This window comes from Pituophis catenifer, unplaced genomic scaffold (assembly GCF_029215685.1).
Source record: "Pituophis catenifer annectens isolate HBS135680 unplaced genomic scaffold, rPitCat1.0.hap2 SCAF_4, whole genome shotgun sequence".
NCBI lineage: Eukaryota > Metazoa > Chordata > Lepidosauria > Squamata > Colubridae > Pituophis > Pituophis catenifer.
Genome location: NW_027256884.1, coordinates 130,071,404 through 130,142,859, shown reverse-complemented (window position 1 = coordinate 130,142,859; position 71,456 = coordinate 130,071,404). Strand labels below are relative to the sequence as shown.

General features: G+C 44.7%; 3 protein-coding genes and 2 pseudogenes across 3 annotated transcripts; all 5 read left to right on the top strand.

The window, feature by feature from the left end:
* Positions 1-1,795: 1,795 nt before the first annotated feature.
* Positions 1,796-4,936, top strand: LOC139316843 (sialidase-3-like; annotated as a pseudogene).
* A 7,724-nt stretch (positions 4,937-12,660) lies between these two features.
* Positions 12,661-20,079, top strand: LOC139317156 (sialidase-3-like). The gene is made up of 2 exons (XM_070944114.1): positions 12,661-12,861; positions 19,023-20,079. Exons 1-2 carry the CDS (start codon positions 12,661-12,663, stop codon positions 20,013-20,015), a joined length of 1,194 nt encoding a protein of 397 aa, XP_070800215.1. The 3' UTR covers positions 20,016-20,079.
* Positions 20,080-34,226: 14,147 nt separating this feature from the next.
* LOC139317155 (sialidase-3-like) lies at positions 34,227-38,256 on the top strand. Its single transcript, XM_070944113.1, has 2 exons — positions 34,227-34,427; positions 37,261-38,256. Exons 1-2 carry the CDS (start codon positions 34,227-34,229, stop codon positions 38,254-38,256), a joined length of 1,197 nt encoding a protein of 398 aa, XP_070800214.1.
* Positions 38,257-42,801: 4,545 nt separating this feature from the next.
* On the top strand, positions 42,802-44,519 carry LOC139316842 (sialidase-3-like; annotated as a pseudogene).
* Positions 44,520-50,562: 6,043 nt separating this feature from the next.
* Positions 50,563-58,000, top strand: LOC139317154 (sialidase-3-like). The gene is made up of 2 exons (XM_070944112.1): positions 50,563-50,763; positions 56,944-58,000. Exons 1-2 carry the CDS (start codon positions 50,563-50,565, stop codon positions 57,934-57,936), a joined length of 1,194 nt encoding a protein of 397 aa, XP_070800213.1. The 3' UTR covers positions 57,937-58,000.
* Positions 58,001-71,456: the final 13,456 nt, after the last annotated feature.

The following is a 71,456-nucleotide window of genomic DNA, read 5'->3' as shown; positions in this document are numbered from 1 at the left end:
GTTCAATGGATTGGAAAGAAATAAATAGATCCTTTCCCCCCCCCCACCTTCTTTTTTAAAATTTAAGAAAAACAACGAGAATGGATAATAAGCTTTAAAAAAGAAATGATGTATAAATAAAAGGGAAAAAAGGGAAAAAGAAGTGAGAAGAGCTATTTAAATTTGGACTGGACTTTAAATATGATCTGATACTTTTAAAACAAAAAAGGAAAAGAGAAGCCAAGTAAGATAGTTATGTAATTGAAACAAAATGGATACTTATTAAACAATTGGAACTGTGGATTGCAGAGAGACAACTTCTGGAATAAAAAGGAATATTGCAACTTGGTTTTTGCTTTGGAAAATTGTGAACTTTACAGATAACAACCGTGAGAACTTGTGGGGGATGATCTTCTTGTCTGCAAGTGGTTTGAATTTTGGAGCAAAAAGAAAAAAGAAAATTAGAAAGAAGAGAGCACAACTGAACTCTTATAATTGGAATAATATTAACTTAAAAAGAAAAATGGCGCAGGAATTAGAGAAGGAACAAATTGACTTATTTGACTTGGAAAATGGAAATAAGAGAAACCATTAAAATGTTGTACAGAAGACAAAAATTTGAGGATACAGAAGTTGAAATGGAGTATACATAAACGGACAAGAAGAGGAAGATGGAGAAATAAGATACAGAGAAGGACAATAAAGAAGATAAAGACAATGTGATTAAATATGAATCAGTACTGAACATGTGAATAGTAATAATAAAAAGGAGGTTTTCAGAGATTTTATTGGGATTAACAATAATATAATGATGATTACACTGGGATTAACAGTGAATGATAAAAGAATATAAAGTTGGACAATATTAAGGAAAATAAAAAAGTCCAGGACTTGGATTTATAAAATGACTATATTGAGATTAACAATGATAATAGAAATGTGAGAAGAAATAAGTTACAGATATTTAGAAATGAAATATGGATTGAAGCTACCGTATTTTTTGGAGTATAAGACACACCGGAGTATAAGATGCACCTACCTTTTTTGTTTTGTATTTTTTATAAAAAGTTTTTTATTTTTTATTTTTTAGACAAACACACATACAAACATACAATGTATTTTCTTTGAACAGGGTATTTGGCCGGTTCACAAATTTAAACAGTGTTTAGTCATTTCAATTAAATTTACAATTTCTATATTTCCTTTTTGCCATATTTATTCCTCATCTATTTTTTAAAAAAAACCAATATTACCCTTCATCCTCATCTCTAATCTTAATCAAATTCAATTTTTCCCTTCTATTCTATATTATACCCCTTCCCATTGTCATCTATTGTTATATCCATCCTCACATTGGTTAATTATGTAATATTACAGTTGTTCAATTCAAATTCAACATTTTAATATAAATCAATTAGTTATATAACTACCTTTTTTGTATATTAATCAATATGAACATGAATATTCCAATTATTTCCATGCAATCCAATTACAAATCAATTAATTATATTTACCAATAATAATAAACCAAATAATTTCCCCCATATATTCCTCCAAACCACAATTTAACCATTTCTGCTTTCAACACAATATACAATTAATAGTATGTCAATTATTACAATTCCCTAGTTAAATAGAGCTTTCCCCTTATGTTACTCATTTTCACATCTTAAACTCTCCCAACTTGTAGTTTTGTAGTTTAGCTTGTAGTTTTATATACTGGTAAATAATTATATTGTATAACTATATATACAGCAAAATTAGATACTCAGGCTTACCTGAGCATCGTGAGGTAAATCAACACAGCAGGAAGATCATGAGGTAAATTACAGAGCCCACAGAAGAAAAAGGCGGGAGGGGGAGGGAACCTCCCTCTCCACGCCCACACAACCAATCACAGCACAGATTGCTTCATCCCTGAGCCAGCCCTCTCCAATCAATCAACCGCAGCTGTGTGTTATGGATCATTGTACAGCCCCACTCCAGCTCCAGCCACCAAATTTAAATATCTTAACATTTTCCCCTCTCTAAAGAATAGGAATGGAATGGAATGGAATGGAAAATAGAAAATAGAATAGATTACAACAGAGAAGAGAAGAATAGAATAGAATAGAATAGAATAGAATAGAATAGAATAGAATAGAATAGAATAGAATAGAATAGAATAGAATAGAATAGAATAGAATAGAAAACAGAAAATAGAAAATAGAAAATAATAGAAAATTGAATAGATTAGAATAGAAAATAGAATAGATTACAAGAGAGAAGAATAAAGAATAGAAAAGAGAATAGAGAATAGAGAAAAATAGAGTAGAATAGAATAGAATAGAAAATAGAAAATAATAGAAAATAGGAAATAATAGGAAATAGAAAATAATAGAAAATAGAATAGATTACAATAGAAAATAGAAAATAATAGAAAATAGGAAATAATAGGAAATAGAAAACAATAGAAAATAGAATAGATTACAATAGAAAATAGAATAGATTACAAGAGAGAAGAATAAAGAATAGAAAAGAGAATAGAGAATAGAGAAGAATAGAGAGTAGATAGGACAGGACAGAACAGGACAGGACAGGACAGGACAGGACAGGACAGAACAGAACAGAACAGAACAGAACAGAACAGAACAGAACAGAATGAACCTGAACCTGGGGGAGGGGCTCAGTGCCGCCGCCCCCCCAAATGTAAGTCACCCCTCTGCAAAAGTCCCGCAGGCCCCCAGCGTCTGAATATTCCAGTCAAAAGCTTTCCAGGAATGAAAATAGAGTTCAATTGGATTTGTCTAGTTGACCATTCAAAGATGCCACAGCCTTTTAAAAGAAGTGATTTATGACCAATTCTTGCCGTTACAGTTGTTGCAGGATCGGAATTCAGGTGTTTGGCAAGCGGCGTATAGTTACGATAGTTACAGTGTCCCAGGATAAACGAAGGAGTAGGGGGGACATAATAGCAGTCTTCCAGTGTTTGAGGGGCTGCCACAAAATCGAGATTGCAGCTAAAAGGACAAGGGTTAGATTTGGAATGGTGGTCATATTTGCAAATTCAGTCAAGTTATATGAAAGAGATGAAAACGTGGGGCATCAGCAGAAACTTAACGATATTAGAAAAACTTTTATTGGGGACAGAGGACTTAGACAGTATGTTGTTCACTAAGCACTTATTGTTTATAAAGAAAAAACATATAATATATATAAAAAAAGAAATCTGTATGAGCCGTGGTGGCACAGTGGCTAAAATGCAGAACTACTATTTCTGCTACTACTGGCTGGCTGCAGTTTGACGATTCGATTCTGAATGGCTCAAGTTTGACTCAGCCTTCCATCCTTCCATCCGAGGTTGGTAAAATGAGGACCCAGATTATTGGGGGCAAAATGCTAATTCTGTAAACTGCTCAGGCAGGGCTATTAAACACTGTGAAGCGATATATAAGTCTAACACTCTAAGTGCTATTGCTACTACCAGAGAAAAAGTGTTAGAGGGAATTGAAGTTGCCGGAACTTGGAACGAGAGTGACCACGTCATATTGGAATTCATTATAATGCAAACACAAGCAATAGAATATAATCCAACCAGTGTCTTAAACTTTAAAAGAACTGATTGTAACAAACTCAGAGAGAGCTTGGGAAGGATCCCATGAATGAAAATTTTAAAGGAGAAATCAACTAAAGAAGCTTGGGAAACTCTGAAAAATATTACAAAAGCCCAGTCCAGTTCAATACCACTAAAAAAGAAAAACAAGAAAAACAAGCAAAAACCAGCACTCTCAGACCAACTGAGAGGAAAAAAGGGATAGGTATACAAAAAATGGAAAGAGGGACACATAACTGAGGCAGTTAATATCACTTTACAAAGCCCTAGTAAGATCACACTTGGAATACCGGATTCAGTTCTGGTCACCAGAGTATAAAAAAGATGCTGAGACTCTGGAAAGTGTGCAGAGAAGAGCCACAAGAATGATTTGAGGGCTGGAGGCTAAAACATACGAAGAAAAATTACAGGAATTGGGTATGTCTAGTCTACGATGTGTAAGATGCAAAGGAAGGCACAATTTTCTTGTTCTTCATCTGTGTTCTCAACCACATCAGCAACAAACACCAGATTCGGACGAGCAAAAATGTCACCAGGCTGGGCTACATCTTCAGCAAAGATGGTGGACGCACCTGGAGCCCAATGATGGACTTGACCAAACAGGTGATTGGAAAAGATGTGAACAACTGGGCTGCGTTTGCCGTTGGACCGGGCCACGGAGTGCAGCTGAACTCTGGGCGGCTGCTTGTCCCAGCCTACGCTTATTACATCCACACACGTCTCTTTGGACACCCGCTCTGCTGTGGCACCAAACCTCACTCCTTCACTTTCTACAGCGATGACGGCGGGAAGACGTGGCAGAAGGGCCACCTTCTCCGAAAACCACTGCAGGCGTCGGAGTGCCAAATGGCAGAGTTGGTGGACCGGAATAATAGCCCGGTGTTATACTGTAACGCCCGCAGCAGTGACGGATACCGTCTTGAGGTCTTCAGCAAAGACGGTGGATGCCTCTTTGAAGCCCGCTTCCGATCACGGAATCTGCAGGAATCACCCCATGGTTGTCAAGGTAGCGTGGTGAGTTTTCCTTCACCACAACTGGGGTCTGAACCTTCCTTAGCCTCCTCAAAGACCCCCAAATCGTGGCTGATCTTCTCCCATCCCACCAACCGAAAGACACGTGCGGATCTGGGCATCTATTTGAACCCCTGTCCATTGGAGGAAAATTCCTGGAAGACACCTTGGATCTTGAACACGGGACCCAGTGGCTACTCAGACCTGGCTGTTTGCACAGGGGAAGATCCAGTCTTCTTCGGCTGCTTGTTCGAATGTGGAGTATCGACGTCAAACGAAGAGATCGCCTTCCAGTTGTTCAGTGGTGCAAAACTCCTGAAAACTCAGAAAGCATCCTCTGCAGGAAAGAATTAACTTTCTACAAGCCTGGGCCACTTTGGAAAAAGTGCCAAGAAGGGCAACTAAGATGATTAAAGCAGTGGTGAAATGTAAAATTTGTTACTACCGGTTCTGTGGGCGTGGCTTGGTGAGGGGGGGTGTAATGTAACTGGGTGGGCGTGGCCAACTTTTTTTTTTTACTTTTAAAAGCATTTTTTTCTACAACCTTAAGAGGTTGCAGAAAAAAATGCTTTTTAAATGCCTCTGACGATCAGGCAACTCAGCTGGGATCACCAGAGGCTTTTAAAGGCACTTTTTTTTCTACAACCTCTTCGCCTGAAGAGGTTGTAGAAAAAATGCTTTTAAAAGCCTCTGACGATCCCAGCTGAGCCGCGTGATCCTCAGAGGCTTTTTTTTTTTAACTTAAAAGCATTTTTTCGGCCAAAGAGGTTGTAGAAATAATGGTTTTTAAAAGTTAAAAAAAAAAGCCTCTGATGATTGCGCGGCTCAGCTGGGCATGGGATTTTTGCTACCGGTTCTCCAAACCGCCCGCCGCCATCACTACCAGATCGGGCAATCCGGTCCGAACCGGGAACATTTCACCCCTGGATTAAAGGCCTGGAGACAAAAATATGTGAGCAACGGTAGCAGGATTTGGGTTTGGCTAGTTTAGAAAAAAGAAGGACCAGGGGAGACATGATAGCAGTCTTCCAGTATTTGAGGGGCTGCCCCAAAGAAGAGGGGCTCAACCTGTTCTCCAAAGCCCCTGAAGGCAGGACAAGAAGCAACGAATGGAAACTCATCAAGGAGAGAAGCAACCTGGAATTAAGTGAGAAATCTCCTGACAGTGAGGACAATTAACCAGTGGAACAGCCTGCCACCAGAAGTTATGGGTGCTCCATCACTGGAGGTTTTTAAGAAGAGACTGGACGGTCACTTGTCTGAAATGGTCTAGGGTCCCTTGCTTGAGCAGGGGGTTGGACTAGAAGACCTCCAAGGTCCCTTCCACCTCTATTTTGATTCTCTGCACAAATGCACGGGCCCGAACCCCAAAAATGCGATGTGCGCGCAGGCCCCACGCATTCACCCGGCCCCATGCATGTGTGCACCCCTGCGCATGCACGCGCCCCCCACATATGCCATGCACCCACGCATGCGTCCATGGGGCCCCCACATGCGCCCCACCCCCCCAGCGCATGCGCGGCAGAGACCTGAAGACCAGTTGGCCGGAGGGAGGCGCATGTGCGGCAGAGCTGAGCTGCAGAGAGGGCGCTGCGTGCTACCTCTGGCACACGTGCCATAGGTTCTAGACAGTGGTTATAGATACCTTTGTATTTTGCCCTCTCTCCCTAAAGTTCCATCATAATTTCAGTCTGGGAATTATACCATAAAGCGGCCAATTTAGTATGGCTACGTGAGTGGGCCTTATTAAGAGATAAGAGAATTTTACAACTGGAAGGGCACGACCTATCGAGAGGCTGGCATGCCTACCTCTGGGACAAAGGAAAAGGGACAGGGATATACTTCCACCAACACAAAATTAGAGATACATTAATGAAGACATGGAAAGAAATCAGGCATAAACATTATTTGAAATACCCAAAATGGATTTCCACAGTGGAGGCACTAGTCCATCCAAATACGTTAGGCAGGGAGAAAATGGTCACCTACCAAGAGATTTTGGATAATAGTGGTAACCTTATACCCAATGAGATACTAAAAGAGCAAGGGATCCACATAGATTGGTGGCCCTATTTACAAATTAAATCCCGTTATAGTAAGGATAAACAAGAAAAGGGAATAGAGATGGGGACAAATAGTTTGGATAAGGTATGGCTAGGTACTGAGAACAAACTATTAGCTAAATTATACTCCTACCTTCTCGAATACGACAGAGAAGGAGAAATATTAAAAAACCAAATGATTGCTTGGGGGAAAAACATCGAATCAAAGATAAATCTTGATGAGTGGGAAGAAATATGGAATAGCAATCTTAAACTGACGAGAGCAACAAGTTATAAGGAGAATCAGTATAAGATGCTATATAGATGGTACCTAGCACCATCTAGAATTGCTAAGATCTACCCAAATGCAAGCCCCAAGTGTTGGAAATGTGGTCACCACCAAGGTACATTCTATCACATGTGGTGGACGTGTCCGGAAGCGAGGAAGTTTTGGAAAAAAATACAAAAATAGATCAAAGAAATATTAAAGGAGGACATTAACTTCCTCCCGGAAATCTATCTCCTGGGAGTGCTAAAACGAACATTTGGAAAGGACAAGAACTATCTGATTATTCATATTGTCACAGCTGCTAGACTCTCCTATGCCAGATACTGGAAAGAGAAAAAAGGACCAACCGAGGAACAGATAGTCAATAATATACTTGACTGCGCAGAAATGTGCAGATTAACGTATGTGTTAAACGGAAAGGAGGATTCAGAATTTTATACGGTCTGGGATCTGTGGTATAGGTGGTTAGAAATTAAATGCAAAAGTTAATACTCATGTGGAATAATGCACAACGATTAGATAACCCTATATATTATTGTACTCTAATTAAACATTTGCTGAGCACATTGTAAGCCGCCCTGAGTCTTCGGAGAAGGGCGGCATATAAATCAAATTAAAAAAAAAAAAAAACAGTAATCAATTTTACTCACAAGAATTTTTGTACAAACTGTATAAATGATTAGATAATTGACTAGATACCGCACTTGTAAATATACAATATGACGACACGTTGCTGAACCGTTTAGTTTGAATTGTAATATGTTCTTAATTCAATAAAATTGCATTTAAAAAATAAAAAATAAAAAATTAATGAATATGTCTTTGAACCCAGAAATTTCTCTCCCTTTTTTTTACAAATCCACCAAGCATAATAAAATGATTCTTAATATTTTCCATATTTCCAACATAATGTACCGACCGATGGTACATCGTTTTTAAAAAGTTCCCCTTATAAAATGGGAATTTTTTTTTAAGTTACATAAAATAGATCATTCACATTCTATTCCCTGGAACAGAGACTTAACCCCATCTATTTAAGCCCCACGCTAGAAAGCAGGAGACCGTGAGTTCTAGTCCTGCCTTAGGCTGGGTGAAAACTGGCTGGGTGACTTTGGGTTAATCACCAGGCGACTGAGTTCTAGTCGCACCTTAACCATGAAAGCCACCTGGGTGGTTTTGGTCCAAACACCAGGAGACAGAGAGTTCTAGTCCTGCCTTAGACATGAAAGCTGGCTGGGTGACTGGGCCAATCACCAGGAGACAGAGAGTTCTAGTCCCGCCTAAGGCATGAAAGCTGGCTGAGTGACTTTAGCCAATCACCCTCTCTCAGCCCTGCCCATTTCACAGGGTTGTGGTTATAAGGAAAATAGAAGGAGGAAGGTGTGTCAGACGTGTTCTCTGCCTTGGGTTATTTGTAAAAATTATAAAGGCAGGATGCAAATAAAATAAAAACCAGACTCCGGATGATACTTCAACCGCAAGGGAGTGAGAAACGGGCTAATAGCAAACTTGGAAGGAGAAAATAATCTTTTATAAGCGTGAAAATACCAACTTCCAACTTTAGCACCCCAGAAACCTGTTTTGCAAAGAGCCAAGGGAACTCAAAAGTGTAGGGAATGACTAGGGTGAACCTGAAGTACCAGTACACAAAGGCAGATATTAATTTTGAAACTTGGCGACATGAAACTTAATTACTGGAGTGTACTGGTGGAAAAGTATAAGCTGTTCAGAGGAAACAGACCTAACAAAGGAGATGGAGTTGCATTATATATAAAATATCTCTACATCTCTACAGAAATCTACAAAACGGGATGAAAACCTCCTAGAATCCCTATGGGTCAATATAAAAGGAAAAAAGAACGACATTGTTATAGGCATAAACTACAGGCCACCTAACCGAGCAGAAGAAATAGATGAACTTTTTGCTAATCAATTAACAAATGTAGGTAAGGGATGGGATGGGAAGGGAACGAAGAGAACGAAACAGAATGTAGAGTAGAGTAGAGTAGAGTAGAGTAGAGTAGAGTAGAGTAGAGTAGAATAGAATAGAATAGAATAGAATAGAATAGAATAGAATAGAATAGAATAGAATAGAATAGAATGAACCTGGAGGAGGGGCTCAGTGCTGCCCGCCCCCCAAATGTCAGTCACCCCTCTGCAAAAGTCCCGCAGGCCCCCAGTCAAAATTTATTTCCAGGAATGTAAGTAAGAGTTAAATTTGATTTGTCTAGTTGACCGTTCAAAGATGCCACAGCCTTTTAAAAGAAGTGATTTATGACCAATTCTTGCCGTTACAATTGTTGCAGGATTGGAATTCAGGTGTTTGGCAACCGGCATATAGTTACGATAGTTACAGTGTCCCAGGATAAACGAAGGAGTAGGGGGGACATAATAGCAGTCTTCCAGTGTTTGAGGGGCTGCCACAAAATCGAGATTGCAGCTAAAAGGACAAGGGTTAGATTTGGAATGGTGGTCATATTTGCAAATTCAGTCAAGTTATATGAAAGAGATGAAAACGTGGGGCATCAGCAGAAACTTAACGATATTAGAAAAACTTTTATTGCGGACAGAGGAGAAAATGATTAAAGCAATGTATAAATTTTTTATTAGAATGCAAAATGGAGGAAGAGCGTGTTAAAGAGACAATGGTGGTATGGGCAAAGAACTTTGGGTACAATATCGAATTGGAGAAGTGGGAAAAATTGTGGGAAAGAAAGAGGAAGCTAACTGGCCACATCATACAAAAAGAACCTATACAAAATGTTTTATAGGTGGCACCTACCACCAGTTAGGCTAGCCCAAATGTACAAAATGTGATCACCTAAATGCTGGAAATGTGATCAAATACCGGGCACCTATTACCACTTATGGTGGACATCTAGAAAAGCAAAAGAATCTTGGCAAAGGATTCAAATATGGTTAGAAGAAATGACAGGACAGAAAGGGGAACTCAAACAAGAACTATTTCTATTAGGAATTATAAAAGAAGGTTTAAGTAAAGGGTTAACGTATTTAACACTACGTAACAGCAGCAGCAAGAATAGTTTATGCCCGACAATGGAAGAGTGAAAACGTACCGAAAGAATGGGAAATAATAAGAAAGTATTTGAATGTGCAGAATGTGATAGACTGACATTAGAACTGAAAAATAAAAGAGAGGCAGAATACTATGAGATTTGGAATAAATTTTACCAATGGTTAGACTTAAGGAATGGAAGTCGAAACAGATAAGAACAAGGATGTATAGATCGAAACAAGAGGCAATATATGTAATATAATATGTATCTGTAAACATGTAAAAGACATTAAGCATGTGTATAGAATTAGTAAGTAGTAATGTATATTGAAGATATAAGAAACTTGTGCTATATTTTGTGTGGCAGAGAGATCGCCAAGACGGTTCCATCATGTCCAACTTTTGTTTTAACAATAAAAGGTTTATTTAAAAAAATCATTTTCCAAAGCCCCTGAAGGCAGGACAAGAAGCAACGGATGGAAACTAATCAAGGAGAGAAGCCACCTGGAATTAAGGAGAAACTTCCTAATAGTGAGGACAATTAACCAGTGGAACAGCTTGCCTCTGGAAGTTGTGGGTGTGCCAACACTGGAGGCTTTTAAGAAGAAACTGGACAGCCACCTGTCTGAAATGGAAGAGGGCCTTCCTGCTTGAGCTGAGGGTTGGACTAGAAGACTTCCAAGGTCCCTTCCAGCTCTATTCTGATTGATTGTCATTTGCGCCCTTCCCAGCCTGCTTCTGACAAGCAAAGTGCATGGGGGAAGTCAGATTCACTTAATGACTGTGTGATTCAGCTAATGACTGCAGTGATTTGCTTAACAATCAATGCAAAAAAAAAAAGTAAAATTGGACATGACACACTCAACCGTCTCACTTAGCAAGAGTACAAAATAACAGAGTTGGGAAGGACCTTGGAGGTCCTCTAGCCCAGCCCTCTCCTCAATAAGAAGTCCATATATCATTCTAAACAAATGGTTGTCCGATCTTTCCACAACTTCTGAAGACAGCTGATTAATTCTGCTCCCTGCCAGGAAATTTCTCCTTATTTCTAGCTTGCTTCTCACCTTAATTCATTTCCAGCCATTGCTTCTCCTCCTGCCTTCAGGTGCTTTGGAGAATAGGTGGGGAAAAAACCCCTCTCTTCTTTGGGGGAGCCCCTCAGCTATTGGAAGAGTGCTATCATGCCCCCCCTCCAATCCTTCTCTTCGTTAGGCTACGCATACCCAGCCTAGGAGACCTCCGTCTAAATGCCTGCCTTCAACGCAGATCAGTTGCATTGACTGGGATCCCCAAGACACGACAGCATCCTCCGTTTCCTTTCCAGAGCCCGCGTTCTCTTGAACCCGCGTCCGCAGCGCCCTTCCTCGGATGCACCTGTGTCTGTCCATGCGTCGACCCGGGGCATCCCGTGCGGGATGTGCTCCTCTTGAAGCGCGCCGCGGCTCGGCTGCAAAACCCGAGGCATTTCAATGAAAGGAAGTAGTTGCTGCCGTGGACTGTCCAGGAGCAGTGGCCGGCGCTGCGTCCGGATTTCTGCCCCTGCGCCCACCCACCCATCCCCCTGTCGATCCAGCCGCCCCCGCCACGGCTTTGCTTTCTTTTTTTCAACCTCAAACCATTTGGCGATGCGCTGCGAGATGAGGCTGGCGCCCGCGGGCGCCGAGAAACCTCCATCCCTCCATCCCTCCCGGTAACTCCGCGGTTGCTGGGCCCGCCAGGTGGAGCCCCGTGGGAGTCCCACGTCAAACCGGCCGAGCAGGGCCGGCGAGGGCGGAGCTGAGGAGCGGAGAAGGAGGACGAGAAGACCGAGATGCTTCGAGCTTGGCGATCCTCGCGGAGCGCTTGCAAGCAGGGGCGCGAATCCTCAGTGCTGTGAGTGGGGTTGGGGAGCGCGGAAGGAGCGGGGGAAATCCCCGGGACAGAGGAAGGGACAGTCCTGGAGGAGGGGGAGTCTTGGGGACGGGTAATGGGGAGTCGAGGGGGGAAAGGAGCCTTTTTTTTTTTTTAATTTGATTTATATGCCGCCCTTCTCCGGAGACTCAGGGCGGCTTACAGTGCGTTAAGCAATAGCCTTCATCCTTTTGTATATTTATACAAAGTCAGCTTACTGCCCCCCACAAACTGGGTCCTCAATTTACCTACCTTAGAAAGGATGGAAGGCTGAGTCAACCTTGAGCCTTGGCGAGATTCGAACCAGCAGTAATTGCAGGCAGCTGGTCTTAATAACAGGGTGCTTTACACTACTGTACTACCAAGGCTCTTAGCCTTGATAGCACAGTGGTCTAAGCACCCTGTCATTAACACAGCTGCCTGCAATTACTGCTGGTTCGAATCTCGCCAAGGCTCAAGGTTGACTCAGCCTTCCATCCTTTCTAAGGTAGGTAAAATTTGTGGGGGCAATAAGCTGACTTTGTATAAATATACAAAAGTATGAAGGCTATTGCTTAATGCATTGTAAGCCGCCCTGAGTCTCCGGAGAAGGGCGGCATATAAATCAAATTAAAAAAAAAAGGGAAAACTGGAGGGGGGAATTCAGGGAGAAGGAGAATCCTTGGGGAGGGGGGATTCAGGGGGAGGGGGAATACAGGGGAAGGGAAAGGGGGATTATGGGGAGGGGAAAGGAGAATCCTGGGGAGGGGTAAGAAACTCCATCTCCTCTGCATACTGCGGTTGGCTGAAATTGCTACTGCTGAAGATTGGCTTAATTTGGCCTCTCCCGTCTCCAGAGAAGATGGCGGAGTTTTCGGGGGTCTCTGAGAAGGTGACCCTCTTCCGCCAGGAGGGGGGCCTCACTTACCGCATCCCCGCTCTGCTCTACCTGTCTTCGGAGTCCACCTTCCTGGCCTTTGCGGAAGAACGCACCTCACCCTTGGACGAAGACGCCAAGTTCTTGGTCATGCGACGTGGCCAGAAAGAGGGCCTGTCCGTGAAGGTAACCCTGCAGCCCCAAAGTAGCCATGATTCCCAGTTCACTACCTCTGTTCATTATACCTCCCACCTGTTCTGACCCAGCTCCCCAAACACGACAAACCCTCTGAAGTGAACTCATATAAGGAAAATTTGTACAAAAATTTGTTTCAGCTAGATTAGCTGAAATGTTTAAAAACATGTTCTCACTATTGGAAATGTTGGAATGTAATGAAATTCTGGGTACATATCATATGTGGTGGTCATGTACAAAAGCAAAAAAAATAAAAAAGGACGAAAATACATACATGGTTAGAAAAAATACATACATGGTTAGAAACATATAGACTATGCCAGAATTATTTTTGTTAGTCATATTGCCAGAGAAATATGATAAAGGGAATGTTTAATTAATATTACATGCTTTGACAGCGGGAAGAATTGTAGTTGCGCAATGCTAGAAAAACGGGGAAACACCCACAGACAGACTAATTAAGAAAACATTAGACTGTGCAGACATGGACAGACTGATACTGAAGATAAAAGAAAAAGAAGGCACAGAATATTTTCAAACTTGGTGTTTGTTTTATCAATGGTTGGCTAATAGAGGTAGAAACTAGGAGTTTAATATTGTTATGTAAACAAATTGACTTGGACTGTATGCTGTTCACTAAGCACTTATTGTTTATAAAGAAAAAACATATAATATATATAAAAAAAGAAATCTGTATGAGCCGTGGTGGCACAGTGGCTAAAATGCAGAACTACTATTTCTGCTACTACTGGCTGGCTGCAGTTTGGCGATTCGATTCTGAATGGCTCGAGTTTGACTCAGCCTTCCATCCTTCCATCCGAGGTTGGTAAAATGAGGACCCAGATTATTGGGGGCAAAATGCTAATTCTGTAAACTGCTCAGACAGGGCTATAAAACACTGTGAAGCGATATATAAGTCTAACACTCTTAAGTGCTATTGCTACTAGCAGAGAAAAAGTGTTAGAGGGAATTGAAGTTGTCATCTCAGCACCTTGGCACAGAAGAGGCACTTCTGTCTTGACCAAAGATTTGGATTTCTAATATTTGAGTTTTATCCCAATATCGAATCTTAGCCTGGCTCAAAGCCACTGCAGTCATTCCCTTAAGAAGAAAGGCAGTGGGGGGATTCAGCCAGTTCGCAGCACTTCGGGAGAACCGGTTGTTAACTTTCTGATCAGTTTGGTGAACTGGTTGTCGGAAGAAATAATTAGGGCAGAGAACCGGTTGTTAAATTATTTGAATCCCACCACTGAAGAAAGGTCTTAAAATGGGGCAAAGCGCATTTAAACATCTCGCCTAACGACAGAAAAATTTGGGCTCTGTGGCGGTCGTAGATCGAGGACTGCCTGTACCAGGCTCAGCACTTACAGCACCTCGAGCGGCCGCTAGGGGGCAACAAGCGAGGTTTCTCTGGATTCCATAAGGCCACATCAGCTTTCGCCAACCACGGCCCCTGTGTCTACGCGTCAGTCTGGCGCACGTGTGTATGGTGCACGCGTGCAGAACGTTCTTCTCTGGAGGTGCCTGGCGGCTCCTCCTCCCCCATAAAACCCTTTTCATATTAGAATTATAGCCTTTATTATCAGAATGAAAATACGTTCTGTGTTGCATAAGAGCGTAGCAAACTGCCGATCTTTGCAGCTGCAAAACGGGCTGCATTTCAATGAAACGCATCACTTGCATCAGTCGAGGTTTTGCTACCGTGGATTGTGCACGAGCAGTAGCCGCCGGATTTCTGCCTTGCGCCCACCCATCCATCCATCCCTCTGCCGATCCACTCGCCCCGCCTTTGCTTTCGTTGTTTTCAATCTCAAACCATTTGGCGATGCGCTGCGAGATGAGGCTGGCGCCCGCGGGCACCCAAACGGCCTCCATCCCTGCCCCACCCCGGTAACTCCCTAACTCTGGAGCAGGAAGGTGGGGCCGGGTGGGAGTCGCACCTCAATCCGGCTGACCAGGGCTGCCGGGGGAGGAGCGGAGGAGGAGGAGGAGGAGGGGACCGGGGGGGGGGGGAGTTCCGGGGTTGCCGATCCTCGCGCCGAGCGCTTGCAAGCAGGGGCCGCGAATCCGCAGTGCTGTGAGTTGAGGGGCGCGGAAGGAGGGGGGGAAACCCCGGGGGAGGGGCAATCCTGGGGGGAGAGGGAGTCCTGGGGAGGGGGGGTCCAGGGGGAGGGGGGAAAGGGAAACCGGGGGTGGGGAATGCCGAGGGGAGGGGGAATGCCTGGGAGGGGGTAATCCTGGGGGAGGGGGAGTCCTGGGGAAGGGTGTCCAGGGGGAGGGGGGAAAGGGAAACCTGGGGTGGGGGTGGGGAATGGGGAATGCCGAGGGGAGGGGGAATGCCTGGGAGGGGGTAATCCTGGGGGAGGGGGAGTCCTGGGGAGGGGGGTCCAAGGGGAGGGGGGGAAAGGAAAACCTGGGGGGAATGGGGAATGCCGAGGGGAGGGGGAATGCCTGGGAGGGGGAGTCCTGGGGAGGGGGGGTCCAAGGGGAGGGGGGGAAAGGAAAACCTGGGGGGAATGGGGAATGCCGAGGGGAGGGGGAAGGCCTGGGAGGGGGAGTCCTGGGGAGGGGAGGTCCAAGGGGAGGGGGGAAAGGAAAACCTGGGGGAAATGGGGAATGCCAAGGGGAGGGGGAATGCCTGGGGAGGAGGGTCCTGGCGCAAGCATGGCCCCCAATTGCAGAAAGCTACTTTGGCCTCCTTCCATGGGGTGGAGGCCACTGCTCTCCCCCCTCATCCCCCCCCACATCCCACCATCTCTCCCTTCTCCACACACACCCCCATGGATGGTTGGAAGGAAAAGGAGGTCCCCCTTTCCAGCCCCCCCTTCCCTACATTTAGGGTATTCTGGCTTAGATAGACACCCGCCATTCAGGGGCCCTCCCCTATCTTCCTCTTCCCTCCCCCCCACCCTCCCGCACCCCCACAGCAGGAAGAAAGCCCCAAATGCTGGCAGCAATAGAATAAGCCCGTTATGAAACCGTTAGCCAGGCAGGAAATTAAAAAAAAAAATAAATTCTGATGAAGACACTTTTCTGAAATGCAGGGGCTCGCTTTAACAGATAAATAAATAAATAGATAAATTAAAATATGTTTCTCAGCCCTGGCAATATTAATAATTAATTAATAATTAACATTAATTCAATTCAATAAATAAAGAAATAAATAAATAAAGAAAGAAATAAAGAAATAAAGAAATAATAGAATTTATTGGCCAAGTGTGATTGGACACACAAGGAATTTGTCTCTGGTGCTTAAGCTCTCAGTGTACATAAAAGAAAAGATACATCCGTCAAGAATCATAAGGTGCAACACTTAATGATAGTCATAGGTTACTAAATAAGCAATCGAATCATATTAAGAAACAGTCAATATAAATTGTAAGGATCCCAGCAACGAGGTTACAGTCATACAGTCATAAGTGGGAGGAGATGGGTGATAGGAAGGATGAGAAGATTAATAGTAATGCAGACTTAGTGAATAGTTTGACAGTGTTGAGGGAATTATTAGTTTAGCAGAGTGATGGCGTTCGGGAAAAAACTGTTCTTGTGTCTAGTTGTTCTGGTGTGCAGTGCTCTATAGCGGCGTTTTGAGGGTAGGAGTTGAAAGAGTTGGTGTCCAGGATGCGAGGGGTCTGTAAATATTTTCCCAGCCCTCTTTATGGCTTCTTGAATGCGAAGCGAAACGTCTTCAAAGAAGAACCAGAAAATCCAGTTGCCTCTTGAAAAAGCACCTTTGGGGCAAACCCTGAATTACAGCTATTCTCTTCTATGGAAGTGCCTGTTTCTCCTGTTTCTTTTTTAGCGGCCGCCTTTTGCCTAACCTCAGGGACTTGAAGATGGGTGGACTTCCATTCCCAGAATTCGCTAGGCTAGGGAATTCTGGGAGTTGACGTCCACCTACCTTAAGCTCCTCAACAGGGCTGGAGCTTAGAAATGTTGGCTTGATTTGATGTCCCTTTTTTTCCCCCTCCTAGAATTTTCCCGTCTCCAGAGAAGATGGCGGAGACTTCGGAGGTCTCTGAAAAGGTGACCCTCTTCCGCCAAGAGGGGGGCCTCACTTACCGCATCCCTGCTCTGTTCTACCTGTCTTCAGAGTCCACCTTTCTGGCCTTTGCGGAGGAACGCACCTCACCCCAGGACGAAGACGCCAAGTTTCTAGTGATGCGACGTGGCCAGAAAGAGGGCCTGTCCGTGAAGGTAACCCTGCAGCCCCAAAGTAGCCATGATTCCCAATTCACTACCTCTGTTCATTATACCTCCCACCTTTCAGGTGGATTCAGGGCACCCCATACATTGTCTTTCTGCCCCATGTCATACTATGGCTGTGTGCACACAACTGCTTGAACCAGACTAGCAAATATTCTATTCTATTTTTTTTTTAAAGATTCTAGTCCTCATGATTCCCAAACAGGACCCAATCAATCAATGGAAGAAGGGAATATTGTGTCCCACATTCAGCAAGTTTTGGCCATTGTCTGTTCTGTCTCTGTCTCACACACGAACACAAACAGATAGCCAGGGGTTAAATAAAACTGGCAGACAACAAATTCTTTCGATAAGAGGCTTGGCAGCAACCCAGTAGCTGCTTGCCAAGAACTTTACTCATAGAGGGAGGGGTTGTTCCTCCGACAGATAAACCCAAACAAGATACACACAGGTCAGGAATTGTCAAGTCCAGTCCGTATTAAATCCAAGGCAGATAACGCTGTTTCAAAAATACAATGTGACTCGCTAGTAGTTAGTTTTGTCCGTCACAGAGTCTGAATGGCCACCTCACCCCCTTTTATCCCGTGAGGGGTGTGGTCCAGTGACTCAGCCTAATCTCTGGCACGCCTCCTCTTCTGCTGCGCACGCCTGTCTCTCCGACGCTGGTATGGATCCAGCCAAGACTTATCTCCGTCACTGTCCGACTGTGAGGAGATACCTGGCTCCTGACCAATCTCTTCTCCTTCGGGAGACACCTGAGGCATTGCCAGAGAGGAGGGTCCTGGAGAGGGAGGCCTGGCCAACTCCTCTCCTTCATGTTCAGAGCCTTCTCCCTCCGATAACACAGGCTCAGGTAACGGAGCCACAACATTGTCAACTCCCTGTATGGGTAGTCCTCGACTTATGGCCACAATTGAACCCAACATTTCCATTGCTGAGTGAGATAATTGTTCATTGAGTTTTGCCCCATTTTACAGCCTGTCTTGCCACAATTATTAAGCAAACCACTGCAGTTGTTAAATTAGTAACACAGTTGTTAAGTGAATCCCCATTGACTTCGCATGTCAGGAGGTCGCAAAAGGAGATCACGTGACCCCGGGACACGGTGACCGTCATAAATATGAGTCAGTTGCCAAATATCTGAATTTTGATCACTTGATGGTGGGGATGCTGCAAAGGTCGTAACTCTGAAAAACGGTCATATGTCACTTTTTTCAGTGCTGTTGTAACTTCGAACTGTCACTAAACGAATTGTTATAAGTCGAGGACTGCCTGTATTAGGGATTTAGCTCAGTGCATATACCCAGCTGGTATCCAAACCATAATGTGTAGCTAGCTTAGTGTTGTGCATGAATTAGAATCCTGCAGCTTGTACACAAACTGCCTTACAGCTTCGTGTTGTGGGGTCCTTGATGCTCCCCTGAGCTTGCATGACTTAGAACACTGTGGCTTCACTGCATAACTGGGTTTAAAACAAAACATGGTTTAGTGCAGGAGTCTGCAACCTTAAACACTCAAGAGAGCCATTTGGACCCGTTTCCCACAGAAAAGAAAACACCGGGAGCCACAAAAGCCTTCCTGTGCCTGACTATTACTTGAGCAGCCAAAAAACTAGCATATGTAGTCGAATTAAACGTTCTGTTTTCTTCTGAAACTTTTCTTTTCTTGGACTTATCCATGGTTGGCCTACCAGGGGTTGAAAAACTCAATAAATCACGTGCCGGCGGGTGTCGCACATTGGCGGTTGTGACACATATTGAGTGACCAAGCCGCAGCAGAGGGGTGAAAGAGCCACATGCAGCTCCAGAGCCGCAGGTTGCTGACTCTTGGTTTAGTGCAAAAGAGCTATAATAGGTCCCAGGTCTTTTCTCTCTCTTTGCCAAAGAAAGCTGATTAGGATTTGCTGGGACAATTTCACATCTGACTATTTTGTATTTTCTCTCTAGTGGGGCCCCCTGCAGATTCTGGAGACCGCGGTTCTACCCAAATATCGCACCATGAATCCGTGTCCAGTGTACAATGCAAAGGAAGGCACCATTTTCCTGTTCTTCATCTGTGTTCTCGACCACATCACCAACACACACCAGATCTGGACGAGCAAAAATGTCACCAGGCTGGGCTACATCTTCAGCAAAGATGGTGGACGCACCTGGAGCCCAATGACGGACTTGACCGAACAAGTGATTGGAAAAGATGTGAACAACTGGGCCACATTTGCCGTGGGACCGGGCCACGGAGTGCAGCTGAGCTCTGGGCGGCTGCTCGTCCCAGCTTACGCTTATTACATCCACACACGTCTGTTTGGACACGCGCTCTGCTGTGGCACCAAACCTCACTCCTTCGCCTTCTACAGCGACGACGGCGGGAAGACATGGCAGAAGGGCCACCTCCAAAAACCACTGCAGGCATCGGAGTGCCAATTGGCAGAGTTGGTGGACCGGAATAATAGCCCGGTGTTATACTGTAACGCCCGCAGCCATGACCGATACCGTCTTGAGGTCTTCAGCAAAGACGGTGGATGCCTCTTTGAAGCCCCCTTCCGATCTCGGAAACTGCAGGAATCACCCCATGGTTGTCAAGGTAGCGTGGTGAGTTTTCCTTCACCACAACTGGGGTCTGAATCTTCCTTAGCCTCCTCAAAGACCCCCAAATCGTGGCTGATCTTCTCCCATCCCACCAACCGAAAGAGACGTGCAGATCTGGGCATCTATTTGAACCCTTGTCCATTGGAGGAAAATTCCTGGAAGACACCCTGGATCTTGAACACGGGACCCAGTGCCTACTCAGACTTGGCTGTTTGCACAGGGGAAGATCCAGTCTTCTTCGGCTGCTTGTTCGAATGTGGAGTATCGACGCCCTACGAAGAGATCGCCTTCCAGTTGTTCAGTGGTGAAAAACTCCTGAAAATTCAGAAAGCATCCTCTGCAGGAAAGAATTAACTTTCTACAAGCCTGGGCCACTTTGGAAAAAGTGCAAAGAAGAGCAACTAAGATGATTAAAGCAGTGGTGAAAGGTAAAATTTGTTACTACCGGTTCTGTGGGCGTGGCTTGGTGAGGGGGGTGGGTAATGTGACTGGGAGGGTGTGGCCAACTTTTTTTTTTTTTTTACTTTTAAAAGCATTTTTTCTACAACCTTAAGAGGTTGCAGAAAAACATGCTTTTAAAAGCCTCTGACGATCCCAGCTGAGCCACGCGATCAGAGGCTTTTTTTTTTTTACTTTTAAAAGCATGTTTTCGGCCAAAGAGGTTGTAGAAAAAATGCTTTTTAAAAGAAAAAGAAAGCCTCTGATGATCGCGTGGCTCAGCTGGGCAATGGGGGTGGGGGCCAGGGATTTTTGCTACCAGTTCTCTGAATCACCTGCTGCCATCGTTACCAGATTGGGCAGTCCAGTCCGAACTGGGAGCATTTCACCTGTGGATTAAAGGCCTGGAGACAAAAATATGTGAGCAATGGTAGCAGGATTTGGGTTTGGCTAGTCTAGAAAAAAGAAGGACCAGGGGAGACATGATAGCAGTCTTCCAGTATTTGAGGGGCTGCCACAAAGAAGAGGGGCTCAACCTGTTCTCCAAAGCCCCTGAAGGCAGGACAAGAAGCAACGAATGGAAACTCATCAAGGAGCCTTGGTAGTACAGTGGTTTAATGCACCCTGTAATTAACACAGCTGCCTGCAATTTCTGCAGGTTCGAATCTTACCAGGCTCAAGGTTGACTCAGCCTTCCATCCTTTCTAAGGTAGGTTAAATGAGGACCCAGTTTGTGGGGGCAATAAGCTGACTTTGTATAAATATACAAAAAGTATGAAGGCTATTGCTTAACGCATTGTAAGCCGCCCTGAGTCTCCGGAGAAGGGCGGCATATAAATCAAATAAAAATAAAAATAAAGGAGAGAAGCAACCTGGAATTAAGGAGAAACTTCCTAACAGTGAGGACAATTAACCAGTGGAACGGACATTGCTTACCTGAACGTCCCTTCTCGCCGCGCTGCTTGGAGAATCCAAAGCGTGGGTAATCAATGGAGTGTTTTCCAGAGACTGAGTGAGTGTACCTTTAAATTTTTTGCCTTGGTTCCGCCTCCTTCGCTCGGCTGGTGTCAGTTTTGTTCACGAAGATGGAAGAAGCAGAATAACGAAGATAAGGCGGGAGGACCCGGACTCAGGATGCAAGGTACAGGGTGGGTTGGATTCTCCAGCAGTGTGCCGAGAAGGGACGTTGAGGTAAGCAACGTCCATTCTCCAGCACGCTGCTTGGAGAATCCAAAGCGTGGTATATACCCAAGCAAGTGCCATCAGGGGGGACAGCAGGAAGGTCCAGGCCGGCCGCCACAGATGTGACAGATTGAAGAACACAGCGACCAAAGGATGCTTCTGCCGATGCGAAGGTATCAACTTTATAATGTCTAATGAACGGAGACAGTGTCGTCCAAGTGGCTGCTCTGCAGATCTCTAACACGGAGGCCTGAGTAGCCCAAGCTGCGGTAGTAGAGGCACTCCTCGTTGAGTGAGGAACAATCCGACCGGGCGGTGGTTTACCATGTAGTGCGTAAGTCTTGCATATGCAAGCTTTCAGCCATCTCCCTATCGTTGCAGAGGAGACCTTTTGTCCTAATGAAGCCAGGAGGAAGGAAACGAACAAGGCTTCGGAGCGGCGAAAGGCAGCTGTACGCCTGATGTAGCGACGGAGAGCCCTCTGCACATCCAAAGTGTGCCACTGTTCTTCGGAGGGATGCCTTGGGTTGGGGAAGAAATCTGGGAGGACCAGTTCCTGCGCCCGGTGAAACAGTGAATTAATTTTTGGCAAAAAAGAGGGGTCCATCCGCAGTACGACCCGATTAGGGTGGAAGACATACAGGTCACTCCTCGCTGACAAGGCAGCCAGCTCTGAGATCCAAGGCGCAGATGTTATCGCGATCAAGAAGGCAACCTTGAGGGTCAAGAGACGGAGCCCAGTTGACCCTAACGGCTCGAAAGGCGGCAATGTAAGTGCCTGGAGCACCAGTGGAAGACTCCACGTGGGGTACTGGTGCACCGCCGGAGGTCGCAGGTTGGAGGCTCCTCGGAGGAAGCAGCGAATCCGCGGATTCCGAGAGAGAGGGCTGTCATGGTGAGCAGAAAGGACCGTGTCCAGGGCTGCAACATGCCGGCGCAGTGTGCTGGGAGCTAGACCCTTATTGAAGCCAGCGTGGAGGAAGTCCAAGACCTCTGAGATGGAAGCAGAGGTAGGGTCAGTATGTTTGGTGGCGCACCAAGCACAAAAGGAGCGCCAGGTAGCCTTGTATATTCTAGACGTAGAAGGCCGCCTGGAGGCCTGGATGATGGAAATCACCCCCACCTTACTGAGAGGTCCTGTAACTGGTGAAGCCAGATGAGTGAGGCCCGGTTAAAGAACGAGGCCGAGGTAGTGGCCCTGATGGCCCAAGCGGCCGCTTGGTGATTTTTACGTAAGAGGAGTTCCGCCTTCCTATCCTCCGTACGCAAACCGTCCGCGACATCATTAGTAAAGAGAGAAGAAGATGTCAATTGGGCCACAGGAGCATCCACAGAAGGTAAATTTAACATGCCCTGCAGATTAGGAGCGGAGCAATATAGTCATTTATCCAGGCCATTGGGAGCTGGCAGGGACCCTGGAAGACCCCAAGGCCGCTGAATGACTTCCGAAAATAATTGAGGACAAGGTATGAATTCCTGCATAGACGCTTGAACGTTGAACAGGCCGTCAGATGGAAACTGAGAAGTGGATGCCGTCTGTTGGTCCGAAGGTGTTGCCAGGTTGGTTGAAACCTTGGCCTTATGCAGCAACGATTTAAACAAAGATGGACGAAAAAGTCTGATAAGGGGTGGCCGATCTGGCAAAAGGCCTTTGTCCTCAGAAAATTCTGAGAGGCGATGTTCGTCGTCCTCCCAATCTGATTCATCGCTGTGATCATAGTCATGGCCATAATCATAGGTCTGGTAGTGGCCCGAAGGAGCTGCAGCCTGAGGCTGGTCCGGTGGCTGTGCGGCCGCAGGCTGAGTAGCAGGTAAGGATCCGGAAGCAAGGAGCCTAGATACAGTCTCCGCCACGATAGACTGCACGTCCAAGGGCAGGTTGGAATGCTAACCCTCCACTGGGCGGAGCCCCGCGGCAGTGGGAGTAAAGGTAGCCTCAGGCCTGGGTCGTGGAACAGGCCCCTGGGATGGAGGTGGCGGCAGTGGCTGAGGAGGCGACATAGCTGAGGGTCCCTGACCAGTATTGTCAGCCGTGCGATGAATAGACCTGTCGCTGCAGTCAGTGGAAGGAACCTTCTCGTGTTGTGAGGGAGGTTCAGGACCAGGCTCAGAAGAAGCTGGCGCTGGTGCAGGTGACTGAAAGCAGTGCCTTTTGATGGGCCAGTTCAAACTGGCGCTCCAGAGCCTGATGTCTGCGCTGCTCATCCCTGTTCTTAGAGGAGCAACGTTTGGGAGGCAGAGAGTCAGGTGCAGAAGGTGGGGCCGAAGTCGCCTTAGCAGACCAGGATCTGGAAGAGGTCAATTTCTTGGGCTGCATAGACACAGGAGGTGACTGGTCGTCGGAATGTTCGCAGTCTGAGGATAGGTCCATGTCCGCCATTGTAGACTGCTAGGACCGTCAACTATATACAATCGATGAAGAGGGGTTTTTTTTTTTTTAATTTAAATTAACAGGAACTGAACAGATGTAATGCCCTGTGTAGCAATAGCCGCCGAATGGGAAGGGTCTACTGCCCGACCGTAGTCAAGGCTCTGGCGCAAGCTTGAAACTAGAATTCAATGGGCCAAGAGAATGACAGATATGCCCTCTGCGCCAGAGCAACACGGAGCGCCTGCGTGATAACTTGTATGGCGCAATGGCGGGAAGAACAGTTAATAACTGCAGGGGCGCTGTGGTTGAAAATATGCAATGGCGTCCGCCTCGGCATAAACTGCGGCTGCATGGGACGGCAAATGCAGAAAAGTCGTCAGCGGGAAGAAAAAGGGCAGCCCAGAGCCCAGCAGCCGATCTGGCGATATTAAAACGGCTGTGATGTCCAAGGGCTCACAAGCTGAGTCGCTGTCTCAAGTATGGTCAGCTCAGAGGCTGCACACGTTGCCACCGGCGCCCGATGTGAACGGCGGTTTTAAAATGGCGGCAGCGGGAAAATCACCTCAGCGCCGCCGGATTCAATTGAGGCCAATTGGCTAAGGGCTTCCCCTAGCCGCAGAACCTCGCCTCTGCCTTCGTTCAGTCAGCGTTCTAGGAATAGGTTCCAAATTGCGCTCGGAGCCAGGAGCTTAGAAATCGTAGCGAAGTTGAGATGGAGGTAAATGCAACCCAATATGAGAGGGAATCCTGACCTCTCGCAATCACAATCAGTCACGTCAGCAAGGCACTTGGCTTCAGGCTGAACAGACTAAACAGTAATAGAGTATGTTCCAGCCGGTAGCAGGGACTCTGAAGCCGCCAGTAAAATTGGTAGAATTCAATTAATGGCGGTGGTGGTCATGGCGGCAAGCCGGGAACCAACGCTCCCACCGGCGGCTGTAATTAATAGATATGTCCCAGCCAGGACAGAGCCCTTAGGTGGCTCAAAGAGGCGGGCTGAAGCCCGAACGACTCACCACCTTCTTCTAAGTCACAACAGTCCAGAACAATAGGAAATGAAAGGCGAAGACAAAATCCAAGATAGACTTGATGTAAGCAGAACCAAAGCGTTGAAATGCAATAGAAAATTCTCCAGAGCAAGCCAAAGTTCAGTCTCTTCAGCTCCACTGAGTGAATAAAAACTGACACCAGCCGAGAGAAGGAGGCGGAACCAAGGCAAAAAATTTAAAGGAACATACACTCAGTCTCTGGAAAACACTCCATTGATTACCCACGCTTTGGATTCTCCAAGCAGCACGCTGGAGAACAGCTTGCCACCAAGAAGTTATGGGTGCTCCATCACTGGAGGCTTTTAAGCAGAGGCTGGACAGTCACTTGTCTGAAATGGTCTAGGGTTTCTTGCTTGAGCAGGGGGTTGGACTAGAAGACCTCCAAGGTCCCTTCCAGCTCTATTTTGATTCTCTGCACAAATGCACAGGCCCGAACCCCCCAAATGCGATGTGCATGCAGGCCCCACGCATTCACCCTGCCCCATGCATGTGTGCACCCCTGCGCATGCACGCTCCCCCATATGCCACACACCCACGCATGCATCCATGGGGCCCCCACATGCACCTCATCCCCCAGCACATGCGCTGCAGGGACCTGAAGACCAGTTGGTCGGAGGGAGACGCATGCGCAGCAGAGCTGATCTGCAGCGACGGCTCGCGTGCCCACAGAGAGGGCGCTGCATGCTACCTCTGGCACACGTGCCATAGGTTCTAGACAGTGGTTATAGATACATTTGTATTTTGCCCTCTCCCCCTAAAGTTACATCATAATTTCCTTCTTTCATTAACGTACTACGTTTTCTAATCTTCAGAAACATTTATTTTTTCTTTTTTTTTTCTTCAGCAAAATGTCCATATTTTGCAGCCACTGATAAATGTTGTTGTTGATCTTTTTCTAAATCAGTTTTTCCGCCTCTGCTAGTTCCGTCATCTTCATCAGCCGTTCCTCCGTTCTGGAAATTTCAGAATCTTTCCATTCCTGCAGATATGAATAGCCTCACAGCAATAATCATATTAAAATGATTATTTAATATCTTCCTTGACTCTTTTCTAACTGGCTGTCCATCAGCCACCACAAGAAAGTAATCTGATTTCATTTGAATGTTGATCTTGAAAACTTTATTTATAAAGTAATAAAAGATGAGATAAAAATTAATGAATATGTCTTTGAAACCAGAAATTTCTAAGATCTAGGGAGAATAACGGGGTTTGAAATAGTTAAAAAGGTTAAGTATCTAGGAGTATATATTGCAGCCTCAAACACGAAACTGTTTAAAAATAATTATGAAGCTCTTTGGCAAAAAGTACAAAAAGAAATGGAAAATTGGAAAAAGCTACAACTATCATTACTGGGAAGGATAGCAGCAATAAAAATGAAAGTACTACCTCGGTTTTTATTTTTGTTTCAAATGATATCAGTGCTTAAGAAAGATGGAAATCTGATGGAATGGCAGAAAGGGGTTAATACTTTCATCTGGGGTGGGAAGAAACCAAGAATGAAACTGAAAATTATACAGGATATATGTGAGAGAGGAGGTCTTAAAATGCCTAACTTAAGATTGTATTATGAAGCAGCTGCTTTATCACAAATTAGTGATTGGTTTAACTTAACTGAACAAAGAATATTAAACATAGAAGGTTTTTATATGTTTTTTTATTTGTTATATGGATGGCATGCTTATCTGTTATATGAAAAAAAAGTGGATAAAGTGTTTAAGGGTCATATACTTAGAAATGCGTTGTTGAGGGTTTGGAAAAAGTACCAATATAAGTTAAATTATAAGATACTCATATGGGCAAATCCCAGACATGCAATAGAAAATATAAGTATAGAGCAAAAAACAGAGGTGATTACTTATAAAGAGCTTCTTCTTTTGGAAACGGGTAAGTTGCAACTGAAATCTTTAGATGAATTAAAAGAAGAAGGGATAATTTATACTTGGTTTCAGTATGGTCAGCTTCAAGCTAGATGGAGGGAAGATCAAAAAATTGGTGTTATGCAAAATGAGGAAAATCTGGTGAAACAGATTAGAGATCAAAGTCAGATGCATATTAAAAGGTTGTATAATGCATTATTGGAAATAGATTTAGAAACGGAATTGGTTAAGGATTGTATGATAAAATGGGCACAAAACTTTCAGGAACCAGTGATGATGGAAACGTGGGAAAAGATTTGGGTCAGAAATGTTAAATTTACGCAAGCACAAAATTTGAGAGAGAATTTTTATAAAATGTTTTATAGATGGCACTTAGATCCTAAAAAATTATCATGTATGTACTCGAATTTGCAAGCTAAATGTTGGAGATGTGAATGTAATGATGCAACCTATTATCATATATGGTGGACCTGTAAGAAAATCAAGGTATTTTGAATAAAAATTTGGTGGGTGATGCAGAATATTCTGAAAAGAAGGTTGAAATTTACTCCTCAATTGTTCCTATTGGGTATAACGACGGATTGTAGAGTATCAGAGACTAAATTGATTTTGAACTTAGTATCAGCAGCTAGGCTGTTGGTAGCGCAATATTGGAAGAAGGACTCTTTGCCCACTATTGAAGAGTGGATACTGAAAGTAACGAACTTAGCAGAAATGGCGAAAATCTCAGCGTACCTGAAGGACTATACACAAGAAAGATACGTATTGGAATGGAGAAGATGGATTAATTATATTCAAAATAAGTATCAGACAAGAAAATATCAAATAGCTTATGAATGAACATTAAGTATTAGAAGTATTATGTTATCTATAGTGGAGTTAAGGTTTCGGGGGGGAGTTAGTAGTCTGAGGATAAGTAGGTTAATCTATTTTATGATAGTTAAATGAAATACCTTGTATTTTGCCCTGGGAAGTCTGGGGGGGAGGGTGGGATGAGGGGAGGGAAAGGGTGGGGGGAATATGGGGGGGAAGAAAATTCTTTTTTTTCTGTAAAACTTTTCAATAAAAAAAAAAGAAACCAGAAATTTCTCTCCCTTTTTTTTACGAATCCACCAAGCACAATAAAATGATTCCTAATATTTTCCATATTTCCAACATAATGTACCGACAGATGGTACATCATTTTTAAAAAGTTACCTTTATAAAATGGGAATTTTTTTTTAAGCTACATAAAATAGATCATTCACATTCTATTCCCTGGAACAGAGACTTAACCCCATCTATTTAAGCCCCACGCTAGAAAGCAGGAGACCGTGAGTTCTAGTCCTGCCTTAGGCTGGGTGAAAACTGGCTGGGTGACTTTGGGTTAATCACCAGGCGACTGAGTTCTAGTTGCACCTTAACCATGAAGGCCACCTGGGTGGTTTTGGTCCAATCACCAGGAGACAGAGAGTTCTAGTCCTGCCTTAGACATGAAAGCTGGCTGGGTGACTGGGCCAATCACCAGGAGACAGAGAGTTCTAGTCCCGCCTAAGGCATGAAAGCTGGCTGAGTGACTTTAGCCAATCACCCTCTCTCAGCCCTGCCCATTTCACAGGGTTGTGGTTATAAGGAAAATAGAAGGAGGAAGGTGTGTCAGACATGTTCGCTGCCTTGGGTTATTTGTAAAAATTATAAAGGCAGGATGCAAATAAAATAAAAACCAGACTCCGGATGATACTTCAACCGCAAGGGAGTGAGAAACGGGCTAATAGCAAACTTGGAAGGAGAAAATAATCTTTTATAAGCGTAAAAATACCAACTTCCAACTTTAGTACCCGAAAACCTGTTTTGCAAAGAGCTAAAGGAATTCAAAAGTGTAGGGAATGACTAGGGTGAACCTGAAGTACCACTACACAAAGGCAGATATTAATTTTGAAACTTGGTGACATGAAACTTAATTACTGGAGTGTACTGGTGGAAAGGTATAAGCTGTTCAGAGGAAACAGACCTAACAAAGGTGGAGTTGCATTATATATAAAATATCTCTACAGAAATCTACAAAACTGAGGATGAAAACCTTCTAGAATCCCTATGGGTCAATATAAAAGGAAAAAAGAATGACATTGTTATAGGCATAAACTACAGGCTACCCAACCGAGCAGAAGAAATAGATGAACTTTTTGCTAATCAACAAATGTATAAAGGATGGGATAGGAAGAGAACGAAGAGAACAATAGAATGTAGAGTAGAGTGGAATGAAAAGGAATAGGAATGACAATAGGAATAGGAATAGGAATAGAAATATTTATTGTTATTTATTTATTGGTTCAATTTATATGCCGCCCTTCTCTGGAGACTCAGGGCGGCTTACAATGCGTTAAGCAATAGCCTTCATACTTTTGTATATACCTGCTTAGTAGGGCTTTCGGGCCCCCTCCCCAAGCGGTGTTCTATTTTATACAAAGTCAGCTTATTGCCCTCACAATCCGGGTCCTCATTTTACCTACCTCGAACGGATGGAAGGCTGAGTCAACGTTGAGCCTGGTGAGATTTGAACTTGCAGTAATTGCAGGCAGCTGGTGTTACTTAACAGCACTTTAGTCTGCTGCGCCACCAAGGCTCCTCAAATAGAAATAGAAATAGAATATGGACTAGGAATAGAATTAGAAATTAGAATGGAATGGAATGGAATGGAATAGAATAGAAAATATGGAATAGAATAAAATAGCAATAGCAATAGCACTTAGACTTATATATCACTTTACAGTGCTTTACAGCCCTCTAAGCAGTTTACAGAGTCAGCCTCTTGCCCCCAACAATCTGGGTCCTCGTTTTACCGACTTTGGAAGGATGGAAGGCTCAGTTAATTCTGAGCTGGTTAAGATCTTACTATTGCAGAGTTAGCCTGCAATACTGCATTCTAACCATTGTGCACCATGGATGGATGGATGGATGCATGGATGGATGGATGGAAGGGAGGGAGGGAGGGAGGGAGAATAGGAAGAGCAATAGCACTTAGACTTATATACCGCTTTACAGTGCTTTCCAGCCCTCTTTAAGTGATCTACAGAATCAGCCTCTTGCCCCCAACAATCTGGGGCCTCATTTTGCCCACCTCAGAAGGATGGAAGGCTGAGTCAACCTGGAGCCGGTGAGATTCAAACTGCCAAATTGCAGGCAGTCGGCAGCCTGCAGTACTGCATTCTAACCACTGCACCACCGCGGCTCTTATAGATCAGATCGGAGTAGAACCAAACCTAACCGAACAGAACAGAATAAACTTTATTGGCCAAGTGTGATCGGACACCCAAGGAATTTGTCCCTGGTACAATAAGCTCTCAATGTATGTACAAGCAATAAGTGATAAATCATGATCATACACAACTAGAGCAAAAGCTGTACTAGACCTAATTCTTGCCAACAGAGGAGAAGTGATAGAGGGAGTTGAAGTTGCCGGAAGTTGGAGCGAGAGTGATTACATCACACTGGAATTCATGATAATGCAAACACAAGCAATAGAATATAATCCAACCAGGGTCTTCAACTTTAGAAAGAGAACTTTAGAAACCATCTGCAAAATTGTGGAATTTTAGTTTTGTCCGGGAAATTAATGCCTAGCATTGTCCGCCTATCAAGGCAACAGTCCCCACCTTCTTAGGTGCAAATATTAGGAACAGAGTTTAGAGAAGCCACACAATAGGAGGAAAGTTCGCATAGGGTGCTAAGGGTTCAAAATCTCCCAACAGAAGAGATGGGTCCAAAATGCAACTTTGCATCAGAATATTTGCTGGTCCGATCCGCCCATCCAGACAGAACCAGGTTGTAGGGAAAAAGATTCTTTGCAAGCAAATAGGATGGGCAGAAAAGGCAGCTGGTCTGCACGCTCGGGAAAAATGAAAACTGCACAATTAGCCAGTTTGGTGTATATACCATAGCAATGGTGAAGGTGCTGGCCTAGAAAGCAGGCGACGGTGAGTTCTAGTCCTGCCTTAGGCACAAAAGCCAAATGGGTGACTTTAGGCCAATCACTAGGAAACAGTGAGTTCTAGTCCCACCTTAATCATGAAAGCCAACTCGGTGACTTCAGGCCAGTCATTTTCCCTCAGCTGAACCCACCTCACAGGGTTGTTGTGGGGAAAATAGGAGGAGGGGCTGTTAACCCTGAAAGGAGGCTAATAGCAAGCGGGTGAGGGGGTGACATTTTCAAATCCTGGGGGTGATTTTATCCTGCCCCGTTTGGATGCTCTCACTTGTCCTGTTAACAGCTTGTTAGATTTACCCCCAAGGTTTGCATTCAGCTATGGGGTGCAGGAGCAACCTTGCCAAATGAAATGTCAGCGAGACCCCCGCCTCCTTTTGCATGAACCTGAACCTGGGGGAGGGGCTCAGTGCCCCCCCAAATGTCAGTCACCCCTCTTTAGTTGACCATTTAAAGTGATCAGAATTTTTTTAAAAAGTTATGACCAATTCTTGCAGTTACAACCGTTGCAGCTTCCCCACAATTGAGTGATCAGAATTCAAGTGTTTGGCAACCGGCATATAGTTACAATGTCCCAGGATAAAAGAAGGACTAGGTGGGACATGAAAGCTGTGGGAATGCGGTGGCCATAGTACATGTATAGACCAGTCTAACTGGTTGGACACTGTATGGAGCTTGGCACCAAAATAATCTGAGTAGAAAAAGCGGGTTCATATGGATACTCTCTGAAGGACCCTATTCGTTCTCTCTTTGTTCAGAACATAGACTGTATTTGCAAAGGCAGAGATATCTCCTTGTAGAACATTCCTGAGGCTTGAGGTAATCTGATACCTCAAGATGGGCCTCCCGGCTAGCAGCAAATATGATAAGTTTTGTTTTTACATTAGGTATCGCTTTCCTAGAATTCACGTGATTTACTGTAATATGGTAGGATGTGAAAGTTATGTCCAGATATGGAGAAAATCCTTTGTATCACGGATGTAATATGAGAATGTATAGCTGTAATCATGCCTTCTGATACGCCCTATACCCTGGTATAATAAAAGAGGGTGACGGAGTCAGCTCGAGGCTCTCTCATCACGAGAAACACCTGTCCTTGTGCTTTCTCTAATCTGGACTACTCATGAGGAGCCCGCCAGGATGAATGCAACAAAAGCAGAATTCCAGTATTTGAGAGGCTGCCACAAGAGGAGAGAGTCAACATATTCTCCAAAGCCCCTGAAGGCAGGACAAGAAACAATGGATGGAAACTAGTTAAGGAGAGAAGCAACCTGGAACTAAGGAGAAACTTCCTAATAGTGAGGACAATTAACCAGTGGAACAGCTTGCCTCTGGAAATTGTGGGTGTGCCAACACTGGCAGCTTTTAAGAAGAAACTGGACAGCCACCTGTCTGAAATGGAAGACGGCCTTCCTGCTTGAGCTGAGGGTTGGACTAGAAGACTTCCAAGGTCCCTTCCAGCTCTATTCTGATTGATTGTCATTTGCGCCCTTCCCAGTCTGCTTCTGACAAGCAAAGTGCATGGGGGAAGTCAGATTCACTTAATGACTGTGTGATTCAGCTAAGGACTGCAGTGATTTGCTTAACAATCAATGCAAAAAAAAAAAGTAAAATTGGACACTCAACCGTCTCACTTAGCAAGAGTACAAAATAACAGAGTTGGGAAGGACCTTGGAGGTCTTCTAGTCCAGCCCTCTCCTCAATCAGAAGTCCATATATCATTCTAAACAAATGGTTGTCCAATCTTTTCTTTAAAAACCATCCACAACTTCTGAAGACAGCTGATTAATTCTTCTCCCTGCCAGGAAATTTCTCCTTATTTCTAGTGAAGGGAAACAATAATAAGGATATAATAAATAATACTAGGATATGATATACTGGTATACTAGATTCTGTAACCATTAGGTTCTTGTAATACACATATGTCTTTGTATTTGTATCACATATATTATGCCTTTATATTTGTATCTCCTGTAACAAACATATTCTGTTATTAGGCCTGTAATGTATCTGGTATTTGTCAAACATATGTCCCTGCCATTTGACCTGAACCCATATCAATCTTCTCCTTGTTTTTTTTCTTGTGCCATCTAAGAGCATGGTACATATCTCAGTCTTAATTTATGTTGATCTGGATAGACTCCTACTTTCCAGGGCCAGGGGGCCTAAGTGGCCAATTGAGTAAACAAAGAAGTGCTCAAGATGACTAATTGGGAAGTTTCTATTCCCCCTTGCAGGGCAACAAGGAATACACGGGCCTGGATTGGGAGGCCAGAGTTGGGTACTAAGCTGAGGGTATAAAAGGACGCCATACCTTCCCCAAGGTGTGGCTATCTCCTCGCATGCATTGTATCTGTATGTTCTGGATATAGTTCCACCCAGTATTTTGTTTTTGGCCATAAATAAAATCTGTTTTTTTTTGCAAGCCTCGTCTTCAGTCTCTCTCTTTGGCATTCTGGTGACTCAAGTGTATTTTGGGACCTTACACTAGCTTGCTTCTAACCTTAATTAATTTCCAGCCATTGCTTCTCCTCCTGCCTTCAGGTGCTTTGGAGAATAGGTGGGGAAAAAACCCCTCTCTTCTTTGGGGCAGCCCCTCAGCTATTGGAAGAGTGCTATCATGCCCCCCCTCCAATCCTTCTCTTCGTTAGGCTACGCATACCCAGCCTAGGAGACCTCCGTCTAAATGCCTGCCTTGAACGCAGATCAGTTGCATTGACTGGGGTCCCCAAGACACGACAGCATCCTCCGTTCCCTTTTCTCTTGAACCCGCGTCCGCAGCGCCCTTCCTCGGATGCACCTGTGCGTGTCCATGCGTCGACCCGGGGCATCCCGTGCGGGATGTGCTCCTCTTGAAGCGCGCCGCGGCTTGGCTGCAAAACCCGAGGCATTTCAATGAAAGGAAGTAGTTGCTGCCGTGGACTGTCCAGGAGCAGTGGCCGGCGCAGCGTCCGGATTTCTGCCCCTGCGCCCACCCACCCATCCCCCTGTCGATCCAGCCGCCCCCGCCACGGCTTTGCTTTCTTTTTTTCAACCTCAAACCATTTGGCGATGCGCTGCGAGATGAGGCTGGCGCCCGCGGGCGCCGAGAAACCTCCATCCCTCCATCCCTCCCGGTAACTCCGCGGTTGCTGGGCCCTCCAGGTGGAGCCCCGTGGGAGTCCCACGTCAAGCCGGCTGAGCAGGCCCGGCGGGAGAGGAGCTGAGGAGCGGAGGAGGAGGACGAAAAGACCAGGGCGCTTCGAGCTTGGCGATCCTCGCGGAGCGCTTGCAAGCAGGGGCGCGAATCCGCAGCGCTGTGAGTGGGGTTGGGGAGCGCGGAAGGAGTGGGGGAAATCCCCGGGACAGAGGAAGGGACAGTCCTGGAGGAGGGGGAGTCTTGGGGAGGGGTAATGGGGAGTCGAGGGGGGAAAGGAAAAACTGGAGGGGGGAATGGGGAATTCAGGGGGAAGGAGAATCTTTGGGGAGGGGGGATTCAGGGGGAGGGGGAATACAGAGGAAGGAAAAGGGGGATTCTGGGAGAGGGAAATCCTGGGGAGAGGGAAGGGGGATTATGGGGAGGGGAAAGGATAATCCTGGGGAGGGGGAAGAAACTCCATCTCCTCTGCATACTGGGGTGGGCTGAAATTGCTACTGCTGAAGATTAGAAATGTTGGCTTACTTTGGCCTCTCCTGTCTCCAGAGAAGATGGCAGAGACTTCGGGGGTCTCTGAGAAGGTGACCCTCTTCCGCCAGGAGGGGGGCCTCACTTACCGCATCCCTGCTCTGCTCTACCTGTCTTCGGAGTCCACCTTCCTGGCCTTTGCGGAGGAACGCATCTCACCCCAGGACGAACACGCCAAGTTCCTGGTCATGCGACGTGGCCAGAAAGAGGGCCTGTCTGTGAAGGTAACCCTGCAGCCCCAAAGTAGCCATGATTCCCAGTTCACTACCTCTGTTCATTATACCTCCCACCTGTTCTGACCCAGCTCCCCAAACACGACAAACCCTCTGAAGTGAACTCATATAAGGAAAATTTGTACTAAATGTTTCGGCTAGATTAGTCAAAATGTTTAAAAACATGTTCTCACTATGTTGGAAATGTAATCAAATTCTGGTTACATATCATATGTGGTGGTCATGTACAAAAGCAAAAAAAAAAAAAGGACTAAAATACATACGTGGTTAGAAAAAATGTTAACGCAACATATGAAAAAGGGAATGTATATTTAACATTACATGTTTTGACAGCAGGAATAATTGTATTTCCACAATGCTGGAAAAACGAGGAAACACCCACAGACAAACTAATTAAGAAAATATTAGACTGTGCAGAAATGGACAGATTGACACTGAAGATAAAAGAAAAAGAAGGCACAGAATATTTTCAAACTTGGGATTTGTTTTATCAATGGTCGGCTAATAGAGGTAGAAACTAGGAGTTTAATATTGCTATGTAAACAAATTGACTTAGACAGTACGCAGTTCATTATGTACTTATTGTTTATAAAGAGAAAAGATGCAAATAATATATATATAAAAAGAAATCTGTATGAGCACGGTGGCACAGTGGCTAAAATGCAGAACTACTATTTCTGCTACTGCTGGCTGGCTGCAGTTTGGCGATTCGATTCTGAATGGCTCAAGTTTGACTCAGCCTTCCATCCTTCCATCCGAGGTTGGTAAAATGAGGACCCAGATTATTGGGGGCAAAATGCTAATTCTGTAACTGCTCAGACAGGGCTATAAAACACTGTGAAGCGATATATAAGTCTAACACTCTAAGTGCTATTGCTACTAGCAGAGAAAAAGGGAGCTGAAGTTGCCAGAACTTGGGGCGAGAGTGACCACGTCATATTGGAATTCATTATAAAACAGACACAAGCAACAGAACATAATGAAACCGGTTTATTAGATTTTAAAAGAGCTGATTGTAACAAACTCAAGAGAGAGTTTGGGGAGGATCCCGTGAATGAAATTTTTAAAGGAGAAATCAACTAAAGAAGCTTGGGAAACTCTGAAAAATATTACAAAAGCCCAGTCCAGTTCAATATCACTATAAAAGAAAAACAAGAGGACCAAGTAAAAACCAGCACTCTCATACCAACTGAGAGGGGAAAAAAGGATAAGTATACAAAAAATGGAAAGAGGGACACATAACTGAGGCAGTTAATACCACTTTACAAAGCCCTAGTAAGATCAGACTTGGAATACTGGATCCAGTTCTGGTCACCGGAGTATAAAAAAGATGTTGAGACTCTGGAAAGTGTGCAGAGAAGAGCCACAAGAATGATTTGAGGGCTGGAGGCTAAAACATACAAAGAACAGTTACGGAAATTGGATACGTCTAGTCTAATGAAAAGAAGGACTAGGGGTCACATGAGAGCAGTCTTCCAATAATTGAGGGGCTCCTACAAAAACAAAGGTGGTCAAACTATTTTCCAAAGTACCAAAAGGCAAGACAGGAAACAATGGATGGAAACTAACCAAGGAGAAAAGCAACCTAGAACTAAGGAGAAATTTCTTAATGGTGAGAACAATCAACCAATGGAATAACTCGTCTTCAGAAGTTGTGGGTGTCCCATCTCTGAAGGCTTTCAAAAAGAGATTGGACAACTACTGTTTTTCCCCGAAAATAAGACCTATTTTTTTTGCACAACGAAATAAGTGCTTGGCTTATTTTCAGGGAGGTCTTATTATTTTGGGGTGCATGGAGCAAGTCGGGGGTCCTCTTGCCATCTTACCTGATTTCCAGCTCTGTCTCCCTAACCAGATGAAATGGTAGGGACTCGCTGCGCATGTGAACAAATAAATATATAAAATGTGCTTAAATATTTTGGGGAGGCCTTATTTTCAGGGGAGGGCTTATTTTGTGGGGAGGCCTTATTTTCACAGAAGGGTTTATTTTCAGGGGAGGTCTTAATATCCAAGGGAGGTCTTATTTTAGGGTAAACACAATATTTGTTTGAAATTATATAGGGTCTCCTATCCAAGGGCTGGACTAGAAGACCTCCAAGGTCCCTTCTACAGCTGATCGTCACACGGGCATGCGTGACAGAAACGCAAAAGACAAACAGGCAAGGCTGCACGTGCCAGGCAATATGGTTTTGCCTGCCACTTTGGGCATCCGTCCAGGGATGAAATGCTACCCTTTTGCTCCAGTTCAGCAGGAAATTCTGCTTTCTAGCGAAGCTAAATCGCACGGCACAGCTGATCCCCCCCCCATCGCTCGTCTACTTACCTTCCCAAGCCTCCTTTTGGTATGTTCTGTGTATGCACGCATGCATATAGCGTGTTTGGTGCACATTGCGCATGCAGCGCGCATTTGGCGTGCGGCACATTTGGCGATTTTACCACTGCACACGTGCCATAGGTTTGCCATCATGGTTCTATATCATGTTCAAGGGCTGGACTAAAAAACCTCCAAGGTCCCTTCTAACTCTATTATTCTATGTTCTATATTCTGTGTATATAAAGCATGATTTATGGCTTAGTGTTGTGCATGAATTAGAACACTGTGGCTTGTATTCAAACCAATATATAGCTTAGTGGGCTGCATGAAGTAGAACCCTGGCGTGCTGCATAACTGGCTTAAAAAAAACATGGTTTATTGCAAAATAAGCGATGCAATAGCTGAAATAAGTCCCCAGCCTCTTCTTTCTTTTCACCAAAGAAAGCCGACATGATTTGCCAGGCTCTGATGCACAGTTTCACATCTGACCATTTCGTATCTTCTCTCTAGTGGGGTCCCCTGCAAACTCTGGAGACCGCCGTCCTACCCGAATATCGCACCATGAGTCCGTGTCCAGTGTACGATGCAAAGAAAGGCACAATTTTCTTGTTCTTCATCTGTGTGGAGGCCAATGTGTCAGAATGGAGTCAGATCAACATGGGTAGAAACGCTGCCAGGCTGGGCTACATCTTCAGCAAAGATGGTGGACGCACCTGGAGCCCAATGACGGACTTGACCGAACAGGTGATTGGACATGATGTGAACAACTGGGCCACATTTGCCGTGGGACCAGGCCACGGGGTGCAGCTGAGCTCTGGGCGGCTGGTTGTCCCAGCCTACACTTATTATATCCACAAACATCTGGTTGGACACCCGACCTTCTCTTACACCAAACCTCACTCCTTCGCCTTCTACAGCGACGATGGTGGGAAGACGTGGCTGAAGGGACACCTTCTCCAGCAACCATTACGGACATCGGAGTGCCAAATGGCAGAGTTGGTGGACCGGAATAATAGCCTGGTGTTATACTGTAACGCCCGCAGCAGTGACGGATACCGGATCGAAGCCTTCAGCAGAGATGGTGGGCATCTCTTCGAAGCCCCCTTCAAGTGTCTGAAGCTGCAGGAACTTAATGATGGTTGTCAAGGTAGCGTGGTGAGTTTTCCTTCACCACAACTGGGGTCTGAATCTTCTTTAGCCTCCTCAAAGACCCCCGAATTGTGGCTGATCTTCTCCCATCCCACTAGCCGAAAGACACGTGCAGATCTGGGCATCTACTTGAACCCCTGTCCGTTGAAGGAAAATTCCTGGAAGACACCCTGGATCTTGAACACAGGACCCAGTGGCTACTCAGATCTGGCTGTGTGCACAGGGGAAGATCCTCTCTTTTTTGGCTGCTTGTTTGAATGTGGAATATCGATGTACTACGAAGAGATTGCCTTCCAATTGTTCAGTGGTGCAAAACTCCTGAAAACCCAGAACACATCCTCTGCAGAAGAGAATTAACTCCCTCCAAGCCAGGCCCACATCTCTGGGGCCCATCAGCATCAGAGAAGGATTAAATCACACACTTTTTATACATATTTATTTTTATGGAAGAAAAATTTAACGGAGTTTTAAAAAACATAATAGAAACTGAAAGGAAACTAAAGGCAAGAAAGAAAAAGAGTAAATAGTGAAAAAAGAAAATATGAAAAAAATAGAATTATATAGAATTATATAGATTATACAAAGCATGATACAAACTGAAAGGAAACTAAAGGCAATAAAGAAAAAAAGTAAATAGTGAAAAAAGAAAATATAAAAAAATAGAATTATATAGAATTATATAGATTATATAAAACATAATACAAACTGAAAGGAAACTAAAGGCAATAAAGAAAAAGAGTAAATAGTAAAAAAAAGTATGAAAAAAATAGAATTATATAGATTATACAAAGCATGATACAAACTGAACGGAAACTAAAGGCAATAAAGAAAAAGAGTAAATAGTGAAAAAAGAAAATATGAAAAAAAATAGAATTATATAGACTTCCGGTTTGGCGTCACGGCAAGATAGTCAGGGAATTAGCGGGCTCCGATGAGCCCCACGAAAACCCCAGCTGACGAACCGCTGCTGATGGGTCTGGGAACCAGAACTGTCCTGTAAGGACGGGGAAGAAAGAGAGACACCTCGGACAGCCAAGAGGAACAGGCAAGTTCCTCGAAGGTCGGAGGGAACTCTCTGTGACTCGACGGCAGGGAATGGCAGCCATGGAGGCTGCCTCGAAGCTGGGACAACCGGATTAAGTATAGAGCTGGAGAGAGGAGAGGAAAAGAATGGAGTTTTTCTGAAGCCGGGTGAGTGACAGCCAACCCAGGCTTGAAATAACAACAAGGGAACCCTTCAATTATAAGACCCCTAATGATGAAATAGCGGCTAAGAAGCACAGGGGCAAAGAAGATTTTCCCCTGTGCTTTAAAGAGATAAAAACCCAATAGAAAATTGATTTCTAAACAACCTATTTGGAAATTTTAAAAAACTAGATATGTTCAATGGATTGGAAAGAAATAAATAGATCCTTTCCCCCCCCCCCACCTTCTTTTTTAAAATTTAAGAAAAACAACGAGAATGGATAATAAGCTTTAAAAAAGAAATGATGTATAAATAAAAGGGAAAAAAGGGAAAAAGAAGTGAGAAGAGCTATTTAAATTTGGACTGGACTTTAAATATGATCTGATACTTTTAAAACAAAAAAGGAAAAGAGAAGCCAAGTAAGATAGTTATGTAATTGAAACAAAATGGATACTTATTAAACAATTGGAACTGTGGATTGCAGAGAGACAACTTCTGGAATAAAAAGGAATATTGCAACTTGGTTTTTGCTTTGGAAAATTGTGAACTTTACAGATAACAACCGTGAGAACTTGTGGGGGATGATCTTCTTGTCTGCAAGTGGTTTGAATTTTGGAGCGAAAAAAAAAAGAAAATTAGAAAGAAGAGAGCACAACTGAACTCTTATAATTGGAATAATATTAACTTAAAAAGAAAAATGGCGCAGGAGTTAGAGAAGGAACAAATTGACTTATTTGACTTGGAAAATGGAAATAAGAGAAACCATTAAAATGTTGTACAGAGGACAAAAATTTGAGGATACAGAAGTTGAAATGGAGTATACATAAACGGACAAGAAGAGGAAGATGGAGAAATAAGATACAGAGAAGGACAATAAAGAAGATAAAGACAATGTGATTAAATATGAATCAGTACTGAACATGTGAATAGTAATAATAAAAAGGAGGTTTTCAGAGATTTTATTGGGATTAACAATAATATAATGATGATTACACTGGGATTAACAGTGAATGATAAAAGAATATAAAGTTGGACAATATTAAGGAAAATAAAAAAGTCCAGGACTTGGATTTATAAAATGACTATATTGAGATTAACAATGATAATAGAAATGTGAGAAGAAATAAGTTACAGATATTTAGAAATGAAATATGGATTGAAGCTACCGTATTTTTTGGAGTATAAGACACACCGGAGTATAAGATGCACCTACCTTTTTTGTTTTGTATTTTTTATAAAAAGTTTTTTTTTTATTTTTTAGACAAACACACATACAAACATACAATGTATTTTCTTTGAACAGGGTATTTGGCCGGTTCACAAATTTAAACAGCGTTTAGTCATTTCAATTAAATTTACAATTTCTATATTTCCTTTTTGCCATATTTATTCCTCATCTATTTTTTTAAAAAAAACAAATATTACCCTTCATCCTCATCTCTAATCTTAATCAAATTCAATTTTTCCCTTCTATTCTATATTATACCCCTTCCCATTGTCATCTATTTTTATATCCATCCTCACATTGGTTAATTATGTAATATTACAGTTGCTCAATTCAAATTCAACATTTTAATATAAATCAATTAGTTATATAACTACCTTTTTTGTATATTAATCAATATGAACATGAATATTCCAATTATTTCCATGCAATCCAATTACAAATCCATTAATTATATTTACCAATAATAATAAACCAAATAATTTCCCCCATATATTCCTCCAAACCACAATTTAACCATTTCTGCTTTCAACACAATATACAATTAATAGTATGTCAATTATTACAATTCCCTAGTTAAATAGAGCTTTCCCCTTATGTTACTCATTTTCACATCTTAAACTCTCCCAACTTGTAGTTTTGTAGTTTAACTTGTAGTTTTATATACCGGTAAATAATTATATTGTATAACTATATATACAGCAAAATTAGATACTCAGGCTTACCTGAGCATCGTGAGGTAAATCAACACAGTAGGAAGATCATGAGGTAAATTACAGAGCCCACAGAAGAAAAAGGCGGGAGGGGGAGGGAACCTCCCTCTCCACGCCCACACAACCAATCACAGCACAGATTGCCTCATCCCTGAACCAGCCCTCTCCAATCAATCAACCGCAGCTGTGTGTTATGGATCATTGTACAACCCCCCCCCCCCCGACTCCAGCTACCAAATTTAAATATCTTAACATTTTCCCCTCTCTAAAGAATAGGAATGGAATGGAATGGAATGGAAAATAGAAAATAGAATAGATTACAACAGAGAAGAGAAGAATAGAATAGAATAGAATAGAATAGAATAGAATAGAATAGAATAGAATAGAATAGAATAGAATAGAATAGAATAGAATAGAATAGAAAACAGAAAACATAAAATAGAAAATAGAAAATAATAGAAAATTGAATAGATTAGAATAGAAAATAGAATAGATTACAATAGAGAAGAATAAAGAATAGAAAAGAGAATAGAGAATAGAGAAAAATAGTAGAGTAGAATAGAATAGAATAGAAAATAGAAAATAATAGAAAATAGGAAATAATAGGAAATAGAAAATAATAGAAAATAGAATAGATTACAATAGAAAATAGAAAATAATAGAAAATAGGAAATAATAGGAAATAGAAAATAATAGAAAATAGAATAGATTACAATAGAAAATAGAATAGATTACAATAGAAAATAGAATAGATTACAAGAGAGAAGAATAAAGAATAGAAAAGAGAATAGAGAATAGAGAAAAATAGAGAGTAGAGTAGAATAGAATAGAATAGAAAATAGAAAATAATAGAAAATAGGAAATAATAGGAAATAGAAAATAATAGAAAATAGAATAGATTACAACAGAAAATAGAAAATAATAGAAAATAGGAAATAATAGAAAATAGAAAACAATAGAAAATAGAATAGATTACAATAGAAAATAGAATAGATTACAATAGAAAATAGAATAGATTACAAGAGAGAAGAATAAAGAATAGAAAAGAGAATAGAGAAGAATAGAGAGTAGGATAGGATAGGATAGGATAGGACAGGACAGGACAGGACAGGACAGAACAGAACAGAACAGAACAGAACAGAACAGAACAGAACAGAACAGAACAGAACAGAATGAACCTGGGGGAGGGGCTCAGTGCCGCCGCCCCCCCAAATGTAAGTCACCCCTCTGCAAAAGTCCCGCAGGCCCCCAGCGTCTGAATATTCCAGTCAAAAGCTTTCCAGGAATGAAAATAGAGTTCAATTGGATTTGTTTAGTTGGCCATTCAAAGATGCAACAGCCTTTTAAAAGAAGTTATTTATGACCAATTCTTGCCGTTACAATTGTTGCAGGACAACCATGGTTGCATAATCGGAAGTCTGGTGTTTGGCAACCGGCATATAGTTACGATAGTTACAGTGTCCCAGGATAAACGAAGGAGTAGGGGGGACATGATAGCAGTCTTCCAGTGTTTGAGGGGCTGCCACAAAATCGAGATTGCAGCTAAAAGGACAAGGGTTAGATTTGGAATGGTGGTCATATTTGCAAATTCAGTCAGGTTATATGAAAGAGATGAAAACGTGGGGCATCAGCAGAAACTTAACGATATTAGAAAAACTTTTATTGGGGACAGAGGACTTAGACAGTATGCTGTTCACTAAGCACTTATTGTTTATAAAGAAAAAAACATATATATAAAAAAAGAAATCTGTATGAGCCGTGGTGGCACAGTGGCTAAAATGCAGAACTACTATTTCTGCTACTACTGGCTGGCTGCAGTTTGGCGATTCGATTCTGAATGGCTCAAGTTTGACTCAGCCTTCCATCCTTCCATCCGAGGTTGGTAAAATGAGGACCCAGATTGTTGGGGGCAAAATGCTAATTCTGTAAACTGCTCAGACAGGGCTGTTAAACACTGTGAAGCGATATATAAGTCTAACACTCTAAGTGCTATTGCTACTACCAGAGAAAAAGTGTTAGAGGGAATTGAAGTTGCCGGAACTTGGAACGAGAGTGACCACGTCATATTGGAATTCATTATAATGCAAACACAAGCAATAGAATATAATCCAACCAGTGTCTTAAACTTTAAAAGAACTGATTGTAACAAACTCAGAGAGAGCTTGGGAAGGATCCCATGAATGAAAATTTTAAAGGAGAAATCAACTAAAGAAGCTTGGGAAACTCTGAAAAATATTACAAAAGCCCAGTCCAGTTCAATACCACTAAAAAAGAAAAACAAGAAAAACAAGCAAAAACCAGCACTCTCAGACCAACTGAGAGGAAAAAAGGGATAAGTATACAAAAAATGGAAAGAGGGACACATAACTGAGGCAGTTAATATCACTTTACAAAGCCCTAGTAAGATCACACTTGGAATATCGGATTCAGTTCTGGTCACCAGAGTATAAAAAAGATGCTGAGACTCTGGAAAGTGTGCAGAGAAGAGCCACAAGAATGATTTGAGGGCTGGAGGCTAAAACATACGAAGAAAAATTACAGGAATTGGGTATGTCTAGTCTACGATCTGTAAGATGCAAAGGAAGGCACCATTTTCTCGTTCTTCATCTGTGTTCTCAACCACATCAGCAACAAACACCAGATTCGGACGAGCAAAAATGTCACCAGGCTGGGCTACATCTTCAGCAAAGATGGTGGACGCACCTGGAGCCCAATGACGGACTTGACCAAACAGGTGATTGGAAAAGATGTGAACAACTGGGCTGCGTTTGCCGTTGGACCGGGCCACGGAGTGCAGCTGAACTCTGGGCGGCTGCTTGTCCCAGCCTACGCTTATTACATCCACACACGTCTCTTTGGACAACCGCTCTGCTGTGGCACCAAACCTCACTCCTTTGCCTTCTACAGTGACGACGGCGGGAAGACGTGGCAGAAGGGCCACCTTCTCCGAAAACCACTGCAGGCGTCGGAGTGCCAAATGGCAGAGTTGGTGGACCGGAATAATAGCCTGGTCTTATACTGTAACGCCCGCAGCCATGACCGATACCGTCTTGAGGTCTTCAGCAAAGATGGTGGATGCCTCTTCAAAACCCGCTTCCGATCTCGGAATCTGCAGGAACCACCCCATGGTTGTCAAGGTAGCGTGGTGAGTTTTCCTTCACCACAACTGGGGTCTGAACCTTCCTTAGCCTCCTCAAAGACCTCCGAATCGTGGCTGATCTTCTCCCATCCCACCAACCAAAAGACACGTGCGGATCTGGGCATCTATCTGAACCCTTGTCCATTGGAGGAAAATTCCTGGAAGACACCCTGGATCTTGAACACGGGACTCAGTGGCTACTCAGACCTGGCTGTTTGCACAGGGGGAGATCCAGTCTTCTTTGGCTGCTTGTTCGAATGTGGAGTGTCGACGCCCTACGAAGAGATCGCCTTCCAGTTGTTCAGTGGTGAAAAACTCCTGAAAATTCAGAAAGCATCCTCTGCAGGAAATAATTAACTTTCTACAAGCCTGGGCCACTTTGGAAAAAGTGCAAAGAAGAGCAACTAAGATGATTAAAGCAGTGGTGAAAGGTAAAATTTGTTACTACCGGTTCTGTGGGCGTGGCTTGGTGAGGGGGGTGGTGACTGGGAGGGTGTGGCCAACTTTTTTTTTTTTTTTTACTTTTAAAAGCATTTTCTCTACAACCTTAAGAGGTTGCAGAAAAAAATGCTTTTTAAATGCCTCTGACGATCCCAGCTGAGCCGCGTGATCCTCAGAGGCTTTTTTTTTTTAACTTAAAAGCATTTTTTCGGCCAAAGAGGTTGTAGAAATAATGGTTTTTAAAAGTTAAAAAAAAAAGCCTCTGATGATTGCGCGGCTCAGCTGGGCATGGGATTTTTGCTACCGGTTCTCCAAACCGCCCGCCGTCATCACTACCAGATCGGGCGATTCGGTCCGAACCGGGAACATTTCACCCCTGGATTAAAGGCCTGGAGACAAAAATATGTGAGCAACGGTAGCAGGATTTGGGTTTGGCTAGTCTAGAAAAAAGAAGGACCAGGGGAGACATGATAGCAGTCTTCCAGTATTTGAGGGGCTGCCCCAAAGAAGAGGGAGTCAAGCTATTCTCCAAAGCCCCTGAGGGCAGGACAAGAAGCAATGGGTGGAAACTAAGCAAGGAGAGAAGCAGCCTGGAACGAAGGAGAAACTTCCTAACAGTGAGGACAATTAACCAGTGGAACAGCCTGCCACCAGAAGTTATGGGTGCTCCATCACTGGAGGTTTTTAAGAAGAGACTGGACGGTCACTTGTCTGAAATGCTCTAGGGTCCCTTGCTTGAGCAGGGGGTTGGACTAGAAGACCTCCAAGGTCCCTTTCAGCTCTATTTTGATTCTCTGCACAAATGCACGGGCCCGAACCCCAAAAATGCGATGTGCGCGCAGGCCCCACGCATTCACCTGGCCCCATGCATGTGCACACCCCTGCGCATGCACGCGCCCCCCACATATGCCATGCACCCACGCATGCATCCATGGGGCCCTCACATGCACCCCATCCCCCCCAGCGCATGCGCGGCAGAGACCTGAAGACCAGTTGGCCGGAGGGAGGCACATGCGCGGCAGAGCTGAGCTGCAGAGAGGGCTCACGTGCCCACAGAGAGGGCGCTGCACATGTGCCATAGGTTCTAGACAGTGGTTATAGATACATTTGTATTTTGCCCTCTCTCCCTAAAGTTACATCATAATTTCCTTCTTTCATTAACCTACTACGTTTTCTAATCTTCAGAAACATTTATTTTTTTCTTTTTCTCTTTTTTTTTTTTAGCAAAATGTCCATAAAGGGTTTGCAGTCACTGATAAATGCAGTTGTTGATCTTTCTCTAAATCAGTTTTTCCACCTCTGCTAGTTCCGTCATCTTCATCAGCAGTTCCTCCGTTCTGGAAATTTCCGAATCTTTCCGTTTCCGCAGATATGAATAGCCTCACAGCAATAATCATATTAAAATGGTTATTTAATAACTTCCTTGACTCTTTTCTAACTGGCTGTCCATCAGCCACCACAAGAAAATAATCTGATTTCATTTGAATGTTGATCTTGAAAACTTGTATTTATTAAGTAATAAAAGATGAGATAAAAATTAATGAATATGTCTTTGAACCCAGAAATTTCTCTCCCTTTTTTTTACAAATCCACCAAGCATAATAAAATGATTCTTAATATTTTCCATATTTCCAACATAATGTACTGACCGATGGTACATCGTTTTTAAAAAGTTACCTTTATAAAATGGGAATTTTTTTTTAAGCTACATAAAATAGATCATTCACATTCTATTCCCTGGAACAGAGACTTAACCCCATCTATTTAAGCCCCACGCTAGAAAGCAGGAGACTGTGAGTTCTAGTCCTGCCTTAGGCTGGGTGAAAGCTGGCTGGGTGACTTTGGGTTAATCACCAGGCGACTGAGTTCTAGTCGCACCTTAACCATGAAAGCCACCTGGGTGGTTTTGGTCCAATCACCAGGAGACAGAGAGTTCTAGTCCTGCCTTAGACATGAAAGCTGGCTGGGTGACTGGGCCAATCACCAGGAGACAGAGAGTTCTAGTCCCGCCTAAGGCATGAAAGCTGGCTGAGTGACTTTAGCCAATCACCCTCTCTCAGCCCTGCCCACTTCACAGGGTTGTGGTTATAAGGAAAGTAGAAGGAGGAAGGTGTGTCAGACATGTTCGCTGCCTTGGGTTATTTGTAAAAATTATAAAGGCAGGATGCAAATAAAATAAAAACCAGACTCCGGATGATACTTCAACCGCAAGGGAGTGAGAAACGGGCTAATACAAACTTGGAAGGAGAAAATAATCTTTTATAAGAGTAAAAATACCAACTTCCAACTTTAGCACCCCAGAAACCTGTTTTGCAAAGAGCTAAGGGAACTCAAAAGTGTAGGGAATGACTAGGGTGAACCTGAAGTACCAGTACACAAAGGCAGATATTAATTTTGAAACTTGGAGACATGAAACTTAATTACTGGAGTGTACTGGTGGAAAGGTATAAGCTGTTCAGAGGAAACAGACCTAACAAAGGAGGTGGAGTTACATTATATATAAAATATCTCTACATCTCTACAGAAATCTACAAAACGGGATGAAAACCTCCTAGAATCCCTGTGGGTCAATATAAAAGGAAAAAAGAACGACATTGTTATAGGCGTAAACTACAGGCCACCCAACTGAGCAGAAGAAATAGATGAACTTTTTGCTAATCAATTAACAAATGTAGGTAAGGGATGGGATGGGAAGGGAACAAAGAGAACGGAACAGAATGTAGAGTAGAGTAGAGTAGAGTAGAGTAGAGTAGAGTAGAATAGAATAGAATAGAATAGAATAGAATAGAATAGAATAGAATAGAATAGAATAGTATAGAATAGAATAGAATAGAATAGAATAGAATAGAATGAACCTGGAGGAGGGGCTCAGTGCTGCCCGCCCCTGCCTTGCCTCTGGAAATTGTGGGTGTGCCAACACTGGCAGCTTTTAAGAAGAAACTGGACAGCCACCTGTCTGAAATGGAAGAGGGCCTTCCTGCTTGAGCTGAGGGTTGGACTAGAAGACCTCCAAGGTCCCTTCCAGCTCTATTCTGATTGATTGTCATTTGCGCCCTTCCCAGCCTGCTTCTGACAAGCAAAGTGCATGGTGGAAGCCAGATTCATTTAATGACTGTGTGATTCAGTTAAGGACTGCAGTGATTTGCTTAATCAATGCAAAAAAAAAAAAGTAAAATTGCACATGACACACTCAACCGTCTCACTTAGCAAGAGAAATCTCTTTTCTGAATCAGAATACAAAATAACAGAGTTGGAAAGGACCTTAGAGGTCTTTTTTAAAGAATAGAATAGAATTCTTTATTGGCCAAGTGTGATTGGACACACAAGGAATTTGTCTTGGTGCATACGCTCTCAGTGTACATAAAAGAAAAGATACGTTCGTCAAGAATTATAAGGTAAAAACCCACACCGATGATGAGGCACGACCACAAATCAGAAGCCAGACCACAGCTGCATCACTTTAAACCCCTCCAATCCATACATGAAGCAAACTGACACCCACCATGAAAATGTGGCACGACCACGAAGCCAAACAACAGCAACGCAGCTCACCAGCTCAAATCCCCCTGCAACTCGGACTAACCCGAGCACAACCAAGCCCCCACCCAAACAGAACGCACCCCCATCCAATCAGAGCACAGCCAAACCCCCATCCAATCAGAGCACAGCCAAACCCCCTACCAATCAGAACACACCTCCACCCAATCAGAACACAGCCAAGCTCCCACCCAATCAGTTCACACCCCCACTGGCAGTTAAAAGGAAGAAACAGCTGCGATCACACATTGCTCCTAGAAGCACGAAGCCGAAAACACCAGCCTGAAGATGACGAATGAGACTTCGTCAAAACGTCGCCAAGACACTTCCAATTTTACACGGGAGAAAACCCGAATAACCAAAGACCTACATAGATAGATAGATAGATAGATAGAATTCTTTATTGGCCGTGTTATTGGACACACAAGGAATTTGTCTTTGGTGCATACGCTCTTAGTGTATATAAAAGAAAAGATATTCGTCAAGAATCATAAGGTACAAAGTTTCATGATAGTCATAGGGTACAAATAAGCAATCCAGTCATACTAGGAAACAATCAATATAAATCATAAGGATACCAGCAACAAGGTTACAGTCATACATTGGTCTTCTAGTCCAGCCCTCTCCTCAATCAGAAGTCCATATATCATTCTAAACAAATGGTTGTCCGATCTTTCCACAACTTCTGAAGACAGCTGATTAATTGTTCTCCCTGCCAGGAAATTTCTCCTTATTTCTAGCTTGCTTCTCACCTTAATTCATTTCCAGCCATTGCTTCTCCTCCTGCCTTCAGGTGCTTTGGAGAATAGGTGGGGGAAAAACCTCTCTCTTCTTTGGGGGAGCCCCTCAGCTATTGGAAGAGTGCTATCATGCCCCTCCTCCAATCCTTCTCTTCCTTAGGCTACGCATACCCAGCCTAGGAGACCTCCGTCTAAATGCCTGCCTTGAACGCAGATCAGTTGCATTGACTGGGGTCCCCAAGACACGACAGCATCCTCCGTTTCCTTTCCAGAGCCCGCGTTCTCTTGAACACGCGTCCGCAGCGCCCTTCCTCGGATGCACCTGTGCGTGTCCATGCGTCGACCCGGGGCATCCCGTGCGGGATGTGCTCCTCTTGAAGCGCGCCGCGGCTCGGCTGCAAAACCCGAGGCATTTCAATGAAAGGAAGTAGTTGCTGCCGTGGACTGTCCACGAGCAGTGACCGGCGCAGCGTCCGGATTTCTGCCCCTGCGCCCACCCACCCACCCATCCCCCTGTCGATCCAGCCGCCCCCGCCACGGCTTTGCTTTCTTTTTTTCAACCTCAAGCCATCTGGCGATGCGCTGCGAGATGAAGCTGGCGCCCGCGGGCGCCGAGAAACCTCCATCCCTCCATCCCTCCCGGTAACTCCGCGGTTGCTGGGCCCGCCAGGTGGAGCCCCGTGGGAGTCCCACGTCAAACCGGCCGAGCAGGGCCGGCGAGGGCGGAGCTGAGGAGCGGAGAAGGAGGACGAGAAGACCGAGATGCTTCGAGGTTGGCGATCCTCGCGGAGCGCTTGCAAGCAGGGGCGCGAATCCTCAGCGCTGTGAGTGGGGCTGGGGAGCGCGGAAGGAGTGGGGGAAATCCCCGGGACAGAGGAAGGGACAGTCCTGGAGGAGGGGGAGTCTTGGGGAGGGGTAATGGGGAGTCGAGGGGGAAAAGGAGCCTTTTTTTTTTTTAATTTGATTTATATGCCGCCCTTCTCCGGAGACTCAGGGCGGCTTACAATGCGTTAAGCAATAGCCTTCATCCTTTTGTATATTTATACAAAGTCAGCTTACTGCCCCCCACAAACTGGGTCCTCAATTTACCTACCTTAGAAAGGATGGAAGGCTGAGTCAACCTTGAGCCTTGGCGAGATTCGAACCAGCAGTAATTGCAGGCAGCTGGTCTTAATAACAGGGTGCTTTACACTACTGTACTACCAAGGCTCTTAGCCTTGATAGCACAGTGGTCTAAGCACCCTGTCATTAACACAGCTGCCTGCAATTACTGCTGGTTCGAATCTCGCCAAGGCTCAAGGTTGACTCAGCCTTCCATCCTTTCTAAGGTAGGTAAAATTTGTGGGGGCAATAAGCTGACTTTGTATAAATATACAAAAGTATGAAGGCTATTGCTTAATGCATTGTAAGCCGCCCTGAGTCTCCGGAGAAGGGCGGCATATAAATCAAATTTAAAAAAAAAGGGAAAACTGGAGGGGGGAATTCAGGGAGAAGGAGAATCCTTGGGGAGGGGGGATTCAGGGGGAGGGGGAATACAGGGGAAGGGAAAGGGGGATTATGGGGAGGGGAAAGGAGAATCCTGGGGAGGGGTAAGAAACTCCATCTCCTCTGCATACTGCGGTTGGCTGAAATTGCTACTGCTGAAGATTGGCTTAATTTGGCCTCTCCCGTCTCCAGAGAAGATGGCGGAGTTTTCGGGGGTCTCTGAGAAGGTGACCCTCTTCCGCCAGGAGGGGGGCCTCACTTACCGCATCCCCGCTCTGCTCTACCTGTCTTCGGAGTCCACCTTCCTGGCCTTTGCGGAAGAACGCACCTCACCCTTGGACGAAGACGCCAAGTTCTTGGTCATGCGACGTGGCCAGAAAGAGGGCCTGTCCGTGAAGGTAACCCTGCAGCCCCAAAGTAGCCATGATTCCCAGTTCACTACCTCTGTTCATTATACCTCCCACCTGTTCTGACCCAGCTCCCCAAACACGACAAACCCTCTGAAGTGAACTCATATAAGGAAAATTTGTACAAAAATTTGTTTCAGCTAGATTAGCTGAAATGTTTAAAAACATGTTCTCACTATTGGAAATGTTGGAATGTAATGAAATTCTGGGTACATATCATATGTGGTGGTCATGTACAAAAGCAAAAAAAATAAAAAAGGACGAAAATACATACATGGTTAGAAAAAATACATACATGGTTAGAAACATATAGACTATGCCAGAATTATTTTTGTTAGTCATATTGCCAGAGAAATATGATAAAGGGAATGTTTAATTAATATTACATGCTTTGACAGCGGGAAGAATTGTAGTTGCGCAATGCTAGAAAAACGGGGAAACACCCACAGACAGACTAATTAAGAAAACATTAGACTGTGCAGACATGGACAGACTGATACTGAAGATAAAAGAAAAAGAAGGCACAGAATATTTTCAAACTTGGTGTTTGTTTTATCAATGGTTGGCTAATAGAGGTAGAAACTAGGAGTTTAATATTGTTATGTAAACAAATTGACTTGGACTGTACGCTGTTCACTAAGCACTTATTGTTTATAAAGAAAAAACATATAATATATATAAAAAAAGAAATCTGTACGAGCCATGGTGGTACAGTGGCTAAAATGCAGAACTACTATTTCTGCTACTACTGGCTGGCTGCAGTTTGGCGATTCGATTCTGAATGGCTCAAGTTTGACTCAGCCTTCCATCCTTCCATCCGAGGTTGGTAAAATGAGGACCCAGATTATTGGGGGCAAAATGCTAATTCTGTAAACTGCTCAGACAGGGCTATAAAACACTGTGAAGCGATATATAAGTCTAACACTCTAAGTGCTATTGCTACTACCAGAGAAAAAGTGTTAAGAGGGAATTGAAGTTGTCATCTCAGCACCTTGGCACAGAAGAGGCACTTCTGTCTTGACCAAAGATTTGGATTTCTAATATTTGAGTTTTATCCCAATATCGAATCTTAGCCTGGCTCAAAGCCACTGCAGTCATTCCCTTAAGAAGAAAGGCAGTGGGGGGATTCAGCCGGTTCGCAGCACTTTGGGAGAACCGGTTGTTAACTTTCTGATCAGTTTGGTGAACTGGTTGTCGGAAGAAATAATTAGGGCAGAGAACCGGTTGTTAAATTATTTGAATCCCACCACTGAAGAAAGGTCTTAAAATGGGGCAAAGCGCATTTAAACATCTCGCCTAACGACAGAAAAATTTGGGCTCTGTGGCGGTCGTAGATCGAGGACTGCCTGTACCAGGCTCAGCACTTACAGCACCTCGAGCGGCCGCTAGGGGGCAACAAACGAGCGTTCTCTTTCCATAAGGCAGTGTTTCTCAACCTTGGAAGCTTGAAGATGGGTGGACTTCAACTCCCAGAATCCCCCAGCCAGCAACGCTGGCTGGGGGATTCTGGGAGTTGAAGTCCACCCATCTTCAAGCTTCCAAGGTTGAGAAACACTGCCATAAGGCCACATCAGCTTTCGCCAACCGCGGCCCCTGTGTCTACGCGTCAGTCTGGCGCACGTGTGTATGATGCACGCGTGCAGAACGTTCTTCTCTGGAGGCGCCTGGCGGCTCCTCCCCCCCCCCATAAAACCCTTTTCATATTAGAATTATAGCCTTTATTATCAGAATGAAAATACGTTCTGTGTTGCATAAGAGCGTAGCAAACTGCCGATCTTTGCAGCTGCAAAACGGGCTGCATTTCAATGAAACGCATCACTTGCATCAGTCGAGGTTTTGCTACCGTGGACCGTGCACGAGCAGTAGCCGCCGGATTTCTGCCTTGCGCCCACCCATCCATCCATCCCTCTGCCGATCCACTCGCCCCGCCTTTGCTTTCGTTGTTTTCAATCTCAAACCATTTGGCGATGCGCTGCGAGATGAGGCTGGCGCCCGCGGGCACCCAAACGGCCTCCATCCCTGCCCCACCCCGGTAACTCCCTAACTCTGGAGCAGGAAGGTGGGGCCGGGTGGGAGTCGCACCTCAATCCGGCTGACCAGGGCTGCCGGGGGAGGAGCGGAGGAGGAGGAGGAGGGGACCGGGGGGGGGGAGTTCCGGGGTTGCCGATCCTCGCGCCGAGCGCTTGCAAGCAGGGGCCGCGAATCCGCAGTGCTGTGAGTTGAGGGGCGCGGAAGGAGGGGGGGAAACCCCGGGGGAGGGGCAATCCTGGGGGGAGAGGGAGTCCTGGGGAGGGGGGGTCCAGGGGGAGGGGGGAAAGGGAAACCGGGGGTGGGGAATGCCGAGGGGAGGGGGAATGCCTGGGAGGGGGTAATCCTGGGGGAGGGGGAGTCCTGGGGAGGGGGGTCCAAGGGGAGGGGGGAAAGGAAAACCTGGGGGGAATGGGGAATGCCGAGGGGAGGGGGAATGCCTGGGAGGGGGAGTCCTGGGGAGGGGGGGTCCAAGGGGAGGGGGGAAAGGAAAACCTGGGGGGAATGGGGAATGCCGAGGGGAGGGGGAAGGCCTGGGAGGGGGAGTCCTGGGGAGGGGAGGTCCAAGGGGAGGGGGGAAAGGAAAACCTGGGGGAAATGGGGAATGCCAAGGGGAGGGGGAATGCCTGGGGAGGAGGGTCCTGGCGCAAGCATGGCCCCCAATTGCAGAAAGCTACTTTGGCCTCCTTCCATGGGGTGGAGGCCACTGCTCTCCCCCCTCATCCCCCCCCCACATCCCACCATCTCTCCCTTCTCCACACACACCCCCATGGATGGTTGGAAGGAAAAGGAGGTCCCCCTTTCCAGCCCCCCCTTCCCTACATTTAGGGTATTCTGGCTTAGATAGACACCCGCCATTCAGGGGCCCTCCCCTATCTTCCTCTTCCCTCCCCCCCACCCTCCCGCACCCCCACAGCAGGAAGAAAGCCCCAAATGCTGGCAGCAATAGAATAAGCCCGTTATGAAACCGTTAGCCAGGCAGGAAATTAAAAAAAAAAAAAAATTCTGATGAAGACACTTTTCTGAAATGCAGGGGCTCGCTTTAACAGATAAATAAATAAATAGATAAATTAAAATATGTTTCTCAGCCCTGGCAATATTAATAATTAATTAATAATTAACATTAATTCAATTCAATAAAGAAAGAAATAAATAAATAAAGAAAGAAATAAAGAAATAAAGAAATAATAGAATTTATTGGCCAAGTGTGATTGGACACACAAGGAATTTGTCTCTGGTGCTTAAGCTCTCAGTGTACATAAAAGAAAAGATACATCCGTCAAGAATTATAAGGTGCAACACTTAATGATAGTCATAGGTTACTAAATAAGCAATCGAATCATATTAAGAAACAGTCAATATAAATTGTAAGGATCCCAGCAACGAGGTTACAGTCATACAGTCATAAGTGGGAGGAGATGGGTGATAGGAAGGATGAGAAGATTAATAGTAATGCAGACTTAGTGAATAGTTTGACAGTGTTGAGGGAATTATTAGTTTAGCAGAGTGATGGCGTTCGGGAACAAACTGTTCTTGTGTCTAGTTGTTCTGGTGTGCAGTGCTCTATAGCGGCGTTTTGAGGGTAGGAGTTGAAAGAGTTGGTGTCCAGGATGCGAAGGGTCTGTAAATATTTTCCCAGCCCTCTTTATGGCTTCTTGAATGCGAAGCGAAACGTCTTCAAAGAAGAACCAGAAAATCCAGTTGCCTCTTGAAAAAGCACCTTTGGGGCAAACCCTGAATTACAGCTATTCTCTTCTATGGAAGTGCCTGTTTCTCCTGTTTCTTTTTTAGCGGCCGCCTTTTGCCTAACCTCAGGGACTTGAAGATGGGTGGACTTCCATTCCCAGAATTCGCTAGGCTAGGGAATTCTGGGAGTTGACGTCCACCTACCTTAAGCTCCTCAACAGGGCTGGAGATTAGAAATGTTGGCTTGATTTGATGTCCCTTTTTTTCCCCCTCCTAGAATTTTCCCGTCTCCAGAGAAGATGGCGGAGACTTCGGAGGTCTCTGAAAAGGTGACCCTCTTCCGCCAAGAGGGGGGCCTCACTTACCGCATCCCTGCTCTGTTCTACCTGTCTTCAGAGTCCACCTTTCTGGCCTTTGCGGAGGAACGCACCTCACCCCAGGACGAAGACGCCAAGTTTCTAGTGATGCGACGTGGCCAGAAAGAGGGCCTGTCCGTGAAGGTAACCCTGCAGCCCCAAAGTAGCCATGATTCCCAATTCACTACCTCTGTTCATTATACCTCCCACCTTTCAGGTGGATTCAGGGCACCCCATACATTGTCTTTCTGCCCCATGTCATACTATGGCTGTGTGCACACAACTGCTTGAACCAGACTAGCAAATATTCTATTCTATTTTTTTTTTAAAGATTCTAGTCCTCATGATTCCCAAACAGGACCCAATCAATCAATGGAAGAAGGGAATATTGTGTCCCACATTCAGCAAGTTTTGGCCATTGTCTGTTCTGTCTCTGTCTCACACACGAACACAAACAGATAGCCAGGGGTTAAATAAAACTGGCAGACAACAAATTCTTTCGATAAGAGGCTTGGCAGCAACCCAGTAGCTGCTTGCCAAGAACTTTACTCATAGAGGGAGGGGTTGTTCCTCCGACAGATAAACCCAAACAAGATACACACAGGTCAGGAATTGTCAAGTCCAGTCCGTATTAAATCCAAGGCAGATAACGCTGTTTCAAAAATACAATGTGACTCGCTAGTAGTTAGTTTTGTCCGTCACAGAGTCTGAATGGCCACCTCACCCCCTTTTATCCCGTGAGGGGTGTGGTCCAGTGACTCAGCCTAATCTCTGGCACGCCTCCTCTTCTGCTGCGCACGCCTGTCTCTCCGACGCTGGTATGGATCCAGCCAAGACTTATCTCCGTCACTGTCCGACTGTGAGGAGATACCTGGCTCCTGACCAATCTCTTCTCCTTCGGGAGACACCTGAGGCATTGCCAGAGAGGAGGGTCCTGGAGAGGGAGGCCTGGCCAACTCCTCTCCTTCATGTTCAGAGCCTTCTCCCTCCGATAACACAGGCTCAGGTAACGGAGCCACAACATTGTCAACTCCCTGTATGGGTAGTCCTCGACTTATGGCCACAATTGAACCCAACATTTCCATTGCTGAGTGAGATAATTGTTCATTGAGTTTTGCCCCATTTTACAGCCTGTCTTGCCACAATTATTAAGCAAACCACTGCAGTTGTTAAATTAGTAACACAATTGTTAAGTGAATCCCCATTGACTTCGCATGTCAGGAGGTCGCAAAAGGAGATCACGTGACCCCGGGACACGGTGACCGTCATAAATATGAGTCAGTTGCCAAATATCTGAATTTTGATCACTTGATGGTGGGGATGCTGCAAAGGTCGTAACTCTGAAAAACGGTCATATGTCACTTTTTTCAGTGCTGTTGTAACTTCGAACAGTCACTAAACGAATTGTTATAAGTCGAGGACTGCCTGTATTAGGGATTTAGCTCAGTGCATATACCCAGCTGGTATCCAAACCATAATGTGTAGCTAGCTTAGTGTTGTGCATGAATTAGAATCCTGCAGCTTGTACACAAACTGTGCCTTACAGCTTCGTGTTGTGGGGTCCTTGATGCTCCCCTGAGCTTGCATGACTTAGAACACTGTGGCTTCACTGCATAACTGGGTTTAAAACAAAACATGGTTTAGTGCAGGAGTCTGCAACCTTAAACACTCAAGAGAGCCATTTGGACCCGTTTCCCACAGAAAAGAAAACACCGGGAGCCACAAAACCCTTCCTGTGCCTGACTATTACTTGAGCAGCCAAAAAACTAGCATATGTAGTCGAATTAAACGTTCTGTTTTCTTCTGAAACTTTTCTTTTCTTGGACTTATCCATGGTTGGCCTACCAGGGGTTGAAAAACTCAATAAATCGCGTGCCGGCGGGTGTCGCACATTGGCGGTTGTGACACATATTGAGTGACCAAGCCGCAGCAGAGGGGTGAAAGAGCCACATGCAGCTCCAGAGCCGCAGGTTGCTGACTCTTGGTTTAGTGCAAAAGAGCTATAATAGGTCCCAGGTCTTTTCTCTCTCTTTGCCAAAGAAAGCTGATTAGGATTTGCTGGGACAATTTCACATCTGACTATTTTGTATTTTCTCTCTAGTGGGGCCCCCTGCAGATTCTGGAGACCGCGGTTCTACCCAAATATCGCACCATGAATCCGTGTCCAGTGTACAATGCAAAGGAAGGCACCATTTTCCTGTTCTTCATCTGTGTTCTCGACCACATCACCAACACACACCAGATCTGGACGAGCAAAAATGTCACCAGGCTGGGCTACATCTTCAGCAAAGATGGTGGACGCACCTGGAGCCCAATGACGGACTTGACCGAACAAGTGATTGGAAAAGATGTGAACAACTGGGCCACATTTGCCGTGGGACCGGGCCACGGAGTGCAGCTGAGCTCTGGGCGGCTGCTCGTCCCAGCTTACGCTTATTACATCCACACACGTCTGTTTGGACACGCGCTCTGCTGTGGCACCAAACCTCACTCCTTCGCCTTCTACAGCGACGACGGCGGGAAGACATGGCAGAAGGGCCACCTCCAAAAACCACTGCAGGCATCGGAGTGCCAATTGGCAGAGTTGGTGGACCGGAATAATAGCCCGGTGTTATACTGTAACGCCCGCAGCCATGACCGATACCGTCTTGAGGTCTTCAGCAAAGACGGTGGATGCCTCTTTGAAGCCCCCTTCCGATCTCGGAAACTGCAGGAATCACCCCATGGTTGTCAAGGTAGCGTGGTGAGTTTTCCTTCACCACAACTGGGGTCTGAATCTTCCTTAGCCTCCTCAAAGACCCCCAAATCGTGGCTGATCTTCTCCCATCCCACCAACCGAAAGAGACGTGCAGATCTGGGCATCTATTTGAACCCTTGTCCATTGGAGGAAAATTCCTGGAAGACACCCTGGATCTTGAACACGGGACCCAGTGCCTACTCAGACCTGGCTGTTTGCACAGGGGGAGATCCAGTCTTCTTCGGCTGCTTGTTCGAATGTGGAGTATCGACGCCCTACGAAGAGATCGCCTTCCAGTTGTTCAGTGGTGAAAAACTCCTGAAAATTCAGAAAGCATCCTCTGCAGGAAAGAATTAACTTTCTACAAGCCTGGGCCACTTTGGAAAAAGTGCAAAGAAGAGCAACTAAGATGATTAAAGCAGTGGTGAAAGGTAAAATTTGTTACTACCGGTTCTGTGGGCGTGGCTTGGTGAGGGGGGTGGGTAATGTGACTGGGAGGGTGTGGCCAACTTTTTTTTTTTTTTTACTTTTAAAAGCATTTTTTCTACAACCTTAAGAGGTTGCAGAAAAACATGCTTTTAAAAGCCTCTGACGATCCCAGCTGAGCCACGCGATCAGAGGCTTTTTTTTTTTTACTTTTAAAAGCATGTTTTCGGCCAAAGAGGTTGTAGAAAAAATGCTTTTTAAAAGAAAAAGAAAGCCTCTGATGATCGCGTGGCTCAGCTGGGCAATGGGGGTGGGGGCCAGGGATTTTTGCTACCAGTTCTCTGAATCACCTGCTGCCATCGTTACCAGATTGGGCAGTCCAGTCCGAACTGGGAGCATTTCACCTGTGGATTAAAGGCCTGGAGACAAAAATATGTGAGCAATGGTAGCAGGATTTGGGTTTGGCTAGTCTAGAAAAAAGAAGGACCAGGGGAGACATGATAGCAGTCTTCCAGTATTTGAGGGGCTGCCACAAAGAAGAGGGGCTCAACCTGTTCTCCAAAGCCCCTGAAGGCAGGACAAGAAGCAACGAATGGAAACTCATCAAGGAGCCTTGGTAGTACAGTGGTTTAATGCACCCTGTAATTAACACAGCTGCCTGCAATTTCTGCAGGTTCGAATCTTACCAGGCTCAAGGTTGACTCAGCCTTCCATCCTTTCTAAGGTAGGTTAAATGAGGACCCAGTTTGTGGGGGCAATAAGCTGACTTTGTATAAATATACAAAAAGTATGAAGGCTATTGCTTAACGCATTATAAGCCGCCCTGAGTCTCCGGAGAAGGGCGGCATATAAATCAAATAAAAAGAAAAAGAAAAAGAAAAGGAGAGAAGCAACCTGGAATTAAGGAGAAACTTCCTAACAGTGAGGACAATTAACCAGTGGAACAGACATTGCTTACCGGAACGTCCCTTCTCGGCGCGCTGCTTGGAGAATCCAAAGCGTTGGTAATCAATGGAGTGTTTTCCAGAGACTGAGTGTATGTTCCTTTAAATTTTTTGCCTTGGTTCCGCCTCCTTCGCTCGGCTGGTGTCAGTTTTGTTCACGAAGATGGAAGAAGCAGAATAACGAAGATAAGGCGGGAGGACCCGGACTCAGGATGCAAGGTACAGGGTGGGTTGGATTCTCCAGCAGTGTGCCGAGAAGAGACGTTCAGGTAAGCAACGTCCATTCTCCAGCACGCTGCTTGGAGAATCCAAAGCGTGGTATATACCCAAGCAAGTGCTATCAGGGGGGACAGCAGGAAGGTCCAGGCCGGCCGCCACAGATGTGACAGATTGAAGAACACAGCGACCAAAGGATGCTTCTGCCGATGCGAAGGTATCAACTTTATAATGTCTAATGAACGGAGACAGTGTCGTCCAAGTGGCTGCTCTGCAGATCTCTAACACTGAGGCCTGAGTAGCCCAAGCTGCGGTAGTAGAGGCACTCCTCGTTGAGTGAGGAACAATCCGACCGGGCGGTGGTTTACCATGTAGTGCGTAAGTCTTGCATATGCAAGCTTTCAGCCATCTCCCTATGGTTGCAGAGGAGACCTTTTGTCCTAATGAAGCCAGGAGGAAGGAAACGAACAAGGCTTCGGAGCGGCGAAAGGCAGCTGTACGCCTGATGTAGCGACGGAGAGCCCTCTGCACATCCAAAGTGTGCCACTGTTCTTCGGAGGGATGCCTTGGGTTGGGGAAGAAATCTGGGAGGACCAGTTCCTGCGCCCGGTGAAACAGTGAATTAATTTTTGGCAAAAAAGAGGGGTCCATCCGCAGTACGACCCGATTAGGGTGGAAGACGTACAGGTCACTCCTCGCTGACAAGGCAGCCAGCTCTGAGATCCAAGGTGCAGATGTTATCGCGATCAAGAAGGCAACCTTGAGGGTCAAGAGACGGAGCCCAGTTGACCCTAACGGCTCGAAAGGCGGCAATGTAAGTGCCTGGAGCACCAGTGGAAGACTCCACGTGGGGTACTGGTGCACCGCCGGAGGTCGCAGGTTGGAGGCGCCTCGGAGGAAGCAGCGAATCTGCGGATTCCGAGAGAGAGGGCTGTCATGGTGAGCAGAAAGGACCGTGTCCAGGGCTGCAACATGCCGGCGCAGTGTGCTGGGAGCTAGACCCTTATTGAAGCCAGCGTGGAGGAAGTCCAAGACCTCTGAGATGGAAGCAGAGGTAGGGTCAGTATGTTTGGTGGCGCACCAAGCGCAAAAGGAGCGCCAGGTAGCCTTGTATATTCTAGACGTAGAAGGCCGCCTGGAGGCCTGGATGATGGAAATCACCCCCACTGAGAGGTCCTGTAACTGGTGAAGCCAGATGAGTGAGGCCCGGTTAAAGAACGAGGCCGAGGTAATGGCCCTGATGGCCCAAGCGGCCGCTTGGTGATTTTTACGTAAGAGGAGTTCCGCCTTCCTATCCTCGTTGCGCAAACCGTCCGCAACATCATTAGTAAAGAGAGAAGAAGATGTCAATTGGGCCACAGGAGCATCCACAGAAGGTAAATTTAACATGCCCTGCAGATTAGGAGCGGAGCAATATAGTCATTTATCCAGGCCATTGGGAGCTGGCAGGGACCCTGGAAGATCCCAAGGCCGCTGAATGACTTCCGAAAATAATTGAGGACAAGGTATGAATTCCTGCGTAGACGCTTGAACGTTGAACAGGCCGTCAGATGGAAACTGAGAAGTGGATGCCGTCTGTTGGTCCGAAGGTGTTGCCAGGTTGGTTGAAACCTTGGCCTTATGCAGCAACGATTTAAACAAAGATGGACGAAAAAGTCTGATAAGGGGTGGCCGATCTGGCAAAAGGCCTTCGTCCTCAGAAAATTCTGAGAGGCGATGTTCGTCGTCCTCCCAATCTGATTCATCGCTGTGATCATAGTCATGGCCATAATCATAGGTCTGGTAGTGGCCCGAAGGAGCTGCAGCCTGAGGCTGGTCCGGTGGCTCTGCGGCCGCAGGCTGAGTAGCAGGTAAGGATCCGGAAGCAAGGAGCCTAGATACAGTCTCCGCCACGATAGACTGCACGTCCAAGGGCAGGTTGGAATGCTAACCCTCCACTGGGCGGAGCCCCGCGGCAGTGGGAGTAAAGGTAGCCTCAGGCTTGGGTCGTGGAACAGGCCCCTGGGATGGAGGTGGTGGCAGTGGCTGAGGAGGCGACATAGCTGAGGGTCCTTGACCAGTGTTGTCAGCCGTGCGATGAATAGACCTGTCGCTGCAGTCAGTGGAAGGAACCTTCTCGTGTTGTGAGGGAGGTTCAGGACCAGGCTCAGAAGAAGCTGGCGCTGGTGCAGGTGACTGAAAGCAGTGCCTTTTGATGGGCCAGTTCAAACTGGCGCTCCAGAGCCCGATGTCTGCGCTGCTCATCCCTGTTCTTAGAGGAGCAACGTTTGGGAGGCAGAGAGTCAGGTGCAGAAGGTGGGGCCGAAGTCGCCTTAGCAGACCAGGATCTGGAAGAGGTCAATTTCTTGGGCTGCATAGACACAGGAGGTGACTGGTCGTCGGAATGTTCGCAGTCTGAGGATAGGTCCATGTCCGCCATTGTAGACTGCTAGGACCGTCAACTATATACAATCGATGAAGAGGGTTTTTTTTTTTTAATTTAAATTAACAGGAACTGAACAGATGTAATGCCCTGTGTAGCAATAGCCGCCGAATGGGAAGGGTCTACTGCCCGACCGTAGTCAAGGCTCTGGCGCAAGCTTGAAGAAACTAGAATTCAATGGGCCAAGAGAATGACAGATATGCCCTCTGCGCCAGAGCAACACGGAGCGCCTGCGCGATAACTTGTATGGCGCAATGGCGGGAAGAACCGTTAATAACTGCAGGGGCGCTGTGGTTGAAAATATGCAATGGCGTCCGCCTCGGCATAAACTGCGGCTGCATGGGACGGCAAATGCAGAAAAGTCGTCAGCGGGAAGAAAAAGGGCAGCCCAGAACCCAGCAGCCGATCTGGCGATATTAAAACGGCTGCGATGTCCAAGGGCTCACAAGCTGAGTCGCTGTCTCAAGTATGGTCAGCTCAGAGGCTGCACACGTTGCCACCGGCACCCGATGTGAACGGCGGTTTTAAAATGGCGGCAGCGGGAAAATCACCTCAGCGCCGCCGGATTCAATTGAGGCCAATTGGCTAAGGGCTTCCCCTAGCCGCAAAACCTCGCCTCTGCCTTCGTTCAGTCAGCGTTCTAGGAATAGGTTCCAAATTGCGCTCCGAGCCAGGAGCTTAGAAATCGTAGCGAAGTTGAGATGGAGGTAAATGCAATCCAATATGAGAGGGAATCCTGACCTCTCGCAATCACAATCAGTCACGTCAGCAAGGCACTTGGCTTCAGGCTGAACAGACTAAACAGTAATAGAGTATGTTCCAGCCGGTAGCAGGGACTCTGAAGCCGCCAGTAAAATTGGTAGAATTCAATTAATGGCGGTGGTGGTCGTGGCGGCAAGCCGGGAACCAACGCTCCCACCGGCGGCTGTAATTAATAGATATGTCCCAGCCAGGACAGAGCCCTTAGGTGGCTCAAAGAGGCGGGCCGAAGCCCGAACGACTCACCACCTTCTTCTAAGTCACAACAGTCCAGAACAATAGGAAATGAAAGGCGAAGACAAAATCCAAGATAGACTTGATGTAAGCAGAACCAAAGCGTTGAAATGCAATAGAAAATTCTCCAGAGCAAGCCAAAGTTCAGTCTCTTCAGCTCCACTGAGTGAATAAAAACTGACACCAGCCGAGAGAAGGAGGCGGAACCAAGGCAAAAAATTTAAAGGAACATACACTCAGTCTCTGGAAAACACTCCATTGATTACCCACGCTTTGGATTCTCCAAGCAGCACGCTGGAGAACAGCTTGCCACCAAGAAGTTATGGGTGCTCCATCACTGGAGGCTTTTAAGCAGAGGCTGGACAGTCACTTGTCTGAAATGGTATAGGGTTTCTTGCTTGAGCAGGGGGTTGGACTAGAAGACCTCCAAGGTCCCTTCCAGCTCTATTTTGATTCTCTGCACAAATGCACAGGCCCGAACCCCCCAAATGCGATGTGCGTGCAGGCCCCACGCATTCACCCTGCCCCATGCATGTGTGCACCCCTGCGCATGCACGCTCCCCCATATGCCACACACCCACGCATGCATCCATGGGGCCCCCACATGCACCTCATCCCCCAGCACATGCGCTGCAGAGACCTGAAGACCAGTTGGTCGGAGGGAGACGCATGCGCAGCAGAGCTGATCTGCAGCGACGGCTCGCGTGCCCACAGAGAGGGCGCTGCATGCTACCTCTGGCACACGTGCCATAGGTTCTAGACAGTGGTTATAGATACATTTGTATTTTGCCCTCTCCCCCTAAAGTTACATCATAATTTCCTTCTTTCATTAACGTACTACGTTTTCTAATCTTCAGAAACATTTATTTTTTCTTTTTTTTTTCTTCAGCAAAATGTCCATATTTTGCAGCCACTGATAAATGTTGTTGTTGATCTTTTTCTAAATCAGTTTTTCCGCCTCTGCTAGTTCCGTCATCTTCATCAGCCGTTCCTCCGTTCTGGAAATTTCAGAATCTTTCCATTCCTGCAGATATGAATAGCCTCACAGCAATAATCATATTAAAATGATTATTTAATATCTTCCTTGACTCTTTTCTAACTGGCTGTCCATCAGCCACCACAAGAAAGTAATCTGATTTCATTTGAATGTTGATCTTGAAAACTTTATTTATAAAGTAATAAAAGATGAGATAAAAATTAATGAATATGTCTTTGAAACCAGAAATTTCTAAGATCTAGGGAGAATAACGGGGTTTGAAATAGTTAAAAAGGTTAAGTATCTAGGAGTATATATTGCAGCCTCAAACACGAAACTGTTTAAAAATAATTATGAAGCTCTTTGGCAAAAAGTACAAAAAGAAATGGAAAATTGGAAAAAGCTACAACTATCATTACTGGGAAGGATAGCAGCAATAAAAATGAAAGTACTACCTCGGTTTTTATTTTTGTTTCAAATGATATCAGTGCTTAAGAAAGATGGAAATCTGATGGAATGGCAGAAAGGGGTTAATACTTTCATCTGGGGTGGGAAGAAACCAAGAATGAAACTGAAAATTATACAGGATATATGTGAGAGAGGAGGTCTTAAAATGCCTAACTTAAGATTGTATTATGAAGCAGCTGCTTTATCACAAATTAGTGATTGGTTTAACTTAACTGAACAAAGAATATTAAACATAGAAGGTTTTTATATGTTTTTTTATTTGTTATATGGATGGCATGCTTATCTGTTATATGAAAAAAAAGTGGATAAAGTGTTTAAGGGTCATATACTTAGAAATGCGTTGTTGAGGGTTTGGAAAAAGTACCAATATAAGTTAAATTATAAGATACTCATATGGGCAAATCCCAGACATGCAATAGAAAATATAAGTATAGAGCAAAAAACAGAGGTGATTACTTATAAAGAGCTTCTTCTTTTGGAAACGGGTAAGTTGCAACTGAAATCTTTAGATGAATTAAAAGAAGAAGGGATAATTTATTACTTGGTTTCAGTATGGTCAGCTTCAAGCTAGATGGAGGGAAGATCAAAAAATTGGTGTTATGCAAAATGAGGAAAATCTGGTGAAACAGATTAGAGATCAAAGTCAGATGCATATTAAAAGGTTGTATAATGCATTATTGGAAATAGATTTAGAAACGGAATTGGTTAAGGATTGTATGATAAAATGGGCACAAAACTTTCAGGAACCAGTGATGATGGAAACGTGGGAAAAGATTTGGGTCAGAAATGTTAAATTTACGCAAGCACAAAATTTGAGAGAGAATTTTTATAAAATGTTTTATAGATGGCACTTAGATCCTAAAAAATTATCATGTATGTACTCGAATTTGCAAGCTAAATGTTGGAGATGTGAATGTAATGATGCAACCTATTATCATATATGGTGGACCTGTAAGAAAATCAAGGTATTTTGAATAAAAATTTGGTGGGTGATGCAGAATATTCTGAAAAGAAGGTTGAAATTTACTCCTCAATTGTTCCTATTGGGTATAACAACGGATTGTAGAGTATCAGAGACTAAATTGATTTTGAACTTAGTATCAGCAGCTAGGCTGTTGTTAGCGCAATATTGGAAGAAGGACTCTTTGCCCACTATTGAAGAGTGGATACTGAAAGTAACGAACTTAGCAGAAATGGCGAAAATCTCAGCGTACCTGAAGGACTATACACAAGAAAGATACGTATTGGAATGGAGAAGATGGATTAATTATATTCAAAATAAGTATCAGACAAGAAAATATCAAATAGCTTATGAATGAACATTAAGTATTAGAAGTATTATGTTATCTATAGTGGAGTTAAGGTTTCGGGGGGGAGTTAGTAGTCTGAGGATAAGTAGGTTAATCTATTTTATGATAGTTAAATGAAATACCTTGTATTTTGCCCTGGGAAGTCTGGGGGGGAGGGTGGGATGAGGGGAGGGAAAGGGTGGGGGGAATATGGGGGGGAAGAAAATTCTTTTTTTTCTGTAAAACTTTTCAATAAAAAAAAAAGAAACCAGAAATTTCTCTCCCTTTTTTTTACGAATCCATCAAGCACAATAAAATGATTCCTAATATTTTCCATATTTCCAACATAATGTACCGACAGATGGTACATCATTTTTAAAAAGTTCCCCTTATAAAATGGGAATTTTTTTTTTAAGTTACATAAAATAGATCATTCACATTCTATTCCCTGGAACAGAGACTTAACCCCATCTATTTAAGCCCCACGCTAGAAAGCAGGAGACCGTGAGTTCTAGTCCTGCCTTAGGCTGGGTGAAAACTGGCTGGGTGACTTTGGGTTAATCACCAGGCGACTGAGTTCTAGTCGCACCTTAACCATGAAAGCCACCTGGGTGGTTTTGGTCCAATCACCAGGAGACAGAGAGTTCTAGTCCTGCCTTAGACATGAAAGCTGGCTGGGTGACTGGGCCAATCACCAGGAGACAGAGAGTTCTAGTCCCGCCTAAGGCATGAAAGCTGGCTGAGTGACTTTAGCCAATCACCCTCTCTCAGCCCTGCCCATTTCACAGGGTTGTGGTTATAAGGAAAATAGAAGGAGGAAGGTGTGTCAGACATGTTCGCTGCCTTGGGTTTGTAAAAATTATAAAGGCAGGATGCAAATAAAATAAAAACCAGACTCCGGATGATACTTCAACCGCAAGGGAGTGAGAAACGGGCTAATAGCAAACTTGGAAGGAGAAAATAATCTTTTATAAGCGTAAAAATACCAACTTCCAACTTTAGTACCCGAAAACCTGTTTTGCAAAGAGCTAAAGGAATTCAAAAGTGTAGGGAATGACTAGGGTGAACCTGAAGTACCACTACACAAAGGCAGATATTAATTTTGAAACTTGGTGACATGAAACTTAATTACTGGAGTGTACTGGTGGAAAGGTATAAGCTGTTCAGAGGAAACAGACCTAACAAAGGTGGAGTTGCATTATATATAAAATATCTCTACAGAAATCTACAAAACTGAGGATGAAAACCTTCTAGAATCCCTATGGGTCAATATAAAAGGAAAAAAGAATGACATTGTTATAGGCATAAACTACAGGCTACCCAACCGAGCAGAAGAAATAGATGAACTTTTTGCTAATCAACAAATGTATAAAGGATGGGATAGGAAGAGAACGAAGAGAACAATAGAATGTAGAGTAGAGTGGAATGAAAAGGAATAGGAATGACAATAGGAATAGGAATAGGAATAGAAATATTTATTGTTATTTATTTATTGGTTCGATTTATATGCCGCCCTTCTCTGGAGACTCAGGGCGGCTTACAATGCGTTAAGCAATAGCCTTCATACTTTTGTATATACCTGCTTAGTAGGGCTTTCGGGCCCCCTCCCCAAGCGGTGTTCTATTTTATACAAAGTCAGCTTATTGCCCTCACAATCCGGGTCCTCATTTTACCTACCTCGAACGGATGGAAGGCTGAGTCAACGTTGAGCCTGGTGAGATTTGAACTTGCAGTAATTGCAGGCAGCTGGTGTTACTTAACAGCACTTTAGTCTGCTGCGCCACCAAGGCTCCTCAAATAGAAATAGAAATAGAATATGGACTAGGAATAGAATTAGAAATTAGAATGGGATAGAATGGAATGGAATGGAATGGAATGGAATAGAATAGAAAATATGGAATAGAATAAAATAGCAATAGCAATAGCACTTAGACTTATATATCACTTTACAGTGCTTTACAGCCCTCTAAGCAGTTTACAGAGTCAGCCTCTTGCCCCCAACAATCTGGGTCCTCGTTTTACCGACTTTGGAAGGATGGAAGGCTCAGTTAATTCTGAGCTGGTTAAGATCTAACTATTGCAGAGTTAGCCTGCAATACTGCATTCTAACCATTGTGCACCATGGATGGATGGATGGATGCATGGATGGATGGATGGAAGGGAGGGAGGGAGGGAGGGAGAATAGGAAGAGCAATAGCACTTAGACTTATATACCGCTTTACAGTGCTTTCCAGCCCTCTTTAAGCGATCTACAGAATCAGCCTCTTGCCCCCAACAATCTGGGGCCTCATTTTGCCCACCTCAGAAGGATGGAAGGCTGAGTCAACCTGGAGCCGGTGAGATTCAAACTGCCAAATTGCAGGCAGTCGGCAGCCTGCAGTACTGCATTCTAACCACTGCACCACCGTGGCTCTTATAGATCAGATCGGAGTAGAACCAAACCTAACCGAACAGAACAGAATAAACTTTATTGGCCAAGTGTGATCGGACACCCAAGGAATTTGTCCCTGGTACAATAAGCTCTCAATGTATGTACAAGCAATAAGTGATAAATCATGATCATACACAACTAGAGCAAAAGCTGTACTAGACCTAATTCTTGCCAACAGAGGAGAAGTGATAGAGGGAGTTGAAGTTGCCGGAAGTTGGAGCGAGAGTGATTACATCACACTGGAATTCATGATAATGCAAACACAAGCAATAGAATATAATCCAACCAGGGTCTTCAACTTTAGAAAGAGAACTTTAGAAACCATCTGCAAAATTGTGGAATTTTAGTTTTGTCCGGGAAATTAATGCCTAGCATTGTCCGCCTATCAAGGCAACAGTCCCCACCTTCTTAGGTGCAAATATTAGGAACAGAGTTTAGAGAAGCCACACAATAGGAGGAAAGTTCGCATAGGGTGCTAAGGGTTCAAAATCTCCCAACAGAAGAGATGGGTCCAAAATGCAACTTTGCATCAGAATATTTGCTGGTCCGATCCGCCCATCCAGACAGAACCAGGTTGTAGGAAAAAAGATTCTTTGCAAGCAAATAGGATGGGCAGAAAAGGCAGCTGGTCTGCACGCTCGGGAAAAATGAAAACTGCACAATTAGCCAGTTTGGTGTATATACCATAGCAATGGTGAAGTTGCTGGCCTAGAAAGCAGGCGACGGTGAGTTCTAGTCCTGCCTTAGGCACAAAAGCGAGCTGGGTCATTCAATCACCAGGAGATCTACTCTCACCTTTAGGCATGAAAGTTTATTTGGGACAATCACCAGGAGACAGTGAGTTCTAGTCCTGCCGTGTCATGAAAGCCAGTTAGGTGACTGGGTAAATCACTAGGAGATGGTGAATTCTAGTCTTGCCTTAGGCTCAAAAGCCAAATGGGTGACTTTAGGCCAATCACTAGGAGACAGTGAGTTCTAGTCCCACCTTAATCATGAAAGCCAACTCGGTGACTTCAGGCCAGTCATTTTCCCTCAGCTGAACCCACCTCACAGGGTTGTTGTGGGGAAAATAGGAGGAGGGGCTGTTAACCCTGAAAGGAGGCTAATAGCAAGCGGGTGAGGGGGCGACATTTTCAAATCCTGGGGGTGATTTTATCCTGCCCCGTTTGGATGCTCTCACTTGTCCTGTTAACAGCTTGTTAGATTTACCCCCAAGGTTTGCATTCAGCTATGGGGTGCAGGAGCAACCTTGCCAAATGAAATGTCAGCGAGACCCCTGCCTCCTTTTGCATGAACCTGAACCTGGGGGAGGGGCTCAGTGCCCCCCCAAATGTCAGTCACCCCTCTTTAGTTGACCATTTAAAGTGATCAGAATTTTTTTTAAAAGTTATGACCAATTCTTGCAGTTACAACCGTTGCAGCTTCCCCACAATTGAGTGATCAGAATTCAAGTGTTTGGCAACCGGCATATAGTTACAATGTCCCAGGATAAAAGAAGGACTAGGTGGGACATGAAAGCTGTGGGAATGCGGTGGCCATAGTACATGTATAGATCAGTCTAACTGGTTGGACACTGTATGGAGCTTGGCACCGAAATAATCTGAGTAGAAAAAGCGGGTTCATATGGATACTCTCTGAAGGGCCCTATTCTTTCTCTCTTTGTTCAGAACATAGACTGTATTTGCAAAGGCAGAGATATCTCCTTGTAGAACATTCCTGAGGCTTGAGGTAATCTGATACCTCAAGATGGGCCTCCCGGCTAGCAGCAAATATGATAAGTTTTGTTTTTACATTAGGTATCGCTTTCCTAGAATTCACGTGATTTACTGTAATATGGTAGGATGTGAAAGTTATGTCCAGATATGGAGAAAATCCTTTGTATCACGGATGTAATATGAGAATGTATAGCTGTAATCATGCCTTCTGATACGCCCTATACCCTGGTATAATAAAAGAGGGTGACGGAGTCAGCTCGAGGCTCTCTCATCACGAGAAACACCTGTCCTTGTGCTTTCTCTAATCTGGACTACTCATGAGGAGCCCGCCAGGATGAATGCAACAAAAGCAGAATTCCAGTATTTGAGAGGCTGCCACAAGAGGAGAGTGTCAACATATTCTCCAAAGCCCCTGAAGGCAGGACAAGAAACAATGGATGGAAACTAGTCAAGGAGAGAAGCAACCTGGAACTAAGGAGAAACTTCCTAATAGTGAGGACAATTAACCAGTGGAACAGCTTGCCTCTGGAAATTGTGGGTGTGCCAACACTGGCAGCTTTTAAGAAGAAACTGGACAGCCACCTGTCTGAAATGGAAGAGGGCCTTCCTGCTTGAGCTGAGGGTTGGACTAGAAGACTTCCAAGGTCCCTTCCAGCTCTATTCTGATTGATTGTCATTTGCGCCCTTCCCAGCCTGCTTCTGACAAGCAAAGTGCATGGGGGAAGTCAGATTCACTTAATGACTGTGTGATTCAGCTAAGGACTGCAGTGATTTGCTTAACAATCAATGCAAAAAAAAAAGTAAAATTGGACATGACACACTCAACCGTCTCACTTAGCAAGAGTACAAAATAACAGAGTTGGGAAGGACCTTGGAGGTCCTCTAGTCCAGCCCTCTCCTCAATCAGAAGTCCATATATCATTCTAAACAAATGGTTGTCCGATCTTTTCTTTAAAAACCATCCACAACTTCTGAAGACAGCTGATTAATTCTTCTCCCTGCCAGGAAATTTCTCCTTATTTCTAGTGAAGGGAAACAATAATAACGATATAATAAATAATACTAGGATATGATATACTGGTATACTAGATTCTGTAACCATTAGGTTCTTGTAATACACATATGTCTTTGTATTTGTATCACATATATTATGCCTTTATATTTGTATCTCCTGTAACAAACATATTCTGTTATTAGGCCTGTAATGTATCTGGTATTTGTCAAACATATGTCCCTGCCATTTGACCTGAACCCATATCAATCTTCTCCCTGTTTTTTTTCTTGTGCCATCTAAGAGCATGGTACATATCTCAGTCTTAATTTATGTTTATCTGGATAGACTCCTACTTTCCAGGGCCAGGGGGCCTAAGTGGCCAATTGAGTAAACAAAGAAGTGCTCAAGATGACTAATTGGGAAGTTTCTATTCCCCCTTGCAGGGCAACAAGGAATGCACGGGCCTGGATTGGGAGGCCAGAGTTGGGTACTAAGCTGAGGGTATAAAAGGACGCCATACCTTCCCCAAGGTGTGGCTATCTCCTCGCATGCATTGTATCTGTATGTTCTGGATATAGTTCCACCCAGTATTTTGTTTTTGGCCATAAATAAAATCTGGTTTTTTTTTGCAAGCCTCGTCTTGAGTCTCTCTCTTTGGCATTCTGGTGACTCAAGTATATTTTGGGACCTTACACTAGCTTGCTTCTAACCTTAATTAATTTCCAGCCATTGCTTCTCCTCCTGCCTTCAGGTGCTTTGGAGAATAGGTGGGGAAAAAACCCCTCTCTTCTTTGGGGGAGCCCGTAAGCTATTGGAAGAGTGCTATCATGCCCCCCCTCCAATCCTTCTCTTCCTTAGGCTACGCATACCCAGCCTAGGAGACCTCCGTCTAAATGCCTGCCTTGAACGCAGATCAGTTGCATTGACTGGGGTCCCCAAGACACGACAGCATCCTCCGTTCCCTTTTCTCTTGAACACGCGTCCGCAGCGCCCTTCCTCGGAT

Coding starts and splice junctions, on each gene's coding strand:
- LOC139317156 (XM_070944114.1), top strand. CDS start 12,661: ATGGCGGAGTTTTCGGGGGTCTCTGAGAAGGTGACCCTCTTCCGCCAG. Junction 12,862..19,022: donor AAGAGGGCCTGTCCGTGAAG/GTAACCCTGCAG, acceptor TTTTCTCTCTAG/TGGGGCCCCCTGCAGATTCT.
- LOC139317154 (XM_070944112.1), top strand. CDS start 50,563: ATGGCGGAGTTTTCGGGGGTCTCTGAGAAGGTGACCCTCTTCCGCCAG. Junction 50,764..56,943: donor AAGAGGGCCTGTCCGTGAAG/GTAACCCTGCAG, acceptor TTTTCTCTCTAG/TGGGGCCCCCTGCAGATTCT.
- LOC139317155 (XM_070944113.1), top strand. CDS start 34,227: ATGGCAGAGACTTCGGGGGTCTCTGAGAAGGTGACCCTCTTCCGCCAG. Junction 34,428..37,260: donor AAGAGGGCCTGTCTGTGAAG/GTAACCCTGCAG, acceptor TCTTCTCTCTAG/TGGGGTCCCCTGCAAACTCT.